The 72,089-nt window shown below is 33.3% G+C and overlaps 1 pseudogene; it reads right to left on the reverse strand.

The window, feature by feature from the left end:
* Positions 1-9,512: 9,512 nt before the first annotated feature.
* Positions 9,513-59,504, reverse strand: LOC114174514 (annotated as a pseudogene).
* Positions 59,505-72,089: the final 12,585 nt, after the last annotated feature.

Below are 72,089 nucleotides of genomic sequence, written 5' to 3' on the forward strand. Positions count from 1 at the left end.
TGAGAGAGGTAGGAGGTCTTGTTATCAAGAATAAGCCTAAGGTTCTTGTGAAACTTAAAGACTAACCTTATGTGTATCAGCTCAACTATGGTAGAGCAGCTAGCAGTATTCTTTTTATCACCACAAGTGTCAAAATCACCAAGAACCATACATCAATGCCTAGATCCAAATAATTGAGTCTAGAGAGTCTGTAATTGTATGTTTGGTATTTTTATGAATGTTTGAAATATGTTATTTTATGATTTGGTTGTTTTAGGTTAACTCTTTCGTATATCAACTTACCCTATTGTGAACTTTGTGTTTTCTTGTGTTGTTCGTCTATTTCTTTTGAGATGGTCACTTATTCGATGATAATAGATGAAATTGCAAGTTTAGAGGCACTTTTAAAGGATAATGAGCTATTAGAGAGTAATGGAAGGTCTCAAGGAGCTTTAGTAGTGGTTAGTTTTTGTATAAAGTAATTTTGGTTTAGTTTGAGTGTATAAATGATATATTTTTATAGTTATTTATTTTGTAAGACTGTATTAATATACTTTATACACTACATTACATCTTTTGAGTACTATGATGAAGTATTGTTCTTAAATAGTTTTAAGCTACTAAAATAGGATGTTAGCGTTTGATTTTGTTGTCAAGTGTGATTATTAGTTTTGGTTTTCATCTCTAACTTGTTAATTAAGTCACTTCTTCGATCTTTAATTTCTTCCAACAATAATTAAAGTATTGTTTTTTACTTTAAGACTCGTCCTCTAACCAGTTGAAGGATATTAGAAAAGAAAATAACAAATTAATCGATAAGTTAAAAATAAAAAGACGAAAAAACAATCACATAATCTCACTAACGAGATAAAATCAAATGACAAATAAATTTAATAAAAAAAAATGTAAGTTCATAAGATACTCAAAAACTAAATTAAGTTTATCTTAAAAAGTATTTACTTCTTAAAATAATTATTATACTAGCATAAACATAGGTATTATTGTGCCTGTGTGCATGCATTTTTTAAATATATATGATGATATTATATGATTAGGTGATACTGTAATATTACTAACTTAATATATAAAGTGAATTTATATTTATTAAAAGCAGTGGAATAAATGGAGAAAATAAGAAAAAATAATTGTTAATGAATAAAAGATAAACAATGTTAGAATAGTTTGATAGAAGATATGTATAATAACTCTTAGTCTTTAAAAAGTAAATAAGTAATTACAATAAACATTCGCTTAACTCTGCATTTTGATTTTTAGAGTTTGATGCAGACTTAATTGAGATGTGGATGAAATTTTGAGAGTCATATTACAACATTTGGATATTATGAGTTTAGAATTTGTGAAAATATGAGAGATATAAGATATATGTTACAAAGGGAGAGGAACTTGTTATTTTATTTTATTCATTTACTCTCTCTCTCTCTCTTTATATATATATATATATATATATATATATATATATATATATATATATAAGGATTTCTTCTTTTGTATCTACAATTATTTATTCCTAATTTATTTATTTAAGTCCTCATCTCGTCTAAATCTGTATTTGGAGAAGAAAAATTTTCGGATCAATAATTTTATGACTTTACTTTTAGAAAAATCACAAGAAACCATTTGACTATCTATTTATCTATCTATCTATATATATATATATATATATATATATATATATATATATATATATATATATAACAAATAATTTGACTACGCGCAATCCTTATATGCTTAGAATATACTTAGTATAAGTATGAAATAAAATTGTACCAACTTATCATGTTAAAATCTAAAACCATTTTTCTTTAATATTTCATACATTTACTTTTGTTTTGTATATAACGACTCTATTGCAATGAAAATAGAGACTAAAGATATATTTAAACTTTTTTATTTTTAAAATACGAGCAAAATTCAATGTATGTCGCCAAAATCTTTTACGGACGTTATTTATTTATCTAAAATGAATTTTAAAGGAAAATGTATGATTTACAATTTAAGAGAAATAAAAATAAGAAAAAATATTTTCTGAAAATAAAACTCATATTAACGTATTTTTGTGAATACTAAAACTACTAACTTTAAATTTTTAGAGAGTAGAAAATTAAACAAAAATATGAAGATCAAAAGTAAAATAGAGTTGTTATATAAAAAACAAAAGCATATTTGTGAAATATTAATCATAAAGGAAAAATTGTTTTAGATTTTAACAAAGATAAGTTGGTATAATTTTATTTTATACTTATACTAAGTATATTCTAAGCATATAAGGATTGTGCGTAGTCAAATTATTTGATATTTAGCTTGGCTTGTTAAATGCATTTAACCATTTTAATTTAATCTCTTTCGTTTTCAGTCTTTTTCATTTTAGATTTGGGGATTTTGTTGGGATATTATTAAAACAAAAAAATTCATGAATTTTGAGAAAGTCATGCATTGGAGAACATACGCGGTGACTATGTTTAAAAATACATAAAGTTATAAAAAATTAGTGGATAATTTTTTATAAATAATAATATAACATAGTTATCTTAAAAAATTAAAAAATGGGTAATTTCGTATTGTTTTACTCTTTCTTGTTTGTGGCTCACCATAATCACGATGAGGGTCTTGTTTGTCTCGGTATTCTTTTCAAAAACAATATTATTTATAATATATATTAGTAAAAATAATATAAATATTATATAATTCCTTAAATTGATTTATTAATATTTTTAATTGAGTGATTTTTAATTGAGTGAGATTAAAAATATTAGTTTTATATTTTAAGCTACAAATGCATTAAAATGGATATTGTCATTTGAATCTGGTCTAAGATGGATTGATAGTAGTTTTGTCGTGGTGGGAGAATTTGAAAAGATTAAAAATATTGGGATGGGTAAGTTGTTTTGTGGGTTGATATTGTTAAGGTCATAAAGTTTTTAAGACAATGATTAAAGGAGCTAGTTTATAAAATTGAAGAACGAATGTGATTTTTGTGACTTTATAGCATATTGATTACATTGTGTTGGTTTATTTGAATGTTACTGGTGTAGTACTTTGATTTCATTTTCTAACAATCATTTTATTTGAATGTTATCATGGAAAATTTTTAAGTAAAACATTGTCGGTATATACAATTTATTAGAATGAGGATATATGTTGTTTTATGGCTTGTGTAAACTATTTTTAATTATTAGAAGTGCTTTATAAATTGCAATACGATTATTCTTTACCTTTTATAATTTGAAATGGTGACTATATTGAGTTGTGCTTGTTAATTAGAAATGTTTTTGTGAATTTGTGTGATATTAGTAGTTAAATTAGTTATTTCCAAGGGAGTGGCACTAAGTGGTAACTCTAAATACAAATATTGTAAATGATTAATTTTAAAAACCTTGCTTGAAGTAGTGATGTGTGGTTGAGTCCCAGTAGCTAGTTTCAAGGAAAAATACTACTGTTTAGGGTGTCAAAGTGTGTATTGAAGGGGACTTTGGGGGGGGGGGGAGAGGGGGGGGAGGTGTGACTATCTTGACTCTACTAGTTTCTAACTCATATAGAGTACGACATCTAGGTGGTGTGAGTCAAAGGATGCTCAACATGGACAATATGATAGGAAAAAGGATCATACTTAGGGAGCTAATGCAGTTAACCCTGTCATGGCTTGGTTTGGGAACATTTTTTCCTGAGTGATGGAATATCAATGGAGGATTTGGTAGTGAAAGGTGCAGAGTTTCACGAGTCTATTCAATACATTAATCTTCCAAAAGTAGTATTTAGAATTACTTTTGTTGTTTTAGTAGCATTGGGATGAGCCATGTGGGCTGATACCTAGTATATGACTTGATGAATGTGAACTATTTGCGCCCTTGAACTGAATTTTGTTAACTGATGATGTTTGGATAGAGTAGTGTGGTTTGACGTTGGATAGTACAAGTTTACTAATTGAGAATTTTGTGATTTTATGTTGGACTTTAAAGAGAAGGTTCATGGAATGAGTAATTGAGAAGTAGAGATATGAATAAATGAGGAAGAATTGTTGATTTAATGAATAAATAACATCTAAATTATTTTTTTCTTTAAATGCATTAACTTACCTTGGTATTTCTTATTGGTGTGTTGTTTGTTTTCTTTTTTTTGCGATTATCGTATAATAATACGTGATTAGAAGTAGGTGCAGACGAGGCTAGTAACTCTAAAGTTGAGACAAGGCTTTGAAGAGCATATATAATATTAGTTAAATAAGAGCACCTCTAGTCTTTTGGGGTGAATGTATCAAAACTTCGTCTTTTGTGAAACTTGGAACCACTATTGTATTTTGTTTGTAATGACCCTAATTGCCACAATTGGATTTTATATATATATATATATATATATATATATATATATATATATGTCATTAGTTATATTACATGGCTAAGTATACATATTTATGTTTAAGAGAATTTTAGGGTGATACATTTTGGTGTTAGAGCAGTTCAAACCTTAGGTGAGTTGTGGGAAGTGGGGTCTTATATTTTCTCTTACATTGGTTGTGTTTGTCTTATTGATTATTGTGTAAGTCTAGTTTGACTGATTTGGTTGGTGAAAATAACAATACTAAGAGATAAAGTATCTAGAGTTAGTAATAAGGGTGCACACTCATGACTAAATATAAGATTATTTTCAGTCTTAATTTTGAATATTTTTATTGGTGAGTGAGTCGATGATAATCATATGATTATGCAATATGTTTTGGATGGTTATTTCCATTTTGTGAGTATTTTGACTATAAACATATGTTTGATTTTAATGTTTGAAATTTCATTGCATCGAATGTTATGTCATAGATGTAGAAGTTGTCTTTTTGGGTTGATAGTTTTATACCAATAATTGTTTATATGTAGCATTATATAAGGTAGGTGTTTTGGCACTACTGAAAGACATAATGTTCAAATGCATTTGAGATGTTGACATTGAAGGATATCTCATTTTTAGGATGAATCGACTTTTCGTTATGTATATTTTATAACTATTGAGGAATAATAAGTAGTATGTTTAAATTATAGGGAAATGAAGTTAATAGATAGTATAAGCGTGGAAATAATTAAGTTAAGGTAAGTTATTCCACGTTTAAGTCTCAGTTAGAGGTTAACTATGAAGCTTAGATAAGTATAAGTTAGCAGTGTAGAAATTTACATAAGTGTTTCCATAGAAAGTGTCAAGGTTGCACTTCTAGATGGAAATATAGTTTTCTTGGAATTTGGTAGAATGGGGCTAGAATTGGTGACACCTTATGAGGTAGTTTCAACTAATAATTAAAAGTTCAAAAAGAAATTGGGAATTTGGAGGGAGAGACAATTTATTTGGTCAATTGTGTAGAAAAGAGAAGCAATGATGTAATTGTATGGAGAAACAATGTTTTCTAATATATATAGATGAGGTTAGGTATCCATAAAATCTAAGTGAATAATGAAGAAGCGCAAAAGGTAACCTATATATGTGACTATTATGAGTAGATAGTGATGTTGTTGGAGAGATGAATGATCTAAACCATATTCATAGAAAAATGTATTGTAGTTTATATAGATGATATGTTATGTATCTTATACTCAAGAGATGCATTATTGAGGACAATGATAACATTATTGAAGAAAAACAATATAAGTTGGAGATTTGGTTAGTGAAAATGTAAACGTTGGAGCACTTTATATATCAACCCAAAGAACCTAGTGAATCCAATCAAGGCATAAGTGATAATTCAGTGAAATGCCCCAATACTAATTAGAAGGACAATGGTTGTTTGAATCTAGTAGGTTGTTACAAAATGTTGGATTTTTTAAAGATAGTGATGTTGTTAATACAACTAAATTGCAATGCATGAACATTTTCTAGATGAGTAGGATTTTTTAGAGTTGAAGTAAAGATTAACTGGTTTGTAAATATTGGAAGTTTTTGACTTACTATGATGTTTTAAGTATAGTATACTACATCATGGGTTGAGATAAGTATGAATACTATATTCGAGTTTGATAAATTATGTTTGAAGCAATACAATAGACTCATGAGAAGGATTAACTTAATAGGGAGGGATATAAGGATGGATCACGGTAATGGTGTTGCCTTGAAGATCTAAAGACACTATCTTGATGGTCCTAGTTTCAAAAATCAATATTGTATGAGTCTAACTAATTATTTGATTAGAAAGGGCTATAAATGTTACACAAGATATTTATGAAGTTCTAGGGATTGCAATTTCAAGTATTTGTGACATCTATAGAAGGAAAATTTTCTTAAAGAAGACCTCGAGTAAGAATACAGTCTAAGTGTAAAATGGTACGATCAAGGATTTAAGTTAATAAAGTGAAAAATACTTAATAGACTAAGAATTTCATAATGAAAACCAATAGGACTCTAGGGTTTAAAGAGTGGTTCACTATCGGAAAGTAAGAAGTTAGAGAAAATGATTTGGTATACAATTTATAAGGAAACTTTGTTCATATCAAACATGATAAAGTATATCGATACCTGAAGGGTTCTTTGGATAGTCTAGCATAATGTTGGAAGATGTTTAGTGTGAATTTGTTTACCTACCTATTAAGAAGTCGTCTTAGAACATCAAGGATTTGAGAAAGTGTTATAGTAATTGGACTTGACTAGGTAGAAACGGAAGTAGTATTACTATGAAAGTGATTTCTTTTGTCATAACTAGTGAAAGCATATAAAGCATAGTAGATGGAGGATTAATGAATACACAAATCTCTTTCGAGTGAAAAAGTAGTATATTAAAATATTATGAGTTTTAGCTAGTGAGTTTTCTTGAGGAAATAAGAGTTGATATAAATGGTTAAAACCAAGAGGTGATACAAGTGATAACAATTAAGATTAGAGAGTAGTAATTGAGTGAAAGTCTTAAAAGTTTGAAGTTGGAAGTTTTGTATCTTCATATCATGTGGTTATAATAGACTAGTTATAATTAGTGAATTTGAATTTGAAGAAAATCTTGGACCTATTAAGTGTTAACAAAACTAAAAGATATCTATAAGGAAATTAAAGATGCCTTAAGGTTAGAAATATAATACATGTGTCAGAAGATGATAATTTAAAGTAGATGGAGAAGACATAGTTAAGGTTGTAAATGTTTATTTAACTTGTCAAAAACAAAAGGTTGAACCTCATAGATTTGAGTGCATGTTATATTGGTTAGAATCCCAATGTTAAAGTGAGATAATATTTTCATGAATTTTTTTAATATGACCAATCATTTATAGGATGATGAACAAGTAGAGAGAGAGCTATCTAACTCTTTCGAATGCAGGAATGAAATTTTACTCTTAGAAGCATTTGTCATTAAAAATAGTTGTTAAGGAAGCAAATATATAGATCCTTAGGAAATATTATATATGAAGAGATGCGGAACACTTTTATGCTAGTCTTATAATAATGCAAGTGTGATGTTTGGATTAAAAAGTTAATAAAACAAAAGATTGAAGAAGTTAAAAGATAAATAAATAAAAATGATTCAATAAAGGTTGAAAACGTTGTCAAGTATGTGTAACTCTTATAAAGATCAAAGAAGAGAACCTTCAGAGTCCATTTCTTGGTGAACATGTTTTCTAAGAGTTACACCATTCACAATTCAAAGATATTTGTTAAAACTCTTTAGTTGAATAAAGAGTAACAAAACCCAATTTCCCCTCTAAATGTAATAGAGTGATCAACTAAGGTATCAATCCAAAGAAATGGCAAAAAAAAAAAAATGAGTGAATTGAGTGTATGGATTTCAATGCTCAAAACATGTTTGGCAACAGACAAAAATAGGTCAACGTGACAACTTTTATAACATAATTTTATATAAACTATTCTACTACATACCAATGAATGAATCGATTTATTTAACAATGCAACATGTTTATAATGAACCAAATTGATTATTTAATCGAAGAATTTGATTGAAATATCCCTAAGACTAAAATCCCTAATTTTAACATAGCCTAAAAATGCAATTTAACTGTTTAACTACTCAAACTATGAAATTTGGAAATTTGAGTTTGAAACTAGAAATGATAGTGTAAATATGTTTCTAATCATCAATCTAACCTTAAATAGTAATGGGAATAACAGTTCAAGACCAAAATATTAAAATCAAAAGCGAAACCTATTCTAGAACATGTGGCGCAAATATTAACTTCCATTACAGACTTTTAGAATTTTAAAGAAACCACGTCTAATTGAATTTTAAATTTCCTAAAAAATTTTAAATGGACATGTTTATCACATGAAAAATTAAAATTTAACAAATGAATTTTGAAATAGTGGTGAAGAAGCATGGGAAATTAATTAAAAATAGGAAGTCAAAATCTGAATTAGATTAACATTAAACTTGAAGAATTTGATGATTCACCTTGATTTCTAAGGATTAAATTTAAATCCTTATTGTTTAGAAGTTAAATTGGACTTACTAAAGCTTATAATCAATTCGAATCTAAGTTTAGTTAATTTTTAAAGAATGATTCATTAACTCATCAAGCCAACTGCAAAATCTGATTTAAAATGAAAGAAGAGATGAAGAACAATGCACGAGAAATGGAAATTTGCATTGAACAGCTATAGAACATGTAGAAGAGAAATTTAATCGGTGAAAATGGATTAAATTAAACTAAATTGCATTAAAAGAATAGAGAAAACAGAGAAAACCACAAGGTCAATTTTTTTTTTGCCCGTTTCCTATTCTTGGCTTAGTCAAATTTCTTCATTTTTTCATACTCTTTTTTGCATTATTCATGTAATGTTTGGCTTGACTTTTTGTGGTTTCGATTATTTTCTATTCTTGAATTTATCTTTAAGATGTCATAAAGCTTTAATCAATTTATTTTCACACATACATGAGCTCAACTTAGTCGCAACTCCACTAACACACCTCAAAATACCCAAAGAATATTTATGCAACTAAAAAATTATTTTTAACATGTTTTTATATATCATGCTCAATATACCCAATTATAAGAAATCCTGATTAAAATAAACTTTTAATGGACAAAAAGTAATTAAGAATCCAAGATTAAAGACTAAAGAAGGACATAAATATGCACTCATCAACATGACATTGGTGAAGCTCCCAAATCCACCAATGTAGAAGTAATCTGGTCCTAATGGAAAACTGACTTAAGTGTATCCTTCAAATAAGGCTATGAAATAAAGAGGTCTTTCAAATAACCTTCCATACAATAATTAATAACAATATAATTAATTCTAATTTTAATGACATAGATTAATATAAAACATTCTAAATAATTAGAAGAAATAAACAATTGTTTACTACCACGTATTATTTTGCATCATTCCATAAACTTTCTAATATCTAGTAGATATATAATAGTGAGATAATTGAACACTTTATTATTAAAAGAATTATATACATAATTATCATTTTACTTAAATTTATTTCAAGTATTTATTTAACATTGAATTACAATTACAACTGCAACTATATACAAATTTCTTATTCTACAAGAAAAAAGTAATACATTTATAGATTCTTAAACAACTTTATACTACTATTTTTTATTACTCGGAGTTGTGCAGGGAGGGACCTTTCCTGTTATTTTTGGTTTCACTTTACTGCATACAACTATTGTCAGAGCTCCATTGAACTTGGATCAACATTAGATATCTCTACACCCTGACATGGTACACCACTACTACAAGAAAAAATCAATCCTTCTTTAGTTGCCGAAGTTCCTTTAATGTTCTTGATGATAACTTTGCTTATCCTTATTTTTTATGGATACTGGATCATCACAACAATAAGAAATGATTTAAGTTAGTCTTTTAAGCCACGTTGTTGTGCTATATGAAATATTTTGCAACTTGAATAATAAGATGAACACATATATAAATATATAAGAGACCAAATACCTTTTCGGTACATTGGTTCCATGGACAATACTCTTGGTCTATGATGACAGGGTTCTTAACATTATCCATGGTAATATCCTCAAATCTCATGTTAGTAACTATTATTGTTCCTGGCGTACTAGGCCAAGTCTTAATCCTTACTCCATTGTCAGTTACTTTCAAAGTGCAACCCTTAATTGTAATACCGTCAACAAGCTCTTCTTCTTTATACTTTCCAAGGCTTCCAATATTAATACCATGGCCAGGTCCACATTTCACATTTTGGACAAGAACATTCCTACTACCATCACCTAGTGAAACACAATCATCTCTAGTAGCAATGTTTGTATTAAGAACATTCACACCATTTGATCTTCCAATATGGATGCCATCGGTGTTGGCGCTATTATGTGGAGCACTTACTTTAAATCCATCAAATGTGAGATTTTTGCATCCTAAAATGTTAACATGGAAGTGTTTGCTATCCTTGCTAGTAATGCTACGAATTATTGAATTGGTGACAAAGTTGAAAGCAAAATTTTGTTGACATTTGATAAAAGAATAAAGAAATGAATTAAATCTAATTTTGATAAACGCATATGTTAAATTTTATTTGAATTTCAAAAAAAAAAGTATTTTTGTACCATGCCAAGTAGTTTGCAGCTAAATTTTTTTGAACAATCATTTTGTTTCCAAGCATAAGAACCTTGACCATCAAAGACTCCGTTACCAGTTATGCTTAAGCCGTCAACATAGTCAATCCTGAGAATTTTGTCACTGCCAACATCCTGTGACTTTACTGGTGCTTTGATTGTGCTATCAACATAAAGTTCAATAGGAGCCTTACAAGGACCTTTTAAAAGTACATGTGTCATTTGAAATGTCCCTTTTGGAATCACAATTTTTGTATGAGATGTGGATGGACATGCTTTAGCCTAAGCACTTAGCAAAGCCTTAAGAATATGAAAATAACAAAACACTAAAAAGATTGCAATAATAACAAAATAATCCTATAATTTGATATGAAATATGGTTTTGTTCCCATCAAACAATCTCAGTTCCTTTTTAGCACAATATCAAGTATTCATACCTTAGCAATATTTCCATTTGGCTTTCCTCCAAATTGCGATATGTCAAGAGTCGTTGATTGAGTTAAATCAAAGCTAAATACAAAAAAAGATAAAAATAATACGATCATAAAAAATTTCATCTTATCTATTTATTTTCAATTATACTACACTTTGAATTGTGTTTAGTGAATTATTTCTCAAAGATGGATGTTTGAAATTGATTTATAATAGAACAACATGAATCCAAAACCATGAATGTTATTAGTAATTATGAGACATACCTTACTATCTAAATATGTCTTTTCCTTTTTTTAGATTTTCAATATATTTATAGGATTCAGTTATAAATTATTAACTTTAGATCACTCATGAACAACCTATTTTAATTTTTTTCCTACAAAGTATCAATGTTAGAAGAAATAATTCAATTTAAGAAATAAGTTATCAATGTTAGAAGAAATGATTCAATTTAAGAAATAAGTTTTCATTTCTTAAGACAAGATGTTTTTAATCCATACTCTAAATAACAAAATTTGATTTCTAACTATTTCTTTTTCTTCAGGAATATTACTTTTAAAACTGTTATAATTTAACAAAATTTATCCCTTTTTAAAAGATATTTATTGTGTGATATACTATATTTTGAAATAACATTATAACTACTAAGTGAAAATATTGTGTCGAGCGTATGTGTTATTTTTTTTATGGTAATAAAATTTTTATAATTACAAAAGTAAATATAAATACTTTTTATAATTTTATTATTAATAGGTTTTATTTATTTAGTTAAATTTTTTTATTGTAAGTATTACTTTACTTAAAAAATAATTACATTTAAAAAGTGTGAAAGATAAGATAGTGAGAACATGGACTAATTAGGGATATAGAAACTTGGAGTGGCAAAATAAAATTTGTAGTGTAGCAACTTTTCAAGTAAAAAAAAGGAAAGCTAAGTATAGAGGTTAAAATCTTCTATCGTTAGTTATTGATTTACTAAAATTTCTAAAATAAAATCAGGGATGACAACGGAAGGAGGACTGAGATGAGTTTCATTATTTCATCCCCAACCTCGAAGTAAAAATTCTTACTCATCTTCATTCTTATAAATGACAACTATAAAAGTTATGTCATCCTCATCCAAGGTAAGTGGGATACTTGTGCCCATACACATACTTGTTTTCTTACTCTTTAATATTAGTTAATTAATTTTATAAAAAAAATTACGAATAGAAACATTATATTACCAAATATTCTATTTAAACAACATATTAAATGTCAAACATTTAGAATGAAAAGATAATTACATAAATTTTAAATAAGATTACTAAATAAGTCATTGGAAAAATTGTAACAATTATATAAAGTTCTACACAACTACAAATAAATAAAACTTTATTACAACCGAAACAACCTTTAATTTTGAAAATGTTAATGAAACAAACTTGGTACAGTTACAAAATATTTTTAAAAAACTATAAAAAAGAACATATTTAATTTACAAATATTTAAAATTTTTCTTTCTTTAAATTATAATAAAATCTTTTTTTATATATTAATATTTAACTTTGGGTGGGAGGCTTGTGCAAACGAGAAAGAGAAAGGTGAGGGCATTGGCGCTATTTCTGAAATTTTAAAAGTCAAATTGATGTCAGATCCACCCACAAGAGACGTCAATTTCAATTTGATGTCGACCCTAAGGCCAATAGAAGTTAAAAATTGCCAGACCAAGGGTAGTTTCACATTAACGTCTGTTGTGAGGAGTCTAACGTCAATTTTGACGAAATATTTACAAAAGTGCCACTACACATTTTTAATGTCAAATTTTGGGTCATGCAAAGTGGAATTGGTGACATTATAAGCCCTTTTTGTGCAGTAGTGAGTGATACCGCCAATGGCGTAGGGTATGGTAAATGAATCAGAGTCTCCATATTTCTTTGGCATTCCTAGTGGAAAATAGTATAAAATGATTGCAAATACCCCTTTTTTGATCTTTCTCTTTGTGAACGGATCTCCTTAAGGAGTCGAGCATACTGAGGATCTGTTAAATAACATCAAGCAAAGGCATGCAAATTTCCACTTTTTGATTTTCTTTTGACAGTTCTCAGTTAGTTTCAATTTTTTTCTAAGTTTTCTCAACTATTGATGGAAATGGAAGGGGTGTCTTCAATAATCCCTTCTACCCTTTCTCAGCTTCATTCCCTTATACTTTCCAAATAAGTTCTTTTATGCTTCTGAAGGTAACAACTCCAACTTTTGTTATCAAATTCCCTTCTTCCTCATCCTTTGAATTCTTCAGCTAAATAATTCCTTCACTTAGTTGCTTTAGACCTTTGTTTGATCAAACTAATATTTTTCAGAACCCATTTTCCTCCTAAAATCCTTAACAAAATTTGGCCAAGATAGATAAAATATAGGGAAAGATAACCAAAATCATATGCAAATAAAGTCATATCCAAACTTCATTGAAGATAAACTAAACTATTCAATATTTGCTGCATATCCAAACCTTGAAAGAAGTTGGAGGGTGAACTAACTGTAAGACCCAAGGAATTTAAATAATATTTCTTAGCACACGCAGAATATGATCATAATATTGATTCTAACGATCAATCATAAGCAATATCCCATACTCATAAACATGCTATAAATTGTAAACGGAAGCGTACCTGAATTAGCCTTAATGATGATGTTCCCTTCTTATGAACACTACTGATCCACTGATCTTCCTCCTATATAGCACCTTTATTTCCCTTTGGTTTTCTCTCTTGATGGGGATAGAGAGAAAGGAACAGGAACTTAAAAAGTACGTTATGTCTTTATATGCTCTCAGAAGGGGACCACGACCATTTTTAAACTGTTAATTACTTAAGTTTTAGTATTTCTAATTTGGCCCCTCATCAAATTAGAAATTACTTTATGGTCTGTACACAATATTTATTTTCATGACATATGTCTTTAGCAAAAACTTTAATTTAGTGAGATCACTATATTATTTGGCTTAATAAATAATGGCCCTAACACATTTAATTATGTGTCATATATATGCATGACCCAAAATTGCTAACAAAGATAACCAAAATCATATGCAAATAAAGCTATATCCAAACTTCATTGAAGATAAATTAAACTATTCAATATTTGGTTCATATCCAAACCTTGAAAGAAGTTAGAGGGTGAACTAACTGTAAGACCCGAAGAATTTAAATAATTAAATAAATAATTATTTAATAAATGATGGTAGTGGGAGCCTTTATGGCATTAAATTCTGACATGTATGATGTGGAAAAGTACTAGTTCAAGTGGTTTAGAGTACTTAGTTATGTGTGAGGACTTGGGTTTAAGTCCTATGTATGCCATTTATGTGCTATTAAATTTATGATTGTTAATAACCATTTTCATTTTTGGGTCAAGGCTACCATTGTTCTGCACTATAGTGAGAAAGAATTTAGAGTGAATTTGGGTGGTGGGTTAAAGTGTAGAGATTGAATTGGAGAGAACTAAAGCAAGCAATTGGGAGCAAGGTTTAATCAAAGGTTATTCAAGTTAAGCAAGGATTCCAAGTTAGGGGAGTTCCTATTAGGTGTTTTTAATTTTGTTTATCGTACAAATATGTATTTTGTATCATGCTTCAAGTGTATGACCATGCCATTCTCGGACTTTTTCGCGTTTCTGGATTTTTCTAGAAATTTCCTGGCGGCACATGAACTACCACTAGGTGACACATGTGATTAAGCCCAATTTTCTAGGTTTCCCTATGAACCGCCTTGCGGCTGAAGGCGACCTGCCAGGCGATGTATTCGCTGTTGCTAGTTTTCCCTGGTTTGTTTGGTTTGAATTAGATTTTTATTGTACTTATACGATTGCCATGACAAGATTGATCTGTAATTAATTATTTGGTGGAAATTGTAAGAAATCTTAAAGGAATTTGAGGATTCGAGTTCATGTTGGGGTTGGAAATAAATAAGCATGAATTATGTTTATGAATGGTGTGCCGTTTTATAGAAATAATGTTAAAATGAACCAAGCATGAAACTTGTATGATGTGTGCATGTTAGGTTGTGTCAGTGCGAAGGTTAGTATTGCAATTAGGGTGTTGGGAGTCACGATTGGTGCTAGAAAAATCTGGCAGAAACCAGGTTTGGATGCACTGCCTGGCGGCACAGGAACTACCGCCAGGCGACACCTCAGAACAGGGCCAGATTTGATGCTTGTTCTATAATTTGGCGTTTGGGTATTGAATAATTTTATGTGAAAACAGAATTAACAGGTAGGAGGTATAGACAAGTAAAAATGTGTGTAATATGGATAAAGTTTATGTATAACTTTGCGATGGTTGGGGTTGCATTCACATAAAAACAACAGGCCGAATTAATTTAAATGGTTTTTGTATCTAATTGGGAATTGCACTTGAGTTGAAATTGGAATGGTTTATTTTTCCATTGATGTGTGGTATTCTATCAATAGTTTGAGGAAAGATATGTATTAATGGAGAAAATACGCTAAGTGAAGTGTGTCAGTGCAATTCAGTTCTATGACTATGCCTGGATGTATGAAATTGATTTTATGTATGGTGGGCCAGACTATATATGTCATTGTCATTGGCAGGTTGGTGGCTATGTTATTCCTAAAAGTGTATATGTAATATTGGCCATGTTGGTTGCATGATTAAATAGGTGTATTGTGATTTAGTTATGGTATAACTGGATCATCGTAATTGTACCATGATTTTTTTTGTATGATGTGATTGAGGTCCATTAGGACCTGCTTAATGTGCCAAAAACTAGTAGCATTGCACTACTGGTATGGCGCCTGGCGGCTTGCCCAAAGTGTGTAGAATCAAGAGGTCGGAGGGCAAGTAGACACTCGTGCAACAAAGGTCGATCAGTGTACTCACCAAAGTGTGTAGAATCAAGAGGCGTCTAAAATAAGGTTTGAAAGTTGAGGAACTAGGGAATGGGGAATGCTAACAGGGGTTAAAATTTGAGACACTTTAATTATGTCTTGTTGTATTTTTTTTTATTATTGAGCTCACACTTTTTGTGTGTGTTTGGCGATGATCGTGTAACTTATTACATGGGAGCATAGGTTGATGCAAGTGAGCGTGTGGATGCTTAGAGGCGGAGTGGGGGAACGACTATGGGAATTTTACTAGATTTCTTCTTGGAAGTTTTATGGACTATTTTGTATTGGCTTTACAAATACTTTATAATTGTAATATTTGAACGCCGCAGTTTGATTTGTTTTGGCGTGTTGAAATAAATGTTTAAATTTTCCAACATTATGGGAAAGAATTTTATAATAAATGAGGTTTTAATTATTATATTTAGTTGTTTTTTATTTTAAATAAGTAATTTCTGGCTATGACGTTACACTAACCACCTCAAGCCTTGTCGTCGCCATTGTGGAAGAGTCATCCCCAACAATGGAGAACATAGGACTCGAGGCCACTTGAAGGGGTTCAAAACACTCCCTACACGATAACAATTGGTGAAAACGAAAAAGAATCACGCTCAAGGATACCAAGTAACATGCATTTTCCTTAAATGCAGCACAACTTACCTTAGGTGGTGGTCACACAAGTCGTCGCAGTAGCTAGAGAGGCTTGGAAGAGAAAAAGTAAAGAAACTGTGTAGGGAAATGGCTTGTGCAATAGCTTTTGTAACATTTTAAAGCATATTTGCGTCGGATAAGTAGGGCGCTAACATCCTTTGACTTTACTTGCAATAGGGACCAACATCTTTCAACTTTTGTTGTAACAGGGTCGACATCCTTCGATTTCAGTTGTAGTAGGGCCAACGTCCTTCAACTTCGGTTGCAGCAGGGCCGACATCCTTCAACTTTGGTTGCAGTAGGGGCCGACATCAAATCGCAATTGAATGTCTGATTCGTGAGCGGTCGACATCAAACTTGTCATTTAATTTAGAAAAAGGCCATCGGTCATTTTTTACATTTACTTTTGCCTTGGACAAATGTTGGTTTGGAGACGTTATAACCCCTTTTTGTGTTAGTGGTTTCATCATATCAAAAACCAAAATGGATTCCCTCAGATGATGGAATGTATTCTCATCAACTAGGCTAGAGAATCATGGCAGCTGATTGATCAAATCAATTTTCAGCTCATAACTAACATCATTTTGTTCTTGATGAGTTCCCCACCACTTTGATTTGCTGCTCATACTTCCATATGCTAACTCCTTCAGTGACTTATTCTCATATCTAATCATCATGTTGTTTTTCCTCTCCAAATATACAACATAAGAAAAAAAAACTTGCAACAAACAAAGTTATATCAAATAATATACAATCTATGCACACAAATCTAATTACACTATGTAACACAATTTACATATTCACACATTCACTCAATTTCACCGATTCTCAGGAAACGACGCCATTTGTTAAAACCCTTTAGTTACATAAAGAGTAACAAAACCCAATTTCCCCTATAAATGTAATAGAGTGATCAACTAGGGTATCTATCCAAAGAAATGGCCATAAAAATTGGGTGAATTGAGTGTATGGATATGTCAACAAGTGTAAGACAGTGGGGAAATACAAAAGGAATCTAAAACAATCTTAAACTACTTCTAGAATGTAATTGAAAATGATGAATGTGTAATTATTTTATTTAAATGATATATAAAGTAGTTATTATAATATAAGTTTCCTAAAAAGATATGTAAAGTAGTTATTATAATATAAGCAAGTTATATATGATGATTATTTCTTAAACAAATTTATTAAAAAGATTTGAGATTTATTATGTGTGTGTTTTTCTTTATATACAAGATATTTAAAGAAATTTTCTGGGAAACAAAAACAAAAAGGTAGGAAAAGATATATCTAATATTTTATGGTTAATAGAAGGATCACTTAAAATCTTTGAATAGTATATAGTGTATTAAGGATGAGAGTGAAGCCCATCAATATACATATTAAACAAGTAAGTGTTACAGTTGGATGAGAAAGAACTCAACTAAGTAGATTTGGAGGACAAGTAAGAGTAAGATTCAAACTTAGGAAGAAGGGATAAAGTTTTAAATGACAAGTTTCAAAGAGGATGAAGGAAGAAGTGAACAAAAAGGGGTAGAGGGAATTTCCATATTTGCTTTCTTACATTCTTGTTTTCTTATTTTTCTTGTATGTATGTGTTTTGAATTTAAGAACAATGATGCTTTGAGGTTTGATTGGTATTTTCAATTCGTTATTTAAAGCTATGAGGATGAGATTTTTTGAAATTGCATGAGTATTATGGATAAATGAGTTAAAAAGATGGGTTTTTTGAAGACATATATTTTGGAAAGTTTCTACGTGTTTGTGAATGTATTCCACCATAACTGGGGAGACTCCTTGGAAGAGTGTTTTGTTCCACCATAGTCGGGGAGGTTGGCCTATGAGGGCGATGTGTTCCACTTATGGTCGGAGAGGCTACCCTTTGAGGGTGTTTTGTACCATTATAATCAAGGAGGCTGCCCATTGGGGTGATTGTTTAACTTTTGGGTGGGGAGGACCTCTTTTAGGATGTTGTGTGTGCATCTCTGTGAAAAGAATTTAATTTTTATTTATTTATTTTATTGGTTCCTTAAACAAAAAGTTTTGACCTTACTATGTTAGTTCACTCTTCTATTTTGGTGGTTGTGGTTTTCACCTGTGATTATCGTTTTTATATGGAAGTAGATGACCATACATCTGTTGAGGAAGATGCACAACACTAAGGAGAGTGGTCAATATTGGAAAACATTTGGGGCAATTTTTTAATCTTAAGTTTTTCCTTTTTAATGAAGTTTAAGGTTGTAATTTTTTTTTGTTTATTGAGATTTTCAATAAAATAGGAATGAAGTTTTATTCTAAATTATTTAATTTGTATTAATTATAGTTTTTAAGATGAAAAAAAAATTGGGATGTTATAGAATGAACCTAAAGCTAAATCTAGAAACAAGACAATGAAAAATGTATTAGAAATTATGTGATTTAATGCTCTAAGCTTTGGAATCAACTAAAAGTATATAAAAATATACTACAATTCAAATATGCTTTGGAATCTTATGTGATTTAATGTTCATAATGTGTTTTTTGTAATGTCTATGAGAAATGGAAATGTGCTATATACATGTATGAATGATGGAACACACCTAGAATTATCAAACTAACTACAATATCAATACACAATCAACTAACAAATTAATTTTCTCAATTTCAATCTCTAAAGCCAATTTCCAATTTTTTTTTTACAGCAAACTTGATTTTTTAGCTTTTGACATCACGTTTACTATTTATGATTCGTGTGGTAAAGCTGATTTTGATGTAGTCTAAATGCATGGAACCTAATGCAATCACTTAGATAATATCGACGAAATGTACAGAAACTCTAACCAAATCACAAACACAATTTCAATGCCCAAAACATGTTTGGAAGCAAGCAAAACTCGGTCAAGGTGACAACTTTTATAGCAAAATTTTATATGACCCATTCTACGACATACCAAAGAATGAATCAGTTATTTAACAATACAACATGTTTACAATGAACCTGATTGATTATTGAATGGAAGAACTTGACTAAAATATCACTAGGACTAAAATGCCTAATTTTAAACTGGCTTAAAAATGCAATTTGACAACTTAACTACTAAAACTATGAAACATGGAAATCTGAGTTTGAAACTAGAATTTATAGTGTAAATATGTTTTTAATCATCAATGTAGACTTAAACAAGAATGTGAATAAGAGTTCAATAACAAAATGAAAATCAACATCGAAAGCTATGCCAGAACATGTAGCGCACATATTAACTTCCATAAAAGGATTTTGGAATTTTAAAGAAACGACATATAATTTAATTCTAAATTTCCTTAAAAATTTTAAATGGATATGTGTATCACATGAACGACAATAAAATAATAAATGAATTTCAAAATAGTGGAGAAGCACGAGAAAATTGATTTAAAATAGAAAATAAAAATTTCAATCATATTCACATTAAACTTGAAGAATTTGATGGTTCACCTTGATTTCTAAGGATTAAATTTGAATGCTTAGTCTTTAGAAGTCAAATTTGGACTTACTAAAGTTTAGAATGAATATGAAATTATGTTTAGTTAATATTGAAAGAATGATTCATTAACTAATCAAGGCAAATGTAAAATCTGATTTAGAATGAAATAAAGATGAAGAACAATGCATAATAAATGGAAATTTGCGTTAAACAACTACATAACAATCAGAAGAGAAATTGAATTGTTGCAAATGGATTAAATACAACTAAACTGCAATAAAAGAAAGTTTTACAGGACATTATTCAATGGAGGAGGAATGAGTCTCAAGCTTAATGTTCCTAGCTCAATTTGGAGCCTAAGAAAGCATGTCTTCGAACTCTAAGCTCCTAAAAATGATAAAAAGGTATTCCTCGCCTCCATGAAATAAAAATGTGATATACAACGATCTGAACTAAACAACCTACCAACTGAACAACCTCTTGAACCAGTAAAAAGATTTCTGACTATTATAACTACTTTTAACTAATTATAACCTATATCCTAAGTAGCAAGTTTACAAATGACCTACCTTATAAGCTACTAGTCACAATATGTCTTTGAGTGACTTATTTGTGACTATTGGAGCTTCAAACAGGTTGCAATAGGTCACCTTTGATAGTTGTCATCCCGTGCTCGGTCAACTTTGTATAATTGCAGCTTTTTCTTTTTCCTTCTAGTGTGGCAGTAATTTTAAAGTCAATATTCTTTACTTTAACTCCTAATTTCACTCGTTGTTTACTTCCAACAACTCCTCAAGTGAAAATTGGTGCACCATCTAATCATAACATCCTTGAGTAGCTGAAGTGTTAAGGATCATTTTGGACCAATTAGATGTCGAAACATAGTAAGTTCATTTTCTACTCATTTTTCTGTTGAAAAAAAAGAGGAAGATGAACATCTTTCTTCAATAAGGGGTTTTGATGATGATGACTTTTGAAGGAGTATGAAAGACTTGATGATAATGCATGAAAAATGTTGAAGACTTAAAGAAGGCTTGGATTCCAGAGATACATTGAAGACTTAATGGTTTAGTTGTTTAGGTATTGTAATCTATGTATGTTATTTAAAATAATTAAATTAGTATGTCAGGATTCAAAAGGCGAAACCCAAGCAGTAGAGCACTAAGAGAATTTTATTTAATTGCAAAATTCATTGGAATAATCAATTATTCTTAGTGATAATCGATTATCTTAGTTAAAAGTGAATTTTGAGAAAAGCCTCTATGATAATCGATTATCATTGTCGATAATTGATTACCACTACTGATAATTGATTATAACTTGCTGATAATAGATTATCCTTACTGATAATGGATTATCACAACGAAATTTTTTTTTAGAAAAGTTTCTATGATAATCTATTATCATTTATGATAATCGATTATCTAAGCCAGTTATGACTTAAATTTTCATATTTTAACCTAATTTCTAAATAGGCTTCTATAAATAAAGTGGTAGGCTTTGATTTGAAAAAAAGAATTTAGAGAAATCTGAGTACTTGAGAACTCTCTGTGAGAAGGCTTTGGAAAACCTAGTGTGGGTAGAGCGATAACTTTCATCAAGTGGGATCTTAAGTGATTGAGTGTTGTTGAAGTTGCTAGGAGAAGTCGATCATCCTTTGTTTGTTTCAAAGGAGGTGTTCATTCCTTGTGTGATTCAAGGAAGGTGTTTCTTCATCTTTCGTGTGATTCAATAGAGGGTGTTTTCTAAACCCTAAACTTTCTTATCGGTGATTTATTTGTGGTTTATTTTAGTGATTGAGTTAATCTCATTTTTTATAGATTAACAACGGGACGTAAGGTCTTTTGATATGAACTAGTATAAATACCTTGTGCAAATTTTTCTTCCCTACTCCCTTTATTTTATTGTGTTTATTAAAATAAAGGAAAGAGTTTTAATTGAACTTTGATATTAAAAGGGAAAAATTTTAAAAGCGCAATATTTTTAAGATCCCAATTCACCATCCCTCTTGGTTTTTGTCCATTAACAAATTATTATGTTGCTTAATTCTAACATTTTCTTTAAAGCAATATGGTTTTCCCTCTTGCATATGGCTTTTTCTATTGCATGTGACTTTCCTACACTCCAAGAAAATCTTTATCTATTTGTGATCATAAAATCATACGTTGATTGTTGATGGGGTTTCTGTTGTGCAGATAGAGCAAACATTCATTTTGAAGTTATGTAAGGGAAAAAACAATGATAGAAATCTTCCTTCAAGTAAGGGAAGCTAATTATTTAGTTTTTTTTAATTAGAAGTGCTAACTGTAGAAAATGGGAAATTAAGAAAGTTTAATTGAATAAAATTTTAAGGTTTTAGGCGTTGTGTTATGTTTTGTGTGGAATTTTTTTTTTTTTGTATTGGAATGTGGTAGAGTGAAGAAAGATTTTACCCTGTAGGATTTTGCTGAAGAACAAATAGAAATCATGTCTTATGAGCCTTGTGTAATGAGTCAATGTATGTAGAAATGGTAATGAAAGGGTGGGTCATGGCTAGATTTTTTTTCTTAACTGGATTAGAATTGAGTTTATATGATGAAATTGTATCTCTAGATGTTAAATATGTATTAGAATGATAAACTTTTATGTGTTTTGAATTGTTGAGCATATTTATACGAATATGAATTTGTTGTTGGATGTAATTTGGTATATAATATTTAGTGTGGAGAAATGCATTTAAATGAATACTGTCTTTTGAATTTGGGCTAAGATTGATAGTAGTGTTGTAGTGTCAGGGGAATTTACAAAGCTTAAAAATGTTGGGATGGGTAAGTTGTTTTGTAGGTTGATATTAATAAGGTCATGAAGTTTGTAAGACAATGGTTAGAACAACTAGTTTAGAAAATTGAAGAACGAATGTGATTTTAGTATCTTTATGACATTGATTGTTGGCTAATTTAAATGTTGTTGGTATAGTTTTTTGATTTGATTTTCTACTAATCATTTTACTTGAATGTTATCATGAAAATTTTTTAAGTAAAACTTTGCTAGTATATAGAAGTTATTAGAGTGAGGATAAATGTTTTCTTATTGCTTGTGTAAATTGTTTTTAATTAGTAGAAGTGCTTTATAAATTGCTATATAGTTCTTCTTTACGTTTCACAATTTCAAATGGTGACTACACTGATTATGCTTTTTAATGTAGGAATGTTTGTGAAAATTTGTGTGATATTAGTAGTCAAATTAGTTATTTCCAAGGGAATGGCATTGGCGGATAACTCTAAGTACAAATACTTTAAATGATTAATTTAAAACCTTGCTTGAATTAATGATGTTTAGTTAAGTGCTAGTAGCTATTTTCATTGGAAAATACTACTATTTAGGGTGTCAAAGTGTATTGAAGGGGACTTTTGGGAGTGAGACTATCCTGACTCAACTAGTGTTCAACTCACATAGAGCACAAAATCTAGGTGGTGTGAGTTGAAGGAGGCTTAACATAGACGATATGATATGAAATAGGATCATACTTAGAGAGTTATTGAAGTTAACCTTGTAATGGCTTAGTTTAGGGACATTGGTTGGGAGTAATGGAATATCAATGGAGGATTTGGTAGTAAGTATGACAGGTGTAGAGTTTCAAGAGTTCATTTAACACACTAGTCTTCCAGAAATAGAGTCTAAAATTGTTGTTTGAGTAGCATTGGGCTGAGCCATGTGGGCTGATATTTGGTTTATGATTTGATGAATGTGATCTGTTTGGCCCTTTCGCTATTTTTTTTAAGTGAGATGTTTGGATAGCGCAATGTGGTTTGATGTTGGATAATACATGTTTAATGATTAAGAATTTTGTGAGTTTTTATGTTGGACTTTAAAGAGAAGGTTTACTAAATGAGTAATTAAGAAGTAAAGATATGGATAAACGAGGAAGGAATTTTGATTTAATGAATAACTAACACTTATATTATATATATATATATATATATAGACACACACACACACACATATATATATATATATATATATATATATATATATATATATATATATATATATATTTCATTGGTTAAATCTAAGTATTTTAGGATTTTACAATAATTGTTTATTCTTTGATCTAAAAATATGTGATAACTTGAGTGACAAATTTTATTTACATAACTCTAATCTTTTACAGACACTAGCATGAATAGATTGCTACGTGATGTAAAGCAATTGAAGTGTATTTGAATATAGATGAGAATTTTGTTCAAGGGAAGGTATTTAAGTTATGAGAATCAATGGGGTTCCTATAACGGAAATTAGTTTGAAAGATAACCATTTTGAGGTGTCATAGTGAGTTAACCTTGTTATATGGAATGGACATATGTCCTATTATGTAGGGTTGGAAAAGTGGGTTAGGCTCGACGACCTAACTCGCCAATATGACCAAAACTAGACAGGTCAGGTTAGATATTTTAACCTGCCAGCTCGGTTCGCACAAGCCGTCAACCCACTAAGCCAACCCACGAGTTCAGTCAGATTAGCCCGCAGCTCGTTTAACAATGAAATAGAAACCTTTTTTTTTTTGCTTGTGTGAATGCAAGAGCGACCCACACACCACTCTTTTCTCAATGCAAAAATCCCATCCCATCTCATCTTCTTAGAGCGAAGTAAGGCAGAGTAAAGGGAAGCAGGGCGGAGCTAGATTAGCGACACTAGAAGGTTTGTTTTCTAATCTTGAAATTTGTGAATTACAACTTAAAATTGGGAAGTTTGAGATTTTCTTTTGTAATTGCTCTGTCCAGCACACCCCGTCCTCCCCTCTCGCAATCTCTAGAGCCGCCTTGAGCATGGAAGCATCAACCTTGATTATGTTAGGCTTGTGATGAATTCCCTCCCCAGTGTTGTATTAAAAAAGTGTTTCATTGTTGTTTTTACCTTTAATGATAATAATTTGAAAACTATAATGGCTTCCTTATATTTGTGATGCCTTTAATCTGCTGAATTTTTCCAAACAGATTAATTAATAGATGATCTAAAATTTTCATTGGTTTGTGATTGTGATTGTTATATAAACATAATTACTTTTCGTAGTGATGGGTTATTTGTGGAGAAGATGATGAATAGTTAAACTGAGATTGGATGGTTTGCGAATATTGGTAGAAAAGTGTGCTTCTAATCTTGTACAAAGAATGTGAGATTGGATGGTTTGTGACAAGCCCATGTAGTCATTAAAAATATTATACAAGAAATTGAAAAAAAAAATTAGGCCCTTTTAACCATAAAAAAGAGGCAAAAAAAATATGAAAAATTGGCAGGCCAGCTTGTCAACCCTCCCAATAATGGGACGAGTTGGATATCTTGGCATTTTAATAATGTGTGTGCAATGAAAGTAAAAAACTTTAACGTAATGGGGTTAAAAGGACTATATCTAATTATTTTTAAAGTTTGGAGACCAAAATATATCAAAATTTTGGACATAGAGGAATTCCAATTTTGCTTCAAAATTCAGAAACTAAAGACATATTTAACTCTGAGTAAAAGTAAAAATATGAATAGATAAAGAAAAAAAACTTATACAAAGATAAGTTATTTATGAAAAATAAACAAAAATATTTTGGCTTAAATAGTTATTTGGTCCTAGTTTTGGTTAAATTTTTCAATTTGGTCATACTTTAGGATTTTTTTCAATTTGGTCCTAAATTTCAAAAATATTATTCAATTAAGTCCTTTTATTTAACTCTGTTAAAATCGTTAACAGAATGTTGTATATGTGTCACTCTTCCACTGACGTGGTACACTATACAGTGACTTGGCCGTTTATTTACTGTGACAGAATGACCTGGTGTTTAATTGAAAAGGGGATTAGGTTAACGAATTTGAGGAAATTGGGATTATGGTTAGGGTTTGCTATTGGCAGAAAATTTGGGGAGGGATCGTTGTTAGGGACGAAATTGGATTGAACAATTTTTTTTTAAATACTTTTGATCTTGTTCTTTACAAGACTTCAAGAAAAGGTACAGCCTGAAACCTCGGTCATAATTTCTTGCTAAACATTGTTTCCATTGTAAGTCTTTCTCATCCTTGTTTCACAATTTTATCCTTTGCTAGAAAATGAGACATTGGATAGGGTTTGACGAAACACCATTTCTAGGCTTGTAATAAGAAACTATGTTGTTATTGCAGAACTCCTTGGCTTCAACTCATGTATCCAATCATGTTTGGAGTACTTAGAAGCAGTCCCTTAGAGTGGAGAAGAAGAAGAAGAAAAGGTGATTTCAACGAGTTTCTCTCGATACTTCCAATGCCCCAAAAGATACCCTCTCTCACATCGTTTAACTTGTTCTGAAAAGCAATGAGGAGAAAGGTCACCAAGAGATGAAATCCATTGTTCTAAAGCTGCTTAGGGAGAACAATAGTCTTCCAAGTTCTGCAGATTCAGTGGACATCTATAATTACATGATTTATAAGTCATGCAGAAAGTGTTTGGATTCATTATTGTGTTTGTTCAACCAAGCTGCAGAACCATAGTTCAAAGACATGCCCAGCGATAACAAAGAACCTATAGTAAAACATATAATTTTTTCCCAGCAGTGAACCCTGATCACAATTTCCTCTAATTTGTTACCCTGTCAATTAAACAACATGTCATTTTGTCACAATAAATAAAGGCAATGTCATTGTACAGTGCACCGCGTCAGTGGAAGAGTGACACATATACAATGTTATGTTAATAATTTTAACGGAGTTAAGTAAAAGGACTTAATTGAATGATATTTTCGAAATTTAGGACCACATTCAAAAAAAATCCTAAAGTACGACCAAATTGAAAAAACTTAACCAAAACTAGGACAAAATAACTATTTAAGTCAAATATTTTATAAACAAATATCTTTGAAAAGAAAAATAAAGATGATATAGTTTTAAGTGACAGTATTAAATAGTACTTTAAATAAAGATTTATAAATAATGGATTTAGGTAAACAATCTAAAGTGAAAATCTACTTTACATACTTATCCACTCTTCAAATTCTTTAAGTTTTTTTTATCTATTTTATATTCACTCATTTGATAAAAGAAATGTACAAGATTCACTTTTACATACTGAATTTGAAAAATTGATTTTTTTAATAAGCATATGAATGTTCTTTATAAATCTTACTTGTCATACTAAAATTTATTATTTTTCATAATTTTTATTTTTTAATTGATAAATTTTCATTAATCTAATTTAAAAATCTTAAGATTGTTAATATGTTTTACAGTTGTCATAAAAAAATATTACATGATAATTATTCTTATATTATAAATATCTTTTTTAAGTTTCAAATACATTACCCTTACATCATAGTGTAACGTCCCATTTAATAAATAAACTTAATTAAATGAAACACCACACAATATAATATAAAGAGCAAGGTCTCAGAGTATTAACGTTACTCCTTACAAATAACCAAGGTACTAAAATGAAGTACAGAGGCACACCATGATGCCAATACAAAACAGAGTAAGAAGTTTAACGGTAGCAAAGCAAGTACCCCAAGGGCAAAGAAATACATGGGCTACAACCCTAAGGTAAATTCAGAAAAAGTGGGGTTCGTCCCAATATGAGCTATGTAGTGGAATCTCCATTATCCTGTTGACCACGAGGAGTTCTCGCATCTACTCACATCAATAAATTGATGATCATCGCAAAGAGAGAAAACTACACACACAGAACATACAACAAGTAGAAAGGGTAAGTTAGAGTCGGAAAAACATGTTATCAGACGATTGCATACACTTTCATAATCAAAGATACATATTAAAACCAATCATGTGATGACTCGAACACAATACACTAAGACTTAAGACACGACTTATCCGGATATATATAATTAGTCGCATTCACCAGATGCTTGCACTTGTGGTGGCCTCTACTACTCTGTAGAGCCAATTGCTAATGACTTTCATCCTACCACTCACAAGGTTAGCCTTCAAAGATCTAAGGCCTCCTGTTACTCTTACCACTTGAGTCAGTACGCTCTACGTGAGACTAACTGACTCTTTAGAGTGTCAAAATGTCAGGATGCAATCCTTATCTTGAATCCTTACTAAATTATATAATGAGGCACCACCACGAACTTCGTGGAATTACGTCCTGACCACACCAGAATCATGTTTCTCCAACCAACACAAAGCCATTATACATACCAATTCCATGTTAACATTTTTAACCAATCATCCCATTCATGTTGCATGCCGAGATCATGCCATACTCATCAATGTCAGTCCATAAACCATCCAATACATGCAAAATCACTCATTTCATGCTTTAACATAATAAATCCAACCAAACATATGGCAAACACCCAAGAATAGAGAAGAAAATAGGTCCTGGGAACACTCTCGCCCAGTTCTCGCTTAGGCTGAAAGGCCTCGCTAAGTTCAGTCACTCAACCATACCAACATACAGTTCATTTTCATACCATCAGAAGCTTCACACAAGCATTCAAAATCACGAAAAACAACAGACAAGCAAATATGACTTAAATCGTGAAACCCTAACTTCCCTTACCTAGAAAGAGTTATTGTGAGGGTTTGAGTATGACCAGAGAAGCACCACAACTCCTAGGACAACTTAGTGAGCTGGAAAAATGGCGGACAAATAGAGAATGAGGTTATCATGACGAACCTCAATTAAAATCATGAAAAACAAACCAAAGGAGAAGAGTATGAACTGAAAATAACTTACTTGAGTGGAAAAATGGCTTGAACTCACTTGAAGACGAATGAGTTTCAAAACCTTAGCAGAGCACTATTGAGGGGAAAAGGAGAGGAGCAAGGTGGTTGTTTCTGAAAAGTAAAGAGAATGAGATAGTTAGGGAAGTTTAGGGTCTTTGGCTCCTTGTGGGGCAGTCCTAGGCCCAACTGATTTGGGACAACCTTAAACATTAGGGCTAAAATATAAGTGGACCTTACACACATTGAAAGAGATTGTTGTAAAAATGAAAAAGAAAAATACATCAAGTAAATATAGTTTAAGAAAACCACAAATGGAGTCATTACAATTAACTCTAAAATAAAAGAGTAATAAAACTTAAATAAATAAAAAGTGTACAATTATTTTGAGTGATATTATAAACAACATATTTGTATGTTGGTATGTGTATTTACTTTCTTTTGTAATAATAAAAATAATAAAATTATTATCATTATTATTGTATATTTTATAATTATAAAATTAAACATGAATAATTTTTATAATTTTATTATAAATAATTTATTTATTTTCTAAGTAATTTTATAATTAAAGAAATGGTTAAATTAAAAAACAGTCAAATTAAAATAAAAAATACTTAAATTTTTAAAAAATATTACTTAAAGAGTGAATTTGTTAAAATAATTATTTTTTTATAAATATTTTATTTAAAGGATAAAATTAAAAATAAATATTGACAATAAAAAAACAAATATGTTTATATAAATATAAATAAATTAAAAGTACAAATAAAAAGTTTCTGTATATTTCGGTTAATAACAAAGAATATATTAAAAAGGTAATATATAATATATATCACGAATAGTTTTCATTTAGCTATGAACATTCTCCATCGAAGATGATTTGAAAAGTTATGATTAATGTTTTTCTCTCTAAATACTTAATACAACAATATATAAAAGCAGTCACCCTAATCAGTACACCATTTCGTTTTTATAATATTAGTAAAATCCGAATAATCGGCTTAGTAATATTTTCATTATCATTATGATTATAATGATTTCAATTTCTTCCCCTATTCAAATAAATATCCTCAAGATTACACTTTCATAAAAATAATTAGTTAATATTCTTTTTACTATTAAATAGATAACAAGGCATATAATAGTAAGAATCACGAATAATATATTGATTGTTGAGGGGAAAAGTGGGATAAGCATCTTGAATTTGAAAAGTGGGATAATTGAACATATTTAAGATAATAAAGAAATTAGAAAAATGATTTGTATAGTGGAGAAGAATATTAAAGCTAAAAATTTTATATTGAACTTTGTTGGCATGTGTGAAATATGCGGAGAATATACCTCGGGAGTTTCAAAGTGAAAGGAATCTGGAAACATGAGATTCGATACGATTTTTCTTTCGTATATATGTTCTGTCGTCATAAAGATAAAGTTGGCCTTTCGAGGCTCTAATGGCCAAACCACAAACACATTTTCAATTCTCTCCCAACTCAACTACTTCATCTACCATTCTTATCCATCCTCGTGATTCTTTTATTTCATCAAAATCAGAATCCGTTTTCACTTGTTCACACATTTATTACACCGTTAAAATACAAATGTGATAGTATTATCATTATAACTTTTAAGAAAACCCATATATCCATGAACATAAGATATTCTTGAATAATGAACATGGTTTTTTAACCATTCGTTTCATTACATAGTCTCTTAAATATCGTAAATATTAAAAATTCCACCGAGATAAAACGATTTTATAATATATAAATTAATAAACATCTATCTTATAAATTAATTATATGGAGTTGAGTTAGATTTAAAATACTATTTTTAATAATAGAATTATTGAAAAGCAATATTAATTTGTGAAAGAGTTATTTCATATATTTCTATTTTTTATTTAGATATAATTGAAGTTATGATGCAAAACATTATATTTTTAACATTTATATTTTAACATATTTCATTTAAAAAGTTCAAATTTGTTTACATTAATATTTTATTGAGTAATTTAATTTGATTAATACATAAAAGCTATATTTTTTTCTCTAAGCTTATATTTTCAAATAGTTTAATTTAAAATTTATAAAAATAAAATATAAAAATATCTACAAGTATCCATGAGGACATATGAATATAATAAAAAATTAACAAAAATATTTTTAAGATATCTGGCAAATAACAAGATAGGTTTTTCTAGACGGAACGGATAATAAGTTCGTATTATTTGTATCTGACTCGACTCATCATCATCTAATAATTACGATATGATTATATAGTCAAAGTTTGTATTGTGTCTTTTCGAATAGTTCCTTTAGATTTTAAAATTAATTATCAAGATAAAAATCATTATAACAAAAAAATTGCTCATGGTTAAAAATTACCCCTCGTTAAGAGGTTCTTTATTTTTATAAATGCATTTTCAAGTTATATCATAATAATTTATGTAAGGAAAATAGACAAATATTGAGTTTGGTTTTCAATTGATTATTTTTGGACTTCTAAGAATAACATCACATTCATGATTAAAGTAGACAACTCTTCAACTTTAAGATGAGAATTAATCTTGACCTATGATGCACAGATTGTATTGGATACGACATGTATCCGATACATCAATACGTTAATTTTTAAAATAATAGGATACGATACGTGATAGATACGTCATATATGAATAATATAAAGTGTACAATAATTCTTACAAACATAATAAATATATAATTGTTAATGTATGAATCCAAATTTTCCAATTAGAGACCAATTATTTTGGTAGTCAAAACCTTGTAGTTAATGTTAGTGACCAATTTTAAAATCAATTTATCATTGAAACTATTTTAATTATCAATTTAGAGACCAATTATAATTTGTTGGAACTATTTTAGTTGTCAATTTGGTCACTATATAGTGACTAATTATTTTTTATCACTAATTTTGGTCACTATTCAAAGATTTTATTGTAGTGTACTACTACTTTATAAATTAGATACTTCATTGATAAGTATTGTTAAAGTATCCTAAAGTATCGAACACAGATACGTGTCGGATACGGATACGTGACCCATATTAAAGTATCGGTGCATCGTAGATCTTGACTAATTTTTTTTTTTGGAAATTACTAGTTTTTATTAATATACGTTAGTTATGTTGTATTTTGGTTTGTATATAATTAAATAAATGTCACATCTTTCGGCAATGGCAACCCATTCCCATGATTCAGACAATTACACTAAGCATATCATATTATCATAACATCTAAAGTTGAGTCTAATAGAAGAAAATGATCTCTCAAAATGATAAATTAATGTTTTAATGATATCGGTTAACAAAAATGTCTTAAATAATTGTTTAATTGTGTCTTAAATGAAAAGACAATATATTTGATAATATGTTGGATATCATTAATTAATTATATTATATTATATATATGCAATATAAAATATAGTTTGGATTGGTTTATGATTTTATTTGAGTTTGTTTTATTAAGATCGTCTAGTTTTGGTATGTAATAATTGTTCCTTCCATGATCTATAAATGTCTGGAAAGAAAATAAGTGGTTGAAAACATTACATGAATTAGAAAACTTACAACCCAATCATGTCATGATCAAATATATTGACATATTAAAATGATGTGTGAAGGTTGTAAAAGATTTATTTTAAAGGACCAGGACGGGAAATCTATTTGCTAGAAAGTATTTTATTGTAAAGAGATTTTGTGGAAATGATTTCTCGATGAATTCAAGTCACTACTTGGTGATTAATAGAAATTTAAATAACTAAATAAATAATTAATTAATAAATGCGAGCAGTGGAAGTCTTTATGACATTAAATATTGATTAATGTGATGTGAAAAAGTATTAACTCAAATGGTTAAGAGTACTTTGATTGTGTGAGAAGACTTGGGTTTAAGTCTTATGTATGCCAATTATGGGTTGTTTTATTTATTATTAATTTTTAATAATAATATGCATGATCATGTTGAGTGATAACATGATTATAGAATTAGGTGAATTATGACAAAATATAAATTGCTTGAGTGGTTAGGCATTGTTTTAATGATAAACATGGTATGGGTTCAAACCTTAGTGAACTCATATTTAACTTTCTTTTTTTTAAAAAAAATAGTTGTGGCCTGAATATGAAAGGGTAGAGAAAACCCTAACAGAAGGGGCAGCCAAGAGGGGCTGAAAATAATGGGCTTTTGAATAGCAACTAACCTTACCATAAAGCCAATTTCGTTTTTTTTGCATTTACCAACATTAAGGCAGCCTTTAAAAGCCAAATTCAGGTGAGAAGAGGGGTTTTTGGCATCTGAATCAAAGAGAGGGCATTTATGCTCAAGGGAAGACGTGTAATTCAAATTCTAAGCAAAGGAAAGTCCCAGGTAAGGGGAGCTGACTAGTTTAATCTCTTCTTTTGAAAGAAGATTTTAAGTTTTGTTTGATTGAATTATTGTTTACAATAAAAAAATGTGATGCATTTGTTTTATATTTTAGAAATTTTGATTGTAATGGTGATATAGTATCATCAAATTTTTGTTTGAATGTTAAGTATGTGATTGGTGAATTTTAGTGATACGAAATTTAATATAGCATGAATGAATTGAGGTTTTCTTGATTTGTGGATGAATAATGCAAAGGAAAGGTTAGGATTTATGTTTTTCTTTTATAGTGGCGTGACTTGGGGTTGCACTCTAAAGCTTTCATTTTTTTTAGTTATATGAAAAAGTAGATAAATGTGGTGTTATGTTATGCTATAATATTTTGGGAGGATATTTTACGACATTCATCATATAGTAATTTATATAATATTAAAGATAAAAAGGAAACAAATTATCTATTTTTGGTATAGAGCATCGATTACACTAAATATTTTTTTTTAATATAAATATATATTTAAAGAAGGTTAGAAGTGGGACTGACTTTTTTTTTTTTGTATTTGATATTATATATGACTTCTAACTTTTGGGTATTAAGTTTTGGTAGTGACTAAACTTTTGGTATGTTGCAGTTAAGGTTTTAGAATAATTAGTAATTTTCTTTGGTAGTGTTTTCTTATAGAAATTATGATATGGTATAATTAGTAATTTTTAATATATTATATAAGAGGGGAATGGAATAGTTATAGAAAGTAGTTCATAAATGGGGATTCCAGAGGTGATTTTATTAATTTAGGTTGGTATTTAAGTATTTGGCTTTAGTTGCATTCGACTTTTAGGGTGTGTGTTTAGAGTTCTTCTTCTAAACACAACACATTTATTATTATTATTATTATTTATTTTTATTATTGTTTGTATTATTATTATTATTATTATTATTCTATTTTATTAATATTATTGTTATTCTTATTCTTATTATTATTATTATTTCTATTATTATTATTATTATCATTATTATTATTACTATTATTATTATCCTTAACATTATTATTATTAATTTATTTTACTATTATTATTATATTATTATTATTTTCATTATTATTATTACTATTATCATTGTAATTATTATTCTTATTTTTATTCTTATTTATTTTATTTTATTTTAATATTAGTATTATTTTATTATTAATATTATTTTTATCATTATTATTATTATTTTATTATCTTCTTTTTTTATTATTATTATTATTATTATTATAATTATTGTTATTTATATTATAATTATTTTTATTTTTATTTTTAGTTTTAGTTTTATTATTATTTTATTTTACTAGTATTATTTTATTTTTATTATTACTATTATTATTATTATTATTATTTTATTATGATTATTATTATATTATTTTATTATCATTATTAACTTTATCATTGTTTTATTTTATTTATGATTTTATTATCATTATTATTGTTTCATTATTAATGCTTTATTTAATTATTATTATTATTATTATTATTTTATTAGTATTGTTGTTTTATTATTATTGTTTATTTTATTTTATTATTATTTTCATTATTTTTATTTTTATTTTTATTGTTTCATTTTATTATTATTATCATTATCGTTATTATTGTTGTTGTTGTTATTTTTATTTTTATCCTTATTACTATCTTATTGCCCGTGCGATATTTTGGGACAATGATTATGTGTTCTTCTTGGTTTATATATTGTTTGGTTGTCCATGATTGTGTGTTGGGTATAACACTTTTGTTTTGATGGTTTTATATGAATTTAGAAAGGGATAAATGTGTGTTTATAATTGAATGATGCATATGAGTTGTGATGTTGTAAATTTAAGTATATGAAGTATATGAATGCGTATTTTGGGTTCTGGATGTTTGAGAATTGAATTGTTTGATAATAGGAACTTAATTAGAGTACCGAAAACCAGTAGTGTCACATTACTGGTGTAACCCCTGACGGTGAAGATTGAAGTGCTAAGCAATAACCAGAAATAGGGAAGCTTTGTGTGTCGTGATGCCTAACGGTGTTGTGGAACCGTCAAACGGTCTGCACTTCCATTTTGCCTGGTGGCGCTTTGGCAGCGCCAAGCGATAGTGCAGGAGCAAGGGTCCATTGTAGATGAATTTGCATGGATGGGTTTGTGGGCTTGGTTAGGGATATGCTGGATTAGTTACGAGCGGGGAGGTTCATAACGGAGATTTGAGATGCGTGATTGATGCGGGCGAGGAGGTTCATATCTGTTGTACTCTTGTGTGGGGATACGAGTGTGGAGGTTCGTATGTTCCGTGCTCACACTTGAGGCTACTATGAGCGGGGAGGTTCATAGTAGGTGTTCACGCATGTTGGACTACGAGCGAGGAGGTTCATAGAGTTGGACCACGAGCGAGCAGGTTCATGGAAGCATTGGAATCCCTAAGACCAGCTTGAACATGTATCTTGTATAGGGCAGTGTGTTTTTCTTAATTTTGTTTTAACGTGTTGCGATATGGACTTGGACTAGGAGGTGCTTGACTGTGTCATGAGTGGGTAGGTTCATGGCTAGTGGTGAACACGTGACAATATGAGCGGGGAGGTCCATATTATGATGCTCTCGTGTGAGGATACGAGCGGGGAGGTTCATATGTTCCGTGCTCACACTTGAGGGCTGCTACGAGCGGGGAGGTTCGTAACTATTGGATCACGTGTGTTGGACTACGGGCGGGGAGGTCCGTAGAGTTGGACTACGAGCGGGGAGGTTCGTTTAGGACCACGAGCGGGCAGGTTCGTGGAAGCATATATATCCTGGGTCCATGGTCATGAAATTGTGGATTGGAAACCTTAGGGCAATAAGGTTTCTTGGTTAAGCATTGGCTGAAATAAATTAATTTGGGGGTGAAATTCTATGTATTAAATTATATGTTTATATTGTTACACGAGCTCACCCTTTCTGTGTGTGTTTGACGATGATCGTGTAATTCGTTATACAGGAGCAAACATTGTTTCAGGTGGAGCTGGTGACACTTAAAGCCAGAGAGGGGTTAGCTTGGGAAGTTTTATAGACTACATTTGACTATTTTGTAAACATTTAGTTGATCATTTTTGAACTATGTAAACATGTAGTTTACTTTATGGTTTTAAATTTTGATAAATTTTAGTAAGGTTTTAATTTTCCCGCGTTTTGGAAAAGAACTTTGAATAATAATGATATATTTGATATTATTTTACTTTATATTATTTAAATTAGTAATATCTGGTCGGGATGTAAATTTTGTTACTATTAAAAAAAACAATGTTAATATACTCTAAATGCATTTCTTCTAAATGGAGATGTATTTTTTATTGGTACAAAATGCTCTTTAGTTTTGTCTTGTCGTGGCTTTTAGTCTTTCTAATTTCAGAATGTGTAGTTGCATAAATACTCCGAGCTTAAGTTAGTTGAGTTTTTCTGAATAATAATAAATGTGTAATTAATGAAAATATCTATTTGGTCTTATTTTATTTATAGTTTTTTAATAAACTTTTATCTATATGAGCCATGGTTACGTGTCCCACCTATTATTTCACGTGATTAGTATTTTAATCATGACATCAATAACCAAATGTAACTATTTTAGTAGGCTCATATGTTAATCCTTATGGTCATCTTAGCCTATGGCCTTCTCAAATGGCCAATATCACATATGTAACTATATTTTCTGTGTTTTAGGTTAAAATGACATTTTAATGAAACAAAATTTGAGCTAACAAGTTTATTTTAGTAGCGTAATTATGTAGCCAAGATGACATTAGTGTAGAATGAGTTTTTTACAACGCTCTATATGCCTCAGTTCACCTACAAACGGGGTATATGAAGACATAGTGGTACTTTTGTAATTTTTTCGAACTTTTATGCTTCGGTTGTACTTAGAACTGAGTTATAAATCCTCTAAAATTTTTATTTTTCCTACTGCTTTGATATTTTTAAACTGGTGACAGACTTTTATGCCTTAGGTCACATCTAACCGAGGTAGATAGATGTTTATGCCTCGGGGCTATTTTAACCGATCGAGACATATTTGATTGCTTTTCATGTGAAATATGCCTAGGTCACATCTAACCGAGGTAGATAGGTGTTTATGTCTCAGTTTAAAATCAATCGAGCCAATAAGCCTTCTTAGGGCTTAGAAGAAATCGCGCCATTGTTCGTCTTCTTCACGTGGAGCAGCAGCCATTTTTCTTTCTTCCATTTTCGAATGCCATTGTTGCAAACCGCAGAGGTTCCTTCATCCACACAACTGCAGTTTTGTCTCTCCACCACTGGTCCGCCGTCGCACGGGCCTCCTCCATTGTTGTCGTCGTAGAGGTTGGAAAGTCGCCTCCATTGTCGTCGTTCAATCCCGCTTGTAGGTATCTATTTCTCCTTTTTCTAATCGTAAAACCCTCTTGTGGGTTTTTAACATCAATGTGTGTGTCAAAGTCGCGATTTGGCTCATGGTGGTTCAGTCGTGGGTTTCACATTTTCCGTTCAGATATGGTGGTGAAGAGAGGTTGTTTTGTGTCGCCGGTGAGATGAATGAAGGCGTCGTGATGTTGTTTCGACGTGATTCGGTGGTCGAAGATGGTGGTGACGACACACTGGCGGTATTTAGGGTTTGAATGGTGGCTAAGGTTTCTGATTTGGGAGAAGGTTGAAGATGATGATGTGGCACACTATGGTTGGTGCATGTATGTGTACAAGGATCATGGTTACATGTCATGTTGTTATTGGGTCAAAAAGTTTTTTTTTTTAAATTTGTGATGCACATTAGGTCTCGGTTCCCTCTAGAATTGAGGTAGTAACCCTCGCATATGCCTCAGTTCATAACCGAGGCATAAACATATCCCTTTTTTACCTCGCCAACATATGCCTTGGGCATAAAACCAAAGCCAAAAGGCCAAAATAACCGCGACATAATCTCTTCCTTGCACTAGTGTGATTTTTGTGTGGTAAAGTGCAAACATCTAAATTTTGAACCATTAGAGATCCTAAGATCTAACAATTGAAAATCTGTCATTGCATAAGTATTGTTAATACTATCAAATAATTCTCACTCCTCTAATATACTAAAGAATAGAGAATGTTAAGCTAATTCAAGTCATTTCCAAACGAATCTAGTAAAAGTATTTCACTTAAAATAGTACTTATAAGAGTATATACGAAAGGGTTAAAAGCATTAAACATTGTAATGTGATGTTGATGATTGATGGTTCCTAACTTCTTTGTGGTTTGTTTTGATTCACCTTAGGATGGATGGGAATGAACCCAGGTTAGCGTGGGTCTTTGATAAGAGTTGTCAAATTTACTTAACCCACAGGGTTTGGCTCTACCCACATGGGTTAGGACAAAAAAAACCCACATAAGAGAAAGCTCATCAGACCAAAACGTCCACAAAAACCTTATAGGTTAGGGCCAATCCATAGGCCATGTTTTTTTAAACATGAAAAAATATTAATTTATTTCAATATTTGGTCACTATACATAATCTAATTTAAATGGTTAACATTGATGTTTTATTTCAACATAACTATATTACAAGTCTGAAAATCATAAAGAAGAAAACCTATATTTCTACAAAGAAAAAACAATCCATCTTCACATTCCTGTAATAATAAAAAAACAAATGATCAGCAATTAAAAGGAGTAGTAATAAAAAAGTAAACTAAAAGTAAAAAAGCTCAATCTACCACCTATTAATCTTCAACATCTTCAGGAAGTTTATACTCATCACAATCCCCTCATGGCCAAAGGTATCGTGCAAAACTTCATCCAAGTCACATAGCCAATTGAAACATAATCGAATCACTAGTCTAGAGTTAATTATTTAAAATTATTTAAGGGAAAATAATTTTAAAAATGATAATATATAAACTTACCGATAGGATTTTCAGAAAATTCGTATAACCAATTTTGAATACAAATCAACATTTGCATATGATAAGGAAGAATGAAGATTTTGTACTTGGAAAGTACATGCCTAACTTTACTAAAAGTTGACTCTAATGTCATTATAGAATGAGAATACTAAGCACAACCCGAGTCATTATAAAGTATGGGAAATCTTTTCTCATTGGCTACGAATATTTTAGTACATCAAAATATTCAACATCATCATCCTATTGTTAGTTCATCCAAGTAAACATCTATCTCTCTCTTGTGATTTTGATTTATTCTGATAAATTTTAAAATCATGCAATGCATTACATATTAAATATCACAAAAAAAAAAATGAAAACAATGAACATTAAGTAAAAAATGGTTACAAAAATAATTCTTGATCTCTTTCGCTCCTTATTTCTTGTAAGGTTTGATCATTCAACTTTGCATATGGACACTTATTTTATACATAGATGACACATTCTTCTACTCATAATTCCTTTGGCATGTTCTTACCTTTAGTATTGACTGAACCATGTCAAAAATAGTTCGATTCTTCCTCTTGGCTACCCTATTCTTTTAAGGTGGGTATGTTGTTGTCAGAAATCTCCTTATGCCTTCCTTCTCAAAGTTATTCATGAAGGATTTCAATGTAAACTTTCCTCCCTTATTAGATTAGACAAATTTCACCATTACATATTTATGTTTTAATTGGTTGTTTTTATCACATTTTTTAAAAAGTCTCTCAATTGTGTTTCTATCAGCCATGTTGCAATTAATATAAATCAAGCATTTGTTATTTATCTTAACTACTTTATTTCTGTTTGATGAATCCAAAGGGGGAGAAAATTAAACAAAGCAAAACTAAATTTGAATCTAGTATTATTGAACTTATCAAACAACTAAATCAAACAAAAACCATGCATGTGATAGAGGGACTAATCTAGTATATAAATATTGTTTGTTATCTTGTATACGCTGGTTTTGTCATTGTTATTTCAGATTCACAAGCTTGATAGTAATGTTGGCTTCATAAAATCATGGGGACATTGGCACAAATAAATTTGTGGCATATAAATTTGATGAAGGATTCAAAATCTAATAAATAGAGACTTGATGAAGGATTCAAGATCTGATCTAGCTTGAAGCTTAGAGCTTGAAGATATACCTGAACTTGGAGACTTATTTACTTAAGAATAAAAGTCTTGTGTCTGTTCGTAACTTTTCAACCTGTTAAAATGATTTTTAACAAGTTAAATAACTTATGGTTACTGTTTTTGTGAACAACATATTTGATCAGTTGAAATAACAATCAATTAGCTTATTTCACATAAAGTAAGTGATATCAACCGATTAGGAAGTATTTTCAATGTTTTCAATTTGTCAATTGACAAGCTATGAAATTTGTCTTTTTAGTGAGAAATAAAGGGATCATTCTCACTAAAGAACTTAGTGTTGGTGTTATTCGTGATCATCCTTAGAGATATTGGAGCTGAGTTTGCTCTTGGTATGTGCATTGAAGAAGGTTGTTTGTTGGCTAGGGAGATCCATCATTGAGGTTTGACCCTTCTTGTGTATTTGTGGTGTATCTAGTGATTCCAAATCTGTAAGAAAGTTTCTTGTTGTACTATGTGGGTTTCTTATGTGATTCAAGAGCCTTGTTGTGTAATAGTTTGCATAATTCAAAACTTGAAACTTGTAAGGATTGTGTAATCTTTTGAAGTAATGGAAATTCAGGCAAAGGTTGCATTGACTAACTGGATGTAGCTCAAGTGGAGTAAACCAGTATAAAAATTTTGTGTCTATTGATTTACATTTTCTGCAATCTTTTATTGAAATCCTTACGTGTTCACTTAACCAATTGATATAACGTTGTATTTTCTATCAATTATAATTTATATTGGTTGATAAACTGTTTAGATTTGAGTCTTGGTGTTAAGTGATTTCTCTGTACACTAACTACCAATATTTTAATTAGTTGATCATATTTTAAACTATTTTTTGTATCATGTAATCAAAGTTAATTGGTCCTTGATGACATTTCTTGAGTTTTTGCACAACGACTTGGTTATTAAGTGCATTTACAATTAATTTGACTATCATGATAATCATATAAAACAAATTTGCAATTTTAGTGTTTTGATGCATTTATTGTAAAATTTTCTGTCAAGATTTAATTATGCTGTTTTAATATTTCAATAAGTTAAAATGCATATTCCAAAACTTACACATTCTTAGATTCTTTGGTCAATTTAATTTTACCTGAAGTTTTGTTAAACTTCGAAAAGAACACAATTTTTAAAAAATAGTCAATTCAACTCCCCTTCTCAGTGTAGAAAGACCATATTGTACTTACACTTTCTTCATGAGTTGCCGCATGCTTAGAATGTTGCTCTTGAGATCTGATACATAGTACACATTTTTTATTAGCTAAGCTAAACCATCTTTTTGTATGTACCTAAGCCTTTTCCTTTGATGTGAATTGCATCATGGCCCAAATGGAGGAGGACTAACGCGCCACTTTGCTGTAGTTTCTAAGTAATTATTAGTTTGTTTAAATAATGACACAATCCTTTTTAAAATTGGATGACCAAATTATGTTTTGGGTTAATTCATTAATGGGCTTTAGTTTCGTTTTATTTTCAAGTTGTAATAAAGGTCCATTTGGCAACTTAGGAACTAGCCTTCGGAATATCAAGATGATGATGTATTGCTGAATGCTTTGGGTGACTTTCGGTTTCCACAATTTTAGTTACACTCAACCATTAAGTAGTGAGATCATTATTAGCTTACTTGGATCATTATTAGCTTAAGTGGGATGTAATTGCAATTAATGGATCTTTAGTAATTCCAATGGCTAAAACTTCTATATAAGATGAACCATTTTTATCAATGAAGATAAGTTGAGTTTTCTTTAGAAATATTAGAGTTTATCTCTTTTATCTTAGTGAGAATGATTCTCTTAAGTTTTTGAGTGATTCAAGAACCCTTGAGTTTTATCAAAGGTCCTTAATCCCTTTGTGTCTTCTATCAATTTCACTTCATCTTTTTATCTATTTACGTTTTCTCGTTTTAAACAATTTCTCAAATTTCTTGCTTATTAGCATTCTAACCTAGATAGATCCGTAAAAACGAATCCACCCATCTGGATTCATGTCATCCTTTATCCTTTGAAGCATCTCAAATAATACATATTTTGATTCAACCTTTTTTTGTCACTCGATTCATCACTCTAGACAAAGATTCATTGTTTGTCATAGTAGCCATCTCACTCACTCTCTTTATACACTAAAATACTCAAGCTCTGATATCAATTTTAGACAACAAGCATTTTCCATTTTTTATTTTGTTAATAGTACAACGATATGTTTATAGGCTAAAATTTGTTCTACGTCGAAAGACTTGAAATTTTATTAATAGCTTACAATCAAAACCCATTATAGTCATTTCAAAGAAAGTAACTACTAATTCTTGACTTTTTATTCTAACAAAAAATTGTTTAATTACAACCATTAAAACTGACATTTAAGTTTATTCAACATAATCTAACCTAACATTAGATTGTTTAACAATGTCGGTTGAAAACCACTGCTCTAAGAAAAAAAAGTGCGTAGCAAACCTGGTTTGATGTCGCACGAATCAAAAACAAGCGCACGCCTTTGATCTTCAAGCGAAGCAAACGAAAACACAGAAATCTCTATAGGTTTCTGTAGGTTTTCAAGCTTGGAACACAAGTCTTGATGATTAAGAGGACCTTTTTACAATAAGATACAATAACAATCATACTAGTGATTTTTGCAGTGTTCTAACTCCAGACAGGAGTCTTTGGAAATTTTCATAGCAATAGCAATTCTTTCAATGAAGGTGTAGGAAGTTGGCTAAGAAGTATTCACACGGATTTTAAAGTGCTTGAGGAAAAGTTTCCTTCTGGTGGTAGAACATTAAGTTTAAAGAACTTTGCATCTTCAAGACAGTCTCATGGTGATATGATCCCAACAAGGCTTATAGCTTGGGTCAACGCGTAAACCTAAATCATGCTCAAGGCCCAATACATGGCCCACATGCACCTTCAAGCCCAAGCCCATCAAGAGGCCCCATAATAAGGAGCATGCTCAAAAAGATCCAATTGGGCTTCTCATACTCTTCACATGGGGCAAAGAAGATGTGAAGATTTGAAGAGGTGTCTCAAAGAGCAATAGAATAGCAATAATATTGGCCCATTGTTTAGGCTTTGCTTTCTAGAATAATAAGTCAAACAATAAGTAGTTCAATTGATAAAATTGGGCTTGACTAAGCCCAATAGGAGATTTGGCCATGAGCTATCAAAAGAGCCAAGGTGGACTAAGTGGAAGTCAACACTTCTTCCTACACCTCATGGTCCAAAGCATCCAAGGGTTAGGAATGCTTCCTCCTTTTCCAAGGCATCATCCAATGGCTAAGATCAAGCCTCATTCTCCAAGCTTGATCTAAGGGCCAAGATCAAGGCCCACTCCATCCAAGGGCTCTCCTTTCTTATGTGTAAATGGCTTCATATAAAAGCCAAAATTTCACTCATTTGTAGACACTCTTGAAATTTTATGCAATAGATGCAACTTGAGTTGAGAGCACTCCTCCCTCTATTGCCTTTGAGAGTCACAACTTTCTAGAGATTTCCTCTCTCTACCTCTAGCCACCTTCCTTAGGCTAGCATAGATTAGGAAATCCTATCACCTCTTTCACCTTCCTTTGCTTGCAAGTGCCTTCCAACTTGCCTCCATTCCTTCATCTATTTCCGCTGCCCATGGAGCTCTTCATACACCTTTGGAGCTCCACCACATGGGTTGATAAAACCATCCATAGCAAGCAAGATTCCTATCTCTACTTCTCCCTCTCAAAATGAAGTCTTTCTTATATTCTGCTGAAAAAAATTCTTTCTTTAGATGATGTTTCTTAGGAACAGGTTGTGAATTCAACTCTTCTCCTTTGTAAAGATATATTTACATGTATTTAAAAGAAGCGAATGATGATATTGATTCAACTCTTGCCGAAAATAATAATGATAAACCTCAGCAATGTTGGTCTCTAACACAACCGTGCGTGAAGACATGAAGAATATGTCAAATTTATGGATCGATATGATGAAGAAGAACTGAAAAAGGCTGCTGATCCTAATGTGACAGGGATTTGATCTCTTAGCAAGTTTATTACCAAATCTAAAAAGAAGATGACTCGTAAAAAAATTGTCAAAAAGCTCTTGAAAGCGCTGATTAAACATCTTCATGGAAATGCAACACTCTCCATATCATGCTTAAATTTTCAGAATCTGTTTACTAATAGCAAAACGAGTTATAAAGAATTGATATGAAACTTGACAGGGTGTTTATAATATGGATGCATGAACATATTTCTAGTACTACTCGTTTATGTTTCTTTCGTTTGGAAGGAGCACAGTGATGACTATTGTGGAGTTTTCATTGAAGTATGAAAAGATTATAAACAAAAGCTACAAATAGTTAAACAAGCTTTACAAATTTGGAATAACGAGATATTTGGCAATATTCATGTGAGAGTCATTAAAGACAAAGAGCAACTTCAGCATTTTCAGAACCTCATCAGTTCATCAAATGCTCATATTTCTAGCTTAGGAATTAGAAGCAAAGGTTGAACTTAGTCATGCACTTGACTTAGAGGAAATATTTTGGAAAGACAAAGCTCGTTTACATTGGCTTACCAATGGTGATAGAAACACCAAATTATTGTTGGTTCTCAAGTGGGTATTCACCAAAGTCCCACATCGAGTAATATGAAGAAGAGGGTAATAGAAAATTACTATAAAAGTAAAGAGTTGGTTTTAGAGTTGTCACCACAACTCAATAGGTCTCTTAGGTGTATGAGGGGCTTGGGTAGTTGTGTGTCATTGGAAGTTTTGCAATTTTTGCCAGAAAAATTGCACTATGAAGGGTTTACAATTTTGGTCCACAAAAATTGTACTATGAAGGGTTTGCAGTTTTGGTCCATAAAAAATTGTATGAAGGTTTGCAATTTTTGCCAGAAAAATTGCACTTGGGTGATAATATACTTCTTGTTGAGTGGTTGTGGATGTAGGCCTTGAGGTGCCGAACCACGTTAAATTTCCTGTGTACTTTTATTTATTTTTCTGCTCTTATTTGTGGGTGTGCTTCCGCTTGAAGAGATTATTATTTTTAGTGCGTGATTTCCCAACAGTGGTATCAGAACCTGGTTCTGACCAAGGGTTTCTAATCAAGGGAGGAATGACGAAGGGTTTCTAATCAAGGGAGGAAGAGGAGCAGTTTGACATACTGACCAGTATCAACGTCCTTTGAAGAGAGTGGAGTTCATGTGTGTGAGATGCTCCCAGATCCACGAAGGAGGTTGCAAATGGTGCTCATATGGCCTAATGAGTGATGTACCATGGAGATCTGATCCGTGTGAGTCATGGTTTGCGACATGTGCGTGGAGAAAGTGCTCTACGGCTTACAAATCTGTGTTGTTGTGTCTAGTAGACTGCGATGTTTGATAATGTTGGATCTGCATGGTGAGTGTGGAGCTCGAAATGTCCAATGGTGGTGTTTTGCATGACTCACACGATGCTTCGTCAACAGTGTTGCGTCGTTGTGTTGTGGCCGTGTCGTGGCTTGACCAAGGTGGCGTTATGATGGATTCCCTTTGAGTATCAGTGAATTGTTAGTGACAATGATGTAAAAGTTGCCGACAACGAGTCTGATGTGCAAAGCGGTGAGGGCCGTTGATGGGAAAGATTGTCATCATTAGTGAGTCTGTGCAAATCACCAGTGACAAGAGTGGTTCAAGCATATCTGTTGGATCACTAGTGGCAAGAGTGGTTCAAGCATATATGTTGGTGGTGTGTCAAATGTTTGTTCCATAGCATGTGAGACTTTTGGTGAAGGGAGGATATGTTGGTTCTCAAGTGGGTATTCACCAAAGTCCCACATCGAGTAATATGAAGAAGAGGGTAGCAGAAAATTACTATAAAAGTAAAGAGTTGGTTTTAGAGTTGTCACCACAACTCAATAGGTCTCTTGGGTGTATGAGGGGCTTGGGTAGTTGTGTGTCATTGGAAGTTTTGCAATTTTTGCCAGAAAAATTGCACTATGAAGGGTTTACAATTTTGGTCCACAAAAATTGTACTATGAAGGGTTTGCAGTTTTGGTCCATAAAAAATTGTATGAAGGTTTGCAATTTTTGCCAGAAAAATTGCACTTGGGTGATAATATACTTCTTGTTGAGTGGTTGTGGATGTAGGCCTTGAGGTGCCGAACCACGTTAAATTTCCTGTGTGCTTTTATTTATTTTTCTACTCTTATTTGTGGGTGTGCTTCCGCTTAAAGAGATTATTATTTTTAGTGCGTGATTTTCTAAGGTTTTGGGTTGAGAGTGGTGTCAATATCTTATGTGGTTGGGCTCAGGTCTCATTGGTGTTGTTCTCCCTAGTGAAACCCCCTCCTTATAAACCTAACAAGTGGTATCAGAGCCGATGGTTAAAACCGGCTTAGACGAGTGCAATATGGTCCTAGTATCGAAAGTCTTCCTGACAATGTGGATCAGGTAAGCGTGTCCCGTTAAGATGAACGGCGGTACGAGAAGGAGTACTCGTGGTTGGGAATGCTTCCGTTGGAGGGGGAATGTACCAATGTGGTTGAAGGGACTCACCCTTGAGGGGGAGATTGTTAGGAATCCAAGTGTGATTCTAAGTCCCACATTGGCTAGAAATGAGAAAGTGGAACACTATATAAGAATAAAGACCCATAAACCCATTGCCTTAAGGTTTTGGGTTGAGAGTGGTGTCAATATCTTATGTGGTTGGGCTCAGGTCTCATTGGTGTTGTTCTCCCCAGTGAAACCTCCTCCTTATAAACCTAACAATTATTTCAGTGCTAAGAAATACAAAAGAACCGTTAAATCTAATTATGGTAAGAAATGAGGATGGCATTATTAGTTCATTATCCAATATGGAGTAACATTCTTAATTATTATTCTCTTTTATAAGGTTCTAGTTACAATTAAACGGTATCTTTTGATCTTTTAAAGAGAATGGTCCTTCGCCTAGTTTAAGAAGATAATATCATGCTTACCAGAACTCATGAAGAGTAAGAGGTTAAAAAAGCTGTGTTTTCCTTTGTCAAGAACAATGCACTGATAGTTTTTTATGGATCCTTTTATCAGTCTTTCGATGTGATTATTTCGAGATAACAATTAAATGAAAAATGAGTGTACAAGGAAAAGAAGAAAACTAATGTTTATAATATTAGTCTTAAAGGAGAGTATTAAGATATATCACATAACAAAAAGGAAAATAATTTTTTGATTACTAAATTTTGACAACTTTTTCTTACAAATTTAGGTGTCATTTTCTAAGTAGTTTTCCATTTTTCCATTTTTTTTATTCTTAATATTCCAAAACTACTTAGAAGATGTCACCTCATATTGTCAGAGAAAGTTATCAAAATTTAGTAGTTAAAATATCATTCTTCAACTTACATAAAAGAAGAAAAGGGGACGCTAAATTAAAATAGAGTGAATTTTGAGTTGAAATAAAGGGATACTAAAAACCCGGACAGAATGACATTAGTGTCAGTTTGCTCTCGCATACACCAATAGCGTCGTATTGATGGATACTAAAGGTGACATTACATTAAAATTAATTTAGGTTAAAATATTGATTTAGTTCCTATTTTTATTTAGGTATAATAATTGATTTGGTACACCAACTTTTTGGGTTTGTTCAATTTGGTACCCAAATCTTAGAAATGTTCAATTTGATACCCAAATGTTCATTTTAGTACCTTCCGTTAAATACTACTTAACGTCGTTTGGCTTCTGTTGAGGTGGCTCTGTGCAGCAGAAATGTGGTTCAGTTAAAATGACTTGGAATCTCCCTTTTTTGTGATGAAAAATAAAGTGCCCTATTTTGTGGAGAGTGCCCTAATTTGTGGAGGAGCTTGTGCTTTTCTCTTCTTCAGCTGGACTGGTTTTTGTAGACGGTGAATAAATGTCAAAGGCTCATTCATCTTCTTCTTGCTCTTGTAATTCATGGGTGATGCAAAATCAGACCTTGTCCATAGTTGTGGCTAGAGTTGTCAAAGTGGTCAGAACCCGTGGGCCAACTCGGCACACCACGGGTTTGGGCCGAGTTGGATTGAAATTTTTTTACAAATGTCAGTACGGGTCAATTTTTGAGCCGGGTTGGCCCACCAAGACGTATGGTCACACACATTATGTTGGGCTTTATATTGTTGGGCTATTTTTTTAACTAAACACATTAGTAGGTTGGCAAATGGAAACCTAGCTTCAATTCCAAATAGATGGGGATAAAGAAGATGCTTCAAGAGATGAAAATGTTGTGGATTTATCCATTCAAGACTCTAATATTATAGTTGGATAAGTGACAAGAATGCTTTGATCTTAGATAGTAATTTGTTTTTTCTTTTTTTTTTAATTTTGTTTTGTATTGGAGTTTAACATTATTTTGGATTGTACTTAGATTGTATTGAAGTTTATTTAAATTTTAATTCGAATTATAATTTATGACTTTAGAAAAAAAAATTATATTTTATTTTAATTAAGTGGGCTAGTGAGCTAACCCGTTTAACCCACCAACCCGTGGTGGGCCGGGTCAGGTTGGGTTGGTCCACTAAGTGGCCAACTCGTGGTGGGTCGGGTCGGGCCGGGCCAGGCGACCTATTTTGACAGCTCTAGTTGTAATTGTAGAGGCTTGGGTGAAGCACCCACATGCAATTGCATAGTGGTAGTTGTGCTGAGAACGACTAGAACCATTAAGAATGGTAGGAGACAATTTTGGGGATGCCTTAAATTCAAGGTCAGGCATATGGTGTTTTGTTTAGATAAGTTTATGTTTGTGTTTGCATCTAAGTAATTGCAAAGTAATTTTTCATTGTGTTATTTTGTGAATAACAAGATGGAAGTGAAACTTCTTATGGGTGTAATTTCTTTAAATGGTTCATTGAAGATGGTGATGATGAAAAGGATGCAACTATTTTGAGGCAAAGGCAGAAGATTTATATTCTAGAGAAAGAAGTTAAGGGATGGAGAAAGTGGGTCAACTTGTTAATTGGATTAGTGTGCCTATTGGTTGTAGTTAATCTGATTTTAGTGTCTTTGTTGATGTAGATTGATATTGTAGAGAAAGATTAGTTGTTTAAAGTTGTTGGATTTCACTTTAAGTGTTTGAAAGGTTATTTTGTAATATGAAATTTAATGAAATCAGTGAAAGTTTGGAGTTATGGACAATCTGAACCATCTGTCAAAGTTCTGTATTTCTTTTTTTGGTATTTGAAATGTTAAATGTTATGTAATTATAAGAAATGACTATAAATTTGAACAAGAGCTGGATAAGTTGGCACAAATTCATTGAACATCAAATATGATATAAAGAGGTCATTGTTCATAGCTTTGGATAAAAACTTTGGATAACAGACAAAAGAAATCAGTTGTTTTGGATAACAAAACAAACATACAAATCCAAAACAAACAACACAAAGTAACACAATACATATCAAAGACTTAAAGTAAAGTTCCAGCCTCAAAATATTGGTAAAGTCATTACAAAAGGTGTGGGCTTCATTCTTAAAACTAATCCTCAAGTCATGGTTTCCAAACAGATCCTCGCCTATGCTAAAGTTTTTGCCTTGAAAAAGGTCTACCACACGTTGGTTGAGGAATGAGATTTTGATGGACTGGCTGGGATGATTCAACTGCATGAGTTACCTGTGTTGTTTGCTGCAATAATTGTGCAAATGGCAAAGTGGTATGCTCATGTGGTGTATGTCCATTGTAACATCCTAGCCGGAAATTACTTATTAAAATAAATAAGAAAATAAATAAAATAACAACCTCATTTATTAATCATCAATTTCCCAAAAATCGCGGGAAAATTTAAAACTTAAAGTCCAACGCGCCAACACAGATAAAATAAGTCGCGTCAATACGTATTACAAATAAAATTGTCTATAAAATTATTACATTAAAACCATAGTTCAACATAATAACTAGTGATAAAATCCCTGAGAGATCCCCACTCTGTCTCTATGCATCTGTCTGCTCACCTGCATCAACATCTGCTCCAATGTAACAAGTTACATGATCATCGCCACACACACACAGATAGGGTGAGCTCATTTAAATAAAACCAAGCAATATAATATCAAATACAACATCAACAAATTTAAACCCGGGTTAGCACATTTCTCCCTCTTTCTCTTACTCCTTCATTTCCTGCACTTGCCTTTAGACGTCTATCATCTCTATACCCTTTAGGTGAGAACAATGATCGATCTTCGCTGCACGAGTGTCTACTCGCCCCTCCAACTACAGGCCACCACCTGATAGTCCACACGTGGGAATAACCTTGTCACAGTATCTCACCGTGACACCAAGTGGAGTTCCCCAAAACAAACCTAAGTTTGTAGTTGTTTCCAAACTACCAAATCTCTATCAGAATCCACTAAAGAGGGCAATCATCCGAAACCTTGCCGTACGAGCGACAACCCGCACACTCCACTAGACTTCCTAAACCACCAGGCTACAACCTCGAGTGGTCACGTGTTACCCCAATACGAGATGCACTCATAACTGGGCCCCCAGCCAAAGCATCACATCATGAACATCCCCTAAAGCGGTGTAGAAAACTTTCCTTGCGCACCATCACTAGACCAAAACCGCTTGGCGTGCATCTCACGTCGCTAGGCGGAATTTAGCTTCAGACCGCTTGGCGGGCATCATACACCGCCAGGCGCCACGTGCCTGCAGAATCATCATTGCACTGTCATCGCCTGGCAGTCACACGCACTGCCGCCAGGCGCGTCACACCCCCACCGCCCGGTGCATCTGTCTCACGCCGCCAGGCGCCACCGAACCATCAAGGTTTCTATTCCATCATTCAGCCTGGCGGAACCCACCCTACCGCCAGGTGCCCTGCGCGCACTGTGACCACTGTCATAGGTTTGTGTCCCGTCCGCCTGGCGGCTCGCTCGCGCCGCCAGGCGCCATATCAGTAGCGCACTACTACTAGTTTCTTGGCACTTAAACAGATCCCATATGGACCTCAAACATATGAAATTATAGCACAGAATGATTTCCCAATCACTTTCTATAATTATAATTAGATTAGATCACATACATGCACACCTACTATCAATTTAATCATCATCATACAAACATACTCTCATTCTTTGTATTATGCACTCTAAATTTTGAGGTAGTTCATGTCACTGCAATTTGAACAATATAACACATGGACCTTATAAAATCATGATTCAATCAAAATTACATTGCCAATTATTTCCAGTTTCACCCTTTCAAATTCACCTTTCCACAATTATGACATGTTCCACTTACTCAATTAAAGTATTTCCCATTATCAATCCTCACCAATTTAACCCAACCCCACACAATACATGTAATTTCAGCCTTAATAATAATCTCAATCTATATCAGCATGCAAATCTTTGTTTAACCTAACACATCTATCATCATTCTTACGTTCTCATGTATTCTCATTTTGGTATTCCATGGTTATAGTTCCTTACACCCCACTGCCCTACTAATCCCCATCACACATACAATTTATCCCGCAAATTCTCCTTTTCATACAATCATAACAAAAACGTAAAAAGATCATCACCCAAGCTCGTGATATGCAACTTCATATAATCATACATGGCGATAGATACGTATAAGTCCTATACTGATCCCACTCCATCAACCAGTGAACAAATCACTAACTTTTAACATGCATAATTGTTTCCAACCCCCAACATAACCCTAACACCCAATTTCAGATAAAAAATCATGCCTTCCAACAAAACCATGATATACACAGTCAATCATATGCGTAAAATTCACATTCAAACATTTAAACATCACAACCACATCATAGGTACCCCAAACAGATCCAAAACAACCAAAGCAGCGTCACAGTGTTCGTGCCACCTGGCGGTTCATCCTCTGCTGCCAGGCGGTTCATGGAGGAAACCCAGAAAATGGGTGCAAACGTATGTGTCGCCTGGCGGTTCATGAACTGCCGCTGGGCGGTTTCTGGAAAAATCCAGAAACGCGAATATAACGAGAGAAAGTAGGTTCCACAGTTTCATTATGGTTCAGATCATACATTCATATCATTGCGAAATAAAACAAGCAATACGAACTCCGCTAACCTGGTTTCCTTGCTCAAATTGATAAATTTGCTACTTCTTCCTTGTTTGCCAATAGCCTCCTTTGCTCTTCTTCCAGTTCCCCTCTTCCTATCAACCCCAACTCAATTTTCAATCTGAATTTGCCTCTCCTCACAGCACCTACCAATGGCAGACTTCCAACCCCTTCTCTCTCCTTATTTGGTCTCTTTAATCACACCTTAATTACGGTTAATGACCATAAAACGAAAAACTAAGTATTTAGTGAGCTTAATGATCATTCAATGGTGTTTAGAGATACTTTTCCAGCCATCCTAGCTGCCCTCTCACGTCTAGGGTTTGTGTGACTCTTCATGTTCATGTCAAAATTGAATTTGGCAAAAAGAAATTATTTTGTCTAAGCTAAGATTCAGACCCATCACCACACAATTGCAATTCAAGTACACAACCAATTCAACCAAGTCATATTACATGATAATATTCATACATCAAATATTATATCCTTACTTATCACACCCAAGCATCTCAAAAACAATATTAAGGATTAAATAACACACAATTGACATACATAGGACTCAAACACAAGTCCTCTCACACAATCAAAGTACTCTCAACCACTTAAGCTAGTACTTTTCCACATCATGAAGGTTAGCTTTTAATGCCATAAAGGCTTCTCTTACCCGCATTTATTAAATAATTATTTATTTAATTATTTAAATTTAGTGGGTCTCACATCCATACTGTGGTATAAAAGGTCGTGGAGGAGATTCAAGTCCTGACTTTGGTGCAAATGCATGCACAGGTCTAGTCTATGGTGATGTAGAAGGTGGTGGAGGTGTAACTCCTGGCTGTGGTGCTGATCCAAGATGTGGTGCAGAAGGTGTTATAGGTGCAACTTGTTAGTTTTGAAATGGTTGAAATGCCTAGAAGGGGGGTTGAATTGGCTAGTTAAAAAATCAGGCTATCTTTAAAAACTAAAAACCCTCTTTTATTGAATCAATTGGATCACCAAGTTAGGATGCAAAAACTACCAAATTCAGTCGGTCAAAAACAGAGTTAATCGATTGATTTTACTAAACAGATTTTTACTGGTATAATCAACCGATTGAAATAGAAAAATAGTCGACTGAAATACTGGAAAAAATGCAGAAATGCAGATTCAAGATTTGAACCAAGAACAGTGCACAAGAATGATCAAGACAAGTTCTAATTGATTATGCAAACATGCTCAATGTTGCAGATGTCATCAAAACACACAAGAATATGAAAAAAAAATGATTTAAACTCAAGTTCTTTAAACTTTAAATGATTATGCAAGAGAGAAGGGTTAGAGAAAAGATTGGATTGCAAGATTTTTATATTGGTTCACTCAATATGAGCTACATCCAGTTTGTCAAGGCAACTTGAGCCTGACTTTGCGCTATTTCAAAAGATTTACAAAATTCCACCCTTACACTTTCAAAATAAGTAAAAACAACAGACAAGACTCTTGAATCGCACAAAAATCACACCCGCACAACAAGAACCCTTTTGCAGACCTGGAAAACCACCAGGCACATACACAAAACTTGAGAAAGATCAAACCTCAATGGTACCACAACCCTGTCTACCCCAAACCACCTTCTCCAAGCTTCAAACACAAGCCAAAAGCTCAAAGAATTGATCCAAGATCAATCTTCAACAACTGCAGTCTGAATGACCACGAAAGAGAGAGATATCCCAAGTTTCTAGAACAGTTTCGCGCTAAAAAATGATTAAGTTACCTCTCTTTTGAAAATCACAACACTTATAGTCAAACTGTTACAAAATTCAACAGGTTGATTTCCAAATCAATTGGTTGATTTCACTTGACTTAAGTGAAATCAGTCGATTAAGAAATAAATCAACTGATTGAATAAGTCACAGTTTAAGACTACTGTAGCCAACCTTTTAACCTGTTGAAAAACCATTCAACAGGTTAAAGAACACAAAAAAGACCAAATACATAAAATTAATATTACAAGGTCTACAAAGTGAATTATAAACATCAAGTACTCTCTCTTAATTTAAGCCATGTGAATGGCACACGTTCAAGACATGATCAACATGAATCCCATCAAATCTCCTTATCTATATCAATGTAGGCTTGATTCCAATGGTAATGACTTCTAAGTAGTTCAAAAAGCTTCATCAAATCTTCATGAGACACACCACCTTGATTGGATACTATCTTCTTCTATCTTCCATTGCAAATTGCTTCCATTGGTTGGATACTATAGAGTTGATGAAGTGACACCAAAGCTTGAACATCTGAAACTGAAAATAATTTCCAATAGCAATACACACAAGCTAGCAAGCACACATAAATGCAAATGCTCCCCCTATCAATAATATGGGTTCAATTTCAAATTTGATTTTTTATTCCACTTTTAATGCTTCTACTTTAGTCCAATTTGATCAATTTCTCAATTTTCAATTTTTTCTCCCCCTTTGAATTCATCAAATAGAACAAATGCATTAAGAGAACAATCATTGCATAACATTTCATTGATATATACTGGAACATGATACAACCAACAAGAACTAAAAATAGAGAATAAAAACTAAACTTCATATAATTAACCGACTAAAAATCAAAATCAACCGACTGAAACTGACAGAACTCAAATTGAAAAATCACAATCACATGGATACAATGCATGATCCTAAAAGCCAACACACTCAATCATCCTGAGGATCATTTCTGGTTTGGAATGAGGTCAGTAGGTCATGGATATCATGAATTTTCTCACATTGCAATAGTTGTGATGTGCATGTTGCACTAGTGGGAAAAAAGGAATCTATGACGACTTATTATGACAAGTATAACCCACCTATCATAATAAGTTGACCGGTGGCATTTTTGTAATAAAAGTAACAGTTATTATGACTGGTAAAAAGGAATCAATCATAATAAGTGAGAAGGGAAAATTTATTATGACAAGTGCAGAGGACATATCATAGTAGATGGGCACGGTGGCAAAATTGAAATTATGTTAAAAATATATTATGACAGATTTAGGGAAACCTGTCATAATATCTTCAAAACCCTAATTTTTTTCCTTCCCTCTTTTCTTTTTCTCTTTCTCGTCTCCATTTTCTCCAACATTCAGAAGCATGGTTTCTTTCTCGAAACAATCATTCGTGCACCGTTCTCATGCCATTCGCTCACCTTCCGCTCGTCGTTCGGTCACCTTCCACTCGTCGTCCACTCGCCATCTGCTCGCCGTCTGCTTGTCGTTCGCGCGCCGTCTGCACTGTTCGTATGCCGTCCGCGTGTCATCTGCACTATCCGTGCGCCGTCCGCTCATCCTCCGTACACCGTCCGCGAGCTGTCCGCGCGTCCTCCACGCACCATCTGCCGTTCGCCCTCCTTATGTTGCTCTTTTTCACAAAACCAAATTAAAAAGGTTTCCAAGTAACTGATATAATTTTTTGTCTTTATCTCAGGAACTGTTCCTTCTATTGTGCACCTTCTGACTCTTCCCTTCATCCCTGATTCTCCCAAGTGGCTGGTGAGTTGTTTTTAGCTTTAGGAAATTTTCTCTTTCATTAGTGCATGTTGGACACATATCACACAAGCAACCAAGTTTTTTCTTCTATTTGTTAAATGATTAGATTCAACACATGTCATCTTCGACAGGACAGGGTTGGTTGGTGGAAAGAGTGTGAGTCTGCTTTATAGCGCCTAAGGGGGAAGCATGCTGATGTTTATCAAGAGGCCGTTGAAATCAGAGTATACAACAAGTTCTTGGTTTGGTTTGAAATTGTTTGGTCTGGTGATATGAAAGTTATTTGTAGGTAAATTGAATGGAAAGGAAAATGGTAAAATAGAAAAATCATTAAAAAAAATCTGACTTACTATGACGTAGTTTGCACTACCTATCATAGTAAGTTTAACTTACTATGACAGGTTTCTACAGTGTCATAAAAAGCGTGCATTTTCTATGACTCCCGAAACTATGACACTAGAATACCTGTCATAGTAAGCTCGTTTTACTTGTCATTATAAGCCCATTTTCCAGTAGTGTTGGGACACATTGAGTTCATGCAGTTGATTTAGCACCATCATCTCAAAATATGAGTACACATGGCCTCTATCCTTTGGAGGGTTGTAGGGAATTAAGTCCATGGGTCCAGTAGTTGGTTCTTCCTCTTGATTTGCACCACTTGGGCCAACTTCATGGTCATGTGCACCACCAAGTACAACACTAGCAACTATCCATGCATTTCCCACCTTGAGAAAGCCTATTTTGTGCAGATTTTGGTTGGAGGTATGGTTCAACAGTCTACTTGACTCTTCTAGCTCATCTTCTACATCAATTCCAAAGTATTCTATGAACTTACACACCAAAACAACATAAGGCAACCTGAAATTTGTGAGCCTCTTGGCCATGAGCATATGATCATGAAACACAAAGATCCAATCCACTTGAATATTGTGTTGGATGTAATACATGAGAATCAAATCTCCCTCATTCAATGTTGAATGGTTGCTACCATGTGGAACAATGATTTTTGTGACAATCATACCAAGGAACCTTTGATCCACCTTGAGACCACTAACATGGAAGTGCTTGTTCTTAGCAGCTGGATTCCTCAAGCATTGGCCATAGTATTGGACCTTGTTGAATTCTAGAACAGCCCAGTTTCACCTTTCCTTACTTGCAAACCCCTTAATTTGAGTCCAACCACATCTTTTCAAGCTTTCTTGTTGATCTGCCTATGAATCCCCTTGATACTTGACAACATGTCATTTTTGAACTCCAAGTTGGTGAAAAACTCCTTCACCAAGTTTGGATAAACTTTTCCTGAAACTTCAAGGAAGGACTTCAACCTTTGATGCTTGAGTTGTTGAAATAGGCTCTCAAAGCCCTCAACCCTCAACCACGAAAACCTCAACACCTTAGGAATGCTGATTTGCTTCCTATTCATCTCAATGAGGAATACTTGGATGTTATCCTCATGATCTTCGTACCATGCTTCAATTCTCCCATTATTTTCTTGGTTTGGAGACCTTGGGGTAGGAAGAGTGGAGTGTTCATCATCAAATTGGGTGGCTCATTGTTGACAACGAGGCATGATGAGTGAGGGTATGGCTGTTTCTAAGAGATGTATGATGCAAATGCAACAATTCAAGTGCAGTATTTATAATTGAACATGCTAATTTTCAGAAATAGTCGATTAAATGGTGCAAATTTAACAAATTGATTCGTTTTAGGTTATCTAAGTCAGATTAATGTAGCTAATTACAGTATCACACACATTCATGGTGTTTCCAATGAGTTTTTTATGAGTGAATCAATCAGTTTAGATCATGTGAGTTGCATGCACATTGGAATTACACACTACACATGCTTTTTGGTCAAACAAATCAATAAAAGCAGCACATGGCTGATGGAATAACTGTTAAGAGCAGATAGTACTGACCAAAAGTGCTTTCTTTAACTGGGTCAAATTTGCAATTCAATTCATCATGTACAATCAGCTGTACAACAGAACTTATATAGTCTGGTTTAAATGAAAATAGTCGATTGAATTTTTTGTACAATCAGCTGATTTCACTTGACTTAAGTGAAATCAGCTAGTTGAAAAATAATTCAACTGACTGAATGCATTCATACAAGGAGCTATATACAACAAGCCTTTTAACCTGTTAAAACTCATTTTAAGAGATTAAAAGAGACACACTAAGGCACACAAGAATCTAACCTATGTCATATAGCCTACCAATAAGATATAACATTAAAACATTACACTTAACATGTTATTTTCAGATTTAACACACTAAAACTTCAAGTGGATCTTCATCAATCTTCATCAATCTTCATCAAACACCTATAATCTTCATGCACATGGCTTTATCAATTCTTTGCTTCAAGCTTGCTTGTGCCAACAATATCCCCCTGAATTGATGAAGCCAACATCCTTGAGTTGAATTGATGAGCAAGATCCATAGAGAAACCTAAAAAAGCTTTTGCATACAAGATACCAATATTCCAAACACACAACCAAGCAAAAGCACACAAGCATACATACATATCACATATGCATATGCTCCCCCTATCATTAATAATATGATTTAACTTCAGATTCTAGATTAAGTTTGCAGTATTATATGATTTCAGTAGATTTATTTCAGGTTTTCCAATTTTAACACAATTTTACTCATTTTAACTCATTTTTCTCCCCCTTTGGATTCATCAAATGAAAGTAAATGCATAGATCACTTTGAAAAGATGAAAATTTTCATTAAGGCATTAACATAGGGGTGTATCAGGGCAGTTGATATGAATACAAACACACCAGAACAAAAAGAAAAATGACAAATACATCATGAAGCTGAGATTGATATAATCAGTCGACTGAAATAAGAAAATAGTCGATTAAAATACTGGAACGGACAGACAAACACACAAAATGTAGCACGAAAATGCAATACATGACCTATAAGCCATCCACTTCACTCATTCCTAGGGTTGTCTTTGTTGTTGACATTGGAGAGAAGGTCATGAACATTATGTTGGTCATCCATGTCTTAGAACCTTGTTGTGCAATAAGCTTGGTGTGCATTGTGTGCCATGTTGAGGTCTTGAAGCTGGTTACCATTCTCTCAAACTGAGAGTATGCAATTCCAGTATTATCATGAGGGTTATAAATCTCAATTGCCATGGGCTGTGGTTCATCTTCCCCTTGGTTTCCTCCACTAGTTTTTGCTTCATGGTCATTGGCTCCAACTTCAATATTTGCACCTTGATCTCCTTCAACCAGCCAAGTGTTGCCTATCTTGGTGAATCCCATCTTGTGCATATTCAGTGTAGAAACATGATTTAGAAGACCAGTGGACTCTTCAAGCTCACCTTCCACATCCACACCAAAGTGCTCAATGAATTAGGAGATGAGTACCACATATGGAAGCTTAAAATCTGTGAGCCTCTTTACCTTCATCATGTGGTCACGAATTGTGTATGTCCAGTCCACCATCACATGATTTTGAATGCAGTACATCACTACAAGATCACCTTCATTTAAGGTTGCATGATTGCTCCCCCTAGGCATGATGATCTTGGTTACCACCATGGCTAGCAATCTTTCCTCCACACGAAGCCTTTCCACATGGAAATTTATAGTTTGCTCACCTTGATTACACACACATTGGTTGAAGTATTACACTTTGTTGAATTCATCCATTGCACTAGTTTCACCTTTGCGAACTTGCACACCTCTTTGCCTTGGCTACTCACATCCTTCCATGTTTGCCTAGTGATTTCCATCTCTACACCTTTGACACTTGTTTTGAGAATGCCATTGCTGAACTTGGGATTGGTATAGAACACCTTCACCAAATCCGGATAAACCTTGCCCGAAAGTTCAAGGAATGTCTTCAATTTGTGAGCTTTGAGATGTTGCTCAAGGTTGCCAAAGTTTTCTCCCCTTAGCCATGACATACGAATCACCTTAGGAAGGATGATTTGCTTCCTATTGATCTCAATGAAAAAAGTCTAAATTTTATCTTCATGGCCTTCAAACCATACCTCAAGCCTTCCTTAATTCATGGCATTGGGAGAGGACGAAGTAGGTGGGGCAGACCTTTCATCATTTGAGGGGGCTATTCGTGATCTTCTAGGCATGGTGAATTGAAGGTTAGGCTCTTACTAGCAAATAAGAATGCCAATGCATGATGCTTATGCAAGTATTTATTGAATCAGCATGTTGATTTTCAAAATCAATCAATTAAATTGCGTAGATATTCTATTTTCAATACAATACAAGAAATCACAGCAATTAAATGCGATGGAATCTGTATCAGAGATGCAGTGATGTGTTTCCCATGCGTTTTATGAACAATCCACTCACAAACAGATCACATATAATGCATGCACATTGGAAATCATGTAATTAAAGCACTTTATGGTCAATGCAATATGAAAAATTGATTTTAGCTTATGTAATAGCTGTTACATGCTGCTACTACAGTCCAAAAGTAGTCATGTGATGGCTACTTTGACTGGGTCAATCAATTAAAATCAATTTAAGCAAATCCACATCAACATAAATGATTTTAACACATAAAAATACAGAGTCAGTCGACTAAAACTGTACCAGAAAACTGATTTTTGGTGCAATGGCAGTTTTAAGTGAAATCTATGTGTTAAATTTGCAGTTTTAGCTGACTAAAAGTTTCAGATAACACGAAATTCATAGTAAACCAATCTAAATGAAATATATGTGCCATTTTGTGAGATTTAACAGATTGAAACAGTTCTAGAACACAAATTATGCAGATTTTGAGAGTTTAAGTGAAATCTATGCGTTGAATTTGCAAATTTAGCTGACTGAAATTCTGGCAGTTTTTAAATTATGCAGATTTTACCACTTTAAATGCAGTACACACACGATCTAATAAGATTAACAAGCCAAACAGATATCAACATACATTCTTCATGTCAAGAATACCTAATTCAGTTCTAAGCTTATTAAATCTATCACGTGCAAGTGGTTTAGTGAATAAATCCGCCAATTGATTTTCAGTTTTCACAAACATGATTCCAATATCACCTTTCTTAATATGATATCTTATGAAATGATGCCTGATTTCAATGTGTTTAGTTTTAGAATGTTGAATTGGATTCTAAGTTAGGTTGATTGCACTTGTAATATCACAATAAAGAGGTATCGTTTCTAGCTTTACACCATAATCCATAAGTTGGTGCTTCAACCATATGCTTTGAGCACATGCATGTCCAGCTGCTATGTACTTAGTCTCAACTGTAGATAGTGCTACACAAGCTTGCTTTTTGCTATTCCATGGGATTAGGCTTGATCTAAGTAGATGGCATGTACCACTTGTGCTTTTGCTATCCAATTTGCACCCTACATAGTTAGAATCTGAAAAACCACTAAGTAGCTTTGAAGTGTAATTCTTTTGGATTGGATTGAAACCTAACACACAAGCAAACACCAAATTGTATATCCGGCCTACTAGTAGTTAAATATAGCAAGAAACCAATTAATCCTCTATATTTAGTTGAATCAACTTGTTTTCCAACTTCATCTGCATCCATAAGGTAGTTTATAGCAATTGGAGTGACAACCTCTTTGCAATCCTCCATTTTGAACTTTTTCAGTAGATCAAAATAGTATTTTGACTGGCTTAAAAATGTCCCATGCTTGAGTTGCTTCACTTGCAACCCTAGGAAGTAGGTTAGCTCACCCATCATAGACCTCTCAAATTATCCTTGCATAGCTGCAACAAACTCTTCACAATGGAGTTATTATTTGATCCAAAGATTATATCATCTACATATACTTGAACAAGTATTACATCACTTGCATGCTTTCTAATGAAAAGTGTTTTATCAAAAGCACCTCTAGCACATCCTTTAGATAAAAGAAAGTATCTTAACCTCTCATACCACTGTCGTGGTGTTTGTTTCAAACCATATAAAGTCTTTTTCAATTTAAAAACATGATTAGGATAAAGGTGATCTTCAAAGCCAGTGGTTGTGATGCATACATTTCTTCATTTAAGAAACCATTCAAGAATGCACTTTTCACATCCATTTGAGAAAGTTTGAAATTGCACATGCATGCATATGCTAACAATAACCTTACAGCTTCTAGCCTAGCTACAGGTGCATATGTTTCACCAAAATCAATACTTTCCTCTTGATTATAACCTTTAGCAACTAGCCTAGCCTTATTCCTAACAATGTTACCATTTTCATCCATTTTATTCCTAAACACCCATTTTGTACCAATCACATTCATTGCATCAGTTTTAGGAACAAGAGACCACACATCATTCCTAGTGAATTGATTAAGTTCATCTTGCATAGCAACAACCCAATGACTATCACATAATGCATCATTCACATTCTTAGGTTCAATTTGAGAAACAAATGCAACATGTTGAAAGAATGCAAGCTTGCGTCTACTGGATACTCCTTGTTCTATGTCATCAATTATGTTGTCCTTTGATAATCCCCTAGGTTCAATCTACTCCTAGGGTAAGTTGCATTCTAAAGCTTTTTCAGTCGACTGAATTTCCTTTTCAGCTTCAGTCGACTGATTTCCTGCAGCAGATTCCAGTTCTACAGTAGTTTGCTTTTCCTGCATTATATCTTCTTCTTATGCAATCTTAGGCACATGATCTTGCAATTTTGGGTTAGTTTCATCAAATACAACATGCATAGACTCCTCAGCAATCATCAATCTCTTATTATAGACTTTATATGCATGACTTTGTATAGCATAGCCTAGAAAAACACCTTCATCCGCTTTTGCATCAAATTTGCCAAGACTTTCTTTGCCATTGTTTAAGATGAAACACTTACATCCAAATACTTTTAGGTGACTTAAAACAGGCCTCTTCCCTTTGAAAAGTTCATAGGGTGTTTTCTTTAAAATTGGCCTAATTAACACTTTATTTAAAACATAGCAAAAACACTGCATCAGCCCAAAAAAAACTTAGGTAGTGAATTTTCATTTAACATAGTTCTAACTAGTTCCTCAAATGACCTGTTTTTCCTTTCAACAACACCATTTTGTTGTGGGGTTCTTGGTGCAGAAAAATTATGCTTAATGTCATGCTTTTCATAAAAGTGTTCAAATCTTTCATTTTGAAATTCCCCTCCATGGTCACTTCTAATAGATACTATTTTGGAACTCTTTTCATTTTCTAGCATCTTGGCAAGTCTTTTAAAAGCATGAAAAGTGTCATTTTTGGCAGCTAAGAACAAAGTCCATGTGTACCTAGAGAAATTATCAACTATAACTAATGCATAAAGATTGCTATCAAGGCTCATGGTTTGTGATGAAGGATTGACCCCAACCAAGGATGGAGGCACATGCTTAAGAAGACTAAACATGTTTAGAAAGGAAGTTCACTAATCCTTCATCCCTTTCATTTGTGTTTGTTATTTTTTATTCCCTAAGTTGAGTTAGTTGAATCAACTTAAGTTGACTTGTTGACCTTTGACTAGGTTTGACTTGTTGACTATAGTTGATTTGACTTAAGCCAACATGCTAATCTATGTTTATTTGCTTTGTAGGTTAATTAGGAGTAAGAAAGCAATGCTAGGTGGCGCATGGTGATTGGGGAGCATAAATGATTTGAGGAAAGAGTAAAGTAAAGGCATAAAGCATAAAGAGAAAGGCATAAAGCAAGTGTACCTATGTACCTTTGGTCTCCTTTTTTTTTAGCACACTATGGCCACTTTTTAGAGACATATGAGACACATTCTTGGTCTCCTTTTTTGCTAGAACGAAATTAGCCTTGCACACACCATAGTTAGCTCTTTTGTCTCTCATTTTTGTAACCTTATTTGACCTAGTTTCTAGAAGCTAGGGCTAGGTTTTTGTAGAGACATCCTTAGGTATATTTTATTTGCATAGAGGACCCAAAACTCTTCTATATAAGGGGTGCTCCTAGACATGTAAAAGGTTTGAACATTTTCAAGTAAAAACACTCTTGTGTCTCAACCATTTGTGAGAGTTTCCTTCCTAGGGAGTGAATACTTTTAAGCCTTATCTTGCATAGCAAGTGGCGGCACACATCTACTCATCTTCAAGGTTGCCATGGCTTCTAGCCTAGCCTTGTAGTGGCGTGCTTCTCACATTTTTAACATTTCTTTCCTTTCCATTTTATGTTTTCTTCTTCCTTTAATTGTTCTTAGTTTTCTATGATTTATGTGCTTTCCATTTCCTTTTTGTTTTGAATCAATCCATCATCTTCTTCTCTTGAGCTTTGTGAAAGGAACATTCACATCTAGATAGCATGCTATCTTAATGTCCAGTGGGGATTTAACTTAACTTTCTTAATCAACTCACAATATATTCAATAATCTTAAAAAGGAACAACATAATCCTGCATCAGTTCGAGATGGACCAAATAGATCTATGTGAAGCATCTCTAAAGGTCTTTTAGTTGAAACAACATTTTTGGGTTTAAAAGAGACCTTGCTCTGATTTCCTTTTTTACATGCTTCACACACTCTATCCTTCTCAAACTTGAGTTTTGGTAGTCTTTCAACCAACTGTTTTCTATTTAACCGATTAAAATGTTGCATGTGTATGTGACAAATTCTCCTATGCCATAACCAAGTGTCATCCTCTTTTGTAAGCAAACAATGGATGCTAAATGATGCATATCAAGTAGATATATATTGTTGACTCTTTTTCCTATCAAAACAGTGCTACCATATGCATCATATATAAAACTGTTCCTGTAGAGAACAAATAAGATGAGTTAGGCACAAGCGTCACCTTACTATGTAGTCCGCTATCTCCTCGGTTGGCTTCTTCCCGGTCTGTACATATCGGTTTGGACCCAGAAGGGGTTACTTGTAGAAGAGACTCTGAAGCTCAAGTGAGTCAAAACTCTCAAAAAGGTCAAATCTGTGATTAATGAATGCGTACCTTTAATTACTAGGGTTCACACGTATTTATAAAGCATTAATGATGTCTGGTTATCCCGTGGGCTGGGCCTTGTCTTGGGCTCTAGCTTGGCCTGTGAGTGGGCTTGGGCCCTAATCCAGGCCCTTAAGGCCTATTGAATGCGGGGGCTTCCATTTTACTAAGTCTCACTAAGTCTTCAAGAGCGGTCTAATTTGTTTACTTCTTGACTTGTCGGGTGTCGTCCTTGGCCGCACACTGTCCTAGGTTGGTCGCTTTGTTGTTACTTTAGCCTATATTCAGTTATGAGTTTGAGTCCATGCCGGCCCAAGTCGTGTACTTGGGTTGTTTCCGGCATATATGTGAGGGTTGTCATCTATATGGTTAAGTTGACTAGGTCCGATACACTAGTCCCCCAGCCTTTGCCGATACGATGTGTCAGTGAAGGATGATATGTATTGATATGCTATTCGAGATCGGCTAGGTGTAATACACCAGTCCCCCAGCCTTTAAGTGTGATGAATAGTGTTAAGGCTAGAAGACGTTTGTGGCAGGTGAAAAGGTTTGTGGCAGTTGAAAAGACGTTAGAAGGCTGACTTAGGGAAGTTTGTCGCTGTCATTTTGGTACTTTGCGATGATCGGAAAGAGTTATGTTTTTGGCGGGAAAGGGTTATGACGCTTGAAATTCGTGTGTATAATGAAGATGTTGTTGCATTCATTCATTCTGTTTCATTTGCAAAAATTCGTTCGCGTGCGTATAGAGCTGTCCGATATCTTCTCTTCCTCTTCCATCATCTTTTCTAGAGAAATCAGGTATGTCTAGTAGTAGCGATAGGTTTTCGTTATCAGACTCGGGTAGTGAGCGGTCTAGGGATAGTGGGAGTAGTCGAGATGATAGTAGTGATAGGGAAGAAGTGAGTAGTGTAGGAAGAATTCCGGTGGAGAGGGTGGTTGACATTAAGGAAGATCCGCCTGAGGAGCTGGCTGAAAGCAATTGGCCGGCGAAGACCGGATATGAATGGGTAGTGGCAGATGTGCGGACTCAGCGGTCGTTGTTCTGATGGTCGCGCTTGCTAAAATCGTGGTTAAATTGTACGCCTATTTTCGAAAAGGGTGCGCGAAGGGACATAATTGCTCCAGAGCGAGTTACCGCTGTTGAATGCGCGTGCCATGGCCGAGAAGGAGCAGCCGAAGAATTCTTTTATATGTACATGTGCCACTTCTCACAGCTGCACATCCGTCTACCTTTTGACGAATTCACTATGGGAGTGCTGCGATTGTTGAATGTTGCCCCTACTCAGCTTCATCCGAACAGTTGGGCGTATTTGCAAGCTTTTAGATTATTGTGCATGGTGTTGTATTTGGAACCGTCTCCCCGAGCGTTCCTATACGTTTTTGTCACAAGGCCGAAGAGTCCAATAACATGGTTATCGTTAATCAGCTGGCCTGGCCTCAACAACTTGGAGGCCTTCACTCAATCGTTCAAGCATTTCAAAGATGGGTTCTTCAAAGTTGTGGTAAAGCCGACTGGTCGGTCGCATTTCTATACCGCTGATGGTAATACTAAGTTTCCATTCTTCTGGATTGGTAACCCTTGGAGATATAAGGTGATTTCGAGGGAAGATCTGTTGGTGTGTGAGAAGGAGGTGGTGGATACTTTGATGCAATTTAGCGATAAGATGCCCACTAAGGGCTTAGTTAGGGTGTATAATTCAGTTCACCCTATTATAGATATTGAAGGTATTTTTTTGTAACTTTGAGCATTGTTATTGATTGGAGTATTTTGATGATTTGTGTGTTGTGTATTTCAGGGCATATGGCGCAAATTGGCAAGAAGAACTTGACACTTTTTCAAGCCCTTCGTAAGGAGAAGGCGATGAAGGCTAAAGCTGTCGGGAACACTGTGGTTCCTAACTTGCAGGACTCGCTGGTAGACGTCCATGTGCATTGGAGGTACAAAAAGGAAAGCGGAGTTGCCTCTAAGGGTGGGCAAGGGCAAGGATGTGAAGAAAGTGCGAGCTGTCGTGATGGGGACAGGCTTGGCTAGTGGGGTGAAGGGGTCGGAGGGTTGATTGAACTACTGTGAGGAAAGGCATTGAAATTAATTGCCGGAATCGCTGATAAATTCAATTGACAATATGGAGCCGAGAGAGCTTTGGTGAAGGCCATGGTTGAATTTAGCAGTAAGACCTTGCTGCTTAGTCGGCGTGTGGGTTCTTTGTATGAGTGAGAGGTGAAAGAAGGGAATCGACACTACAAAAAATCATGTAAATTGTGACAATTTTAATACGACGGTTATTGAAAACCATCATTTTTTACTATAAAATACGATAATTGAAAAACTGTCACATTTTACATGTAAAAGGTGATAGTTTTAACCATCACATGTTACTTTTAGAACACCATCGTAATTTACATGTAAATCATGTAAATCATGACATTTATAACTGACATTTTTTAAATTTATCAAAATATTTTTCCTTGAAATCATAAATTTTCTCCTTTTTTTTTGTTTCCTTTTTGTCAAAGTTATTCCCTCTTATTTTTTCATTCTCCCTCCCATTTCGAAGTCTTTTTTTTTCCACAAAACCTTCTCATTTTCAAACACTTCGTAAAATTCTCTTCCCTCCATTGTATTCAAATCATCTCAACCCTTCTAATATTCCTCTAATTATTTTCGTTCAAACTCATTCCCTCCCCCACGTTCTCCTTTTTTTTTCTTTTCGTGATTTGAATCCCTAGTCCCAAAGGAGTTGTTTCGCCTCAGCTCGTAAGAAACTTAGATGAAATCCTCTGTGGTGCGGTGGTGTTGGACGATGGGGGAGACAACGGGATCTTGGTTGACAATGGTAGTATCGAGCTTGGTAGTGAACTCTGCGTGGGAGTAGGTTTGTCGCCCTTACCCACCATCTTTGCTTTCCACCGCAAGCCACCTCCATAAACGCCACCCTGATGAGTTCAAATTTTTGCCCTCATTTAATATTTAAATTTGGGGATTTAATTGAATTTTCTGTGCTTAAAGATTGATTTAATTAGGATTTGTGATTATTGGATTTATTGAGTAAGTTTGGTAAAAGTGGCATAAAAATTGATTTTAGTTGCATAAAATATTATTTGATATTTTAACGTTTGTTAATGCAGCTGGAATTTATTTTTGGTCCATTAATAATGTGATTTTGAAATATTCAAAGTTACAAAATAAGTCCAAAATCAAGAAATTCTGAAAAGGAGCTAAATGCACCCCCAGTTTTTATTTGCACACTCCTTGCTCAAGTGGACCACAAAAACCTGTTCTGCACCCCCAGTTTTCACTAAGTTGCACCCCTCCTACCACTTAAACTCCACTAAACCAGATCATGTCATGTGGCAATCCCCACCTCTTAAAATTAGCCAACCAGAACAAGCCACGTGTCATAATCCTACCCTCACCAAATTAACCAATCAGATTCTGCCACGTCATCATCTTCATCTCCCAAAACAGAAACCCTAATTTTCCCCAAACCCTAGCCGCCACCATCAACCTCCACGGCAGCCACCGCCGTTTCCGGCCACCACGATTCTGCAGCGACGCGTCACCACCAACACCACACGAATCTGCACCTTGCGCCACCTTCATCTTCTCCGCGCAACAGCGAGCTAGAAGCAGAAACCCCGCGCCTCCGTCTTCTCCGCATCTCCGTTCACGCACCGCACCTGCAATCTCCATTACAGCAGCTACACCGCGACGCGCATCACCACCACGAGCAGCGCCGCCTCCATCTTCGAACCTCCATGCCTGAGCCAGATCGGAGCAGAACGCAACAGCAGCAGAAGCGGCGCAGCCACCACCGCGAGCCACCGCGAGTTTCCGCAGCACCATCTTCTCGCCTTCGCGCCGCCGTCACGAAACACCACTACAGTTCCATCTTCTCGCATCCAACAGCGTCGTTCGCGCACCACCATCAAGCAGCCGCCGCAGTCACCTTCTCCGTCCACACGCAGATGCAGCGAACACCACTGCACCTCTGCAACGCGCGAGCCACCGCGAGGACGCATCCAACCTCCACCATCGTTTTCTCGCCTCCATCGCAGCTCCACCACACCACCACCGCGAGTTCTTCTTCCCGCGAGCGCGTCAGCCACCACTGCAGCAGCACCACCGCGTCGCGCCACCACGCCGGAAAACGGCAGCAGCCGCCGTCAGCCGCGCAGCCCAGGAAGAGTGTGAGAGAGAAACCCTAGTTCTGGAGAGAGACACTCTGCGCCACGTGTCAGGCTGCTATTGGACAGTCAAACTGGTCAACTCTGGTCAACTGGTCAAAGTCAGCAGTGAAATTCTGGTCAATTTTGTAAAAATGCTTAAATAAGAGGGGCAGAATTGGAAATTGGGCAGAAATTGAGTTGTTAATTAATTAAATAAAAATAAAAGATTTTAGCAACTGACAGATAAAGCCCAAAGTCCAGTGGAAGCCTATATAAAAAGACTTAAGGGAGCAGAAGAGGGGAACTGACAATTTTACAACTCACAGCTTAGACACTTAGAACTCTCTGGTTTTGGCAGATACCGTCTCCACCACATCTCTCATTCTTTCTTTTATTTTCTTTCTTTCATATCATCATGTATTCCATCAAAGCCATGGAGGGCTAAGCTTTTAAGGGTTGATTCCACTGTAATTTCTTAAATGGATTTTGAGGTTAGATGAATTTATATGTTTTGTTATTTTGATTATTGTTGTGGTTTTTGTTTATCTATGTCCTTTGCTTCTTAATCGAATAGAGAATAATGATTTTAAATCTACATGCATGCTAATCATATGAGTTAAGAGGTTTTTAAATAAAATTGAGACTTTACTTTGATTTTGTTTAGAAACTTTCATTTGATTAAATAAGTTTTTGCCAATAATTGAGACTTTAATTTGATTAGAGGTAATTACTTTAACTAAAATTAGTCAAGACTTTACTTTGATTAATTAAGTTTTCTATTTGGTAAAGAAACAAAGGAATAGACATGATTAGGCATAGTAAAATTAATTGAGACTGTACTTTGATTGAATTTACTATGGACAATCTAACAATTCTCACTTTTAATTAAGACTGTACTTTGATTAAAAGTGAGGATGCCAACAAATGAATTGAGTCTTTACATTGATTGATTTGTAAATCAACAACAATAATTAATTTAACAATAATCTCTAGATAACCAATGAAGAATCTTATTTAGAAAAAGCAGTGGAATTGACCTATTTACTATTACTGTGTTTACAATCTTCCGTGTCATTTTCTTTGCATAACAAACCCCCCCTATTTTTATAGTTGCTAGTTTTAAATTGCATTTTTGAGAATCAAATATTTGAGATCAATTCCGTATTCGTTGTGAGACGACTCAGGGTTATCTTAACCCTAACTATTTTCTTCACTACAAACTGGCAATACTGAAGTTGCTAAAGTAGTGGTAATTTGATCGCCTAACGACAGCGATATCACACCCCTTAAGACTTTGAAGGGCCTCGTAACCTCTGTCGTGTTGTTTCTCTACATCGGCGTTCGCCTGTGCTTGGCCTTTTCGCTGCAGCCGTCCTTACCCGTCGATACTTTCCTTAAGATGAGAAAGGTGTTCAACATGTGCCAAAACTCGTTTATTTCTTGATTAGCTTAACAGGCTTGGTTTGGGAAAGTATGAAGTGATGTTCGTTAGGGAAGAAGTTAATTGGAACACCTTCCACTGGTCACAAAAGAGGATTTACTTATGGCATTTAATTGGTCTTATTCATTTCAGTAGTTTTAGGTTCATAACTCCTGCCGCATATGTTGCTTGAATTTATTTATAGGTTTTATTAGTTCATTGTTCTTCATTTATGCTTTGAAGGATTGTTTGTTTAATTTCCAGCTTTATGTGATATTTTTCTTCTTTTCCTTTTGTATTTGGAGGATCTGTTAAGCATGGGTATTAAGAGAAACAAGAGGATGCTTCGACATAGCCTAGAAGGATTAGAGACCGAAAAATCAAATTAAAGTTGCCACGAGCAGAATCATTATTGGACAGGTATGAATTTCGACATTCATTTAAATTCTCAGCCTAAAATTTATAATGCATACACTTGTTCCAGATATTGGATGAAATCTGCAAATGTCATGTACCTATGAATTGTCTAATTCTTCTACTAAGAATTGAAATAGATTGAGATGTGTGGGATTGGAGGTGATATGTAGTGACGTACAATAATAGTTGGGTTCCAATTTCATGGCCTACATTTTTTACCATTGAAAATGAAGAGCAAGTCGTTCGAAAGAATGAATTGCCATGCTATGCTGCTAATGTTCTTTTTAATGTCATCAATAGTTGTAGCAGAGGATTTGAAAGAGGGTGAGCTATATGTCATTTTATCTCATAATATATATTATCTCTCAACTATTTTAAACTAATATCATATAAGTTGATGAGTTCAAAAGAAAATAAAACGAAGCTCAAGCTTGTAGTGAAGAAGAGGTTAAAAACTAGAAATGGAGAAGGGTCGTCAGCTTCAAGAATCATTGAGTAGCTCTAATCGGTTGTGGTTGGTATAGAATAATTGAGTCTTGGATTGGTGAGGAGGCAATTTTCCTTCTTGATTTTGCTTGTTTCTTGGTCTTTTGGGTTGCTTAGTGGACCTTTGTGAGAGAGGAATTGATGCCATTAGAAAGCTTGAGAAGTACTCAGCTTCAATATTGGTTGCTCTCACTGCTTGTCTTCTAATTTGGTCTTGTGTCAAAGGTGGTGGCATTGGTCATATGCTCTCTTTGTCTACCAAGCTCTCTACATCTGAATTCTAGTAGGTTTTCTTCCCTTTTCTTTGTTGGTTTTGTTTGTCTAGCTGATGGTTTTTGTGTTGGGTTCAAGTGGATAATAAATACCAACACTCATGTGAAAACAAGGAGAACACTATTCATGGATGGGTGAGTGAGTGTTGATGTCGATGCACCCGTGGGTTTCTGGATTATAACCCTAAGCATCTAGTTCCGCAATGCTCTTGATCCCCCAACTGTGTGGCACAAACTCGTACTTCTGTGAGCAACACAATCTCACCAACATTTATCAGAATGATTAATAGAACTATGTTATTTGTGAAATTATGTCAAAAATTATTATCCTCATTCTTCCAATGTTTATCTCCTCTATTTATATCAGTTTCATAGTATATCATTTCAAGGTCATAATGATAACTTTGATGGTGGGAAAGTGAATATATTCTTTCTATGCACACACCATTCTTATAATTTGTTTTATATTCTAATCAAAAGTTATATTTTAAAGGATTTAATATGTTAAATGTCGTAATTATCTATACAGTTGTTCTGTTTTTTAGTCAAGTATAATGTTTAAGATAAAATGCTTAAAACTTATAAAATACATTGTTTTTATATCTGTTATTTTATATTTGCATAGGTTAACTAATTATTTTAGTTAACTATTTCATTAATTGTTTTGAGGATAGAACACATTTCCCTTGTTTGAAGATAGAACATCTTTATTTAATTATTTTGGCATTTAATTGTATGGATATCTTAATTTATTTGAATTTCATTTATTCATATGTAATTGTATTCTTTTTTCATTGTAGGAAGTGGTGTGCCATACGATATATGAAGATCAAGTGGTGAGAGCAAAACAACTTAGAATT

Source organism: Vigna unguiculata, chromosome 2 (assembly GCF_004118075.2).
Source record: "Vigna unguiculata cultivar IT97K-499-35 chromosome 2, ASM411807v1, whole genome shotgun sequence".
Classification (NCBI taxonomy): domain Eukaryota; kingdom Viridiplantae; phylum Streptophyta; class Magnoliopsida; order Fabales; family Fabaceae; genus Vigna; species Vigna unguiculata.